The sequence below is a fragment of the Erinaceus europaeus genome, chromosome 13, assembly GCF_950295315.1.
Source record: "Erinaceus europaeus chromosome 13, mEriEur2.1, whole genome shotgun sequence".
Lineage (NCBI taxonomy): Eukaryota > Metazoa > Chordata > Mammalia > Eulipotyphla > Erinaceidae > Erinaceus > Erinaceus europaeus.
This window is the reverse complement of record NC_080174.1, coordinates 60,663,665-60,735,753: the sequence shown is the minus strand read 5'-3', so window position 1 is coordinate 60,735,753 and position 72,089 is coordinate 60,663,665. Positions and strand designations below refer to the sequence as shown.

Sequence of the window (72,089 nt, the reverse complement as noted above, 5' to 3'; positions counted from 1 at the left end):
CCACAATTGTAATAAAAAATGGGCATTTTGGTTAAACTGTATGTATGCATAAATGCTGTTTAAAGGGAGTCTCTTACAGAAAATCTGCTTCTCTGAGATTAAATGACATATCTACATTGACAGATATATCCCGGCAATTGATAATTCAATTCTCATTACCCCACTATAGCAAAAAAGAAGTAAAATAAAGTATAAAATGCTGTATTTCTTCCTATAGAGTGAACTAGCAGAGGTTGGTATATTTATATGGTGTATATATAGCTCACCACTGGATTTTATAATGTTGTTTCACTTTATTGTTGTTTTTAATATTTTTATTTCTTTACTTTGGATAGAGACAGAGAGAAATTGAGAGGGAAGGGCGAGACAAAGAGCAAGAGAGAGACACCTGCAGCCCTGTTTCACTGCTTGTAAAGCTTTTCCCCTGCAAGTAGGAACCAGGGGCTTCAATCTGGGTCCTTGTGCACAGCAATGTGTGTGCTCAACCAGGTACATCACCACCCAGGACCCTGTTGCTTTGTTTTCTTACTAAAAAATCATTCCACTATACTATGTAGTGGTATCAGGGATCCAACCTGGGACCTCAAACATGCAAGTCCACTGTGCTACTGCTATGACGTCTCCCCAGTCCTGGTTTTATGATTTATGTTTTATTTATAAAATGGAAATACTGACAAAACCACAGGGTAAAAGGGGTACAATTCCATATAATTCCCACCACTGGAACTCCATATCCCATTCCCTCACCTGATAGCTTCCCTATTCTTTTTTCCCTTTGGGAGTATGGACCCAGGGTCATTATGGGGTACAGAGGTGAAAGGTCTGGCTTCTGTAATTACTTCCCTGCTGAACATGGGCGTTGACAGATCCATCCATACTCCCAGCCTCTCTCTCTCTTTCCCTAGTGGGGCAGGGATCTGGGGAGGTGGGGCTCCAGGACACATTGGTGGGGTCGTCTGCCCTGGGAAGTCTGGTTGGCTTCATGGTAGCATCTGGTGGCTGAAAAAGAGTTAAGACTGAAAGCAGAGCAAATTGTTGACTAATCATGAACCTAAACGCAAGAATACTGTGGGTAGTGATTTGGGATCTCCGTTTCGGAAAAAGCTAGCAGGTATATTTTAGGTATATTCCAACGGGCCTATGACCCAATTAGCTTTTGCCTGAGCCTGACATCTAATATGCAGGTGACCTAAGCTATTGTCTTGGGGGATGGTGTCATGGTTGGAAAAAGGACCAGAAAGCTGGATCAGGGAAGAGAGAGTATCTCCCAAATATGAGAAAAGTATATAAATATTGTTAACTGTAAATCCCATCCATCTGATCTGGGGCCCATATTCAGCACAGGGGCCAATGTAACCTCCGCATCCCGGTAGGTCTGAGCTCACATTCTGTGGTCACAGCTAGGAACATTTCAGGATGTGCCAATTTCAGGACCCATCATCCTCAGGTGATAGAGTATGCTATCCAACCTCCCTTCAGAGAATAGAACATTCCCTACCATTGTTGATTCACATTGAGGGCCAGGTCTGATAGGGCCCACAGAGGGGTCCATTAGGTTGTTCCTGATGGAGATGACCAGTGATAGTGGTGAGAGGTATCTGTTAGAGGTCTAGGCCCATCATGTCTGTGTGGGAATCCCAGGACTCCTTGATTAGGGCCCCAGGTTGTTTTTTATGATTTTAAAGAAAGATCTGTTTACTTTCATGAGAGAAGGAAGAGACCAGAACACTGCTCACTTCAGACATATGGCAGGGCCAGGGATTGAACCTGGGTCTAACAAAGCCTCAGGCATACAAGTCCTGCTCAAAAAACTTTTACTGGACTAAAGCCATGGAACACCTGTATAGGACACATGCCATAAATAGCAGTGCAGGAAGCCTGAGTCATGAGGGAATGGTGAATGAATGCCAAAGCACAGTGGTTGGGAGTGAAGGCCAAAGACATTAATTTACACTATTACAGACTGTACACACACTACACTATACTATACTATACTATACTATACTATACTATGTAGCCTATACTAGGTTATACTAAATTTATTAGCTTTTTCCTTCAGTAACATATTAACTTTAGTTTACTGTAACCTTTTTACTTTATAAGCAAAGTTTTTAAAATTTTTTTATATTTATTTATTTTCCCTTTTGTTGCCCTTGTTTTTTTTTATTGTTGTTGTAGTTATTATTATTGTTGTTATTGATGTTGTCATTGTTAGGACAGAAAGAAATGGAGAGAGGAGAGGGGGAGAGAAAGATAGACACCTGCCGACCTACTTCACCACCTGTGAAGTGACTCCCCTACAGGTGGGGAGCCAGGGGCTCTGACCGGGATCCTTATGTTGGTCCCTGCGTTTCACACCACGTGTGCTTAACCCACTGCGCTATCGCCCAACTCCCATAAGCAAAGTTTTTTTTTTTTTTTTTTTTTTTTTTTTTTTTATTTTAGGAGGGGTACAACTCCACACAATTCCCACCGCCCAATCTCCATATCCCACCCCCTCCCCCGATAGCTTTCCCATTCTCTATCCCTCTGGGAGCATGGACCCAGGGTCATTGAGGGTTGCAGAAGGTAGAAGGTCTGGCTTCTGTAATTGCTTCCTCGCTGAACATGGGCGTTGACTGGTCGGTCCATACTCCCAGTCTGCCTCTCTCTTTCCCTAGTAGGATGGGTCTCTGGGGAAGCTGAGCTCCAGGACACATTGGTGGTGTCTTCAATCCAGGGAAGTCTGGCCGGCATCCTGATGACACCTGGAACCTGGTGACTAAAAAGAGAGTTAACATACAAAGCCAAACAAATTGTTGAGCAATCATGGACCCAAACATAAGCAAAGTTTTAAAGACCTTTTTTACACCTTTGGGATAGTATTTGGCTTAAAGCATACATTGTACAACTATGTGAAAATATTTCCCATTATAGCTTCTGTATACTTTTGTGTGTGTGTGTGTGTGTATATATATTAAAGTAAATATATGTAAGTAAATATAAAGTAAAAAATATATAAATATATGTATTTTTGCTTTTTAACATTTCTGTTAAAAAATGATAATGCAAAAATAGAGCTAGGCCAATGTAGGATCTGGCTCATAATATTGTCTTCCTTGGCAGGAGTAGATAGCATAATGGTTAGGCAAAGAAACTCTTATGCTTGAGGCTCCAAAAGCTCAGGCTCAATCTCCTGCACCACCATAAACCAAAGCTGAGCTCTGACAATAAATAAATTGTATTCCACCTCTACTGGTGGGCCCTCAGGGACAGTAACTTAAATGGAGGCTGCAATAGTGTCCCCAACCACAACTATTACATGTTCTTTCTTTCTTTCTTTATTTATTTTTTATTTATTTATTCCCTTTTGCTGCCCTTGTTGTTTTATTGTTGTAGTTATTATTGTTATTGTCGTCGTTGTTGGATATGACAGAGAGAAATGGAGAGAGGAGGGGAAGACAGAGAGAAAGACAGACACCTGCAGACCTGCTTCACCTGCAGGTGGGGAGCCGGGGTTCGAACCGGGATCCTTATGCCGGTCCTTGTGCTTTGCGCCACCTGCGCTTAACCCTCTGCGCTACAACCCAACTCCCCTATTACATGTTCTTAAACTCTTCAAATAGTGCTGTTTTGCCGTGTGGGCAACCCACACGGTTCAAGTCCAACCCTTATCACACTGAAGGAAGCTTCAGTATTCTTTCAGTTTCTCTCTCAAAAATAAATAAATAAATAAATAAATAGTTTTCAAATCTGGCTTTGATTTGATTTCCTTGTGGATAAAAATCCCTCCAAGTATTTCTTTCCCCAGAACAGGAAAGTGTTATCCATACTGAAAATGTTTTCTATCACGTTCAATCAAATTACCCAGAGTTTCAAAATATTTTCAGCTACCTTTATATATTAACACTCACGGACTCGCCACTCACTTTCACATCTATGTCATTCACTTAAGCCACCCAGCAGGAGTAAATTCAATAACATAGTCAGGTTCTGTCTTTTAACAGCACAAACTGTTTTGGTCATGATTATTATGGCGCTATATATATAATAATATGTATATATACATAGGGATATATATAATAATATGTATATTATTAGTGTTTTATAGGTTGCTTTTATTATTGGGAAGTCAAGAGTATTTACTTTATTTAAGTGTTCATAGAGAAATTAGGTAATAAGATTCTACTAACAAAACAATGGCTACATTCCAAAGCCATGGGTCCCTTAGAAGCTAAAAAGATGCAGGTTTGCTATACCCCTACACGCTTTCCTGCCAGGCCCCTACCACTATGACCATATCACCAACAGAGGTGTCACAGGCAGCACATTTAAGCAGACAGTCACACACAGGCAGACATAGGCTTCATGAGACAGTTTTCAGTCTGCTTTTCTGCTGCTTTTTTTTTCTTGCATCACCACATCATAGTGGTGTCACACAGCTCAACTTCTCTGTGAAACTTTTCTGCCTGGAAACCTCAAACTCATTTCCTTTCACACATGACCACTTACCACCACATCTAAAATGGTGTCACAGAGAAGATGCTAACAACAGTTAGCTTTGCATTGGAAGAAAAGCTTGAGCAAAGTTAATCATGCTAGTTGCTATAAATGGAACTGACCTTCAAATGGAAATATTGCCCATCTTTAAAGGGAAGTGATATGTCTTTAATTTTTTTAACATTAACAGTAAGCTATTATAGGAAATCGTATTGCTAAGAGTAAGGGTATAACATAATGGTTATGAAGAAAGACTAGTGTCTGAGGCTCCAAAGCTGCAGGTTGAATCCCCTGTACTGCCACAAGTCACAGCTGAGCAGTACTCTGAAAAAAAATTAATATATATTCATATATAGTTAATTAAACAGAACCTAAATTGTGAATGAAGCCTCAAATCTTTTTTTGCTATACGATAGGGCTTTAAAATTTTTTCATTGTGGGGGCCAGAATATAGCTCACCCAGCAGGTGAGACTTTACCAAACGCAAAGTCTCAGGGTTAAGACTGTCACCATATGGGAGCATCATAACATGGAGGAAATCCTGTGAATGGTGGAGTAGTGCTCTGTTTTCTCTCTCTTCCTCTCGCTCTCCCTCATTCTCTCTCTCCCTCCATATATATATACATATACATATACATATACATATACATATACATATACATATACATATACATATACATATACATATACATATACATATACATATACATATACATATAAACAAAGTTGGCCAAAGAGTGGTAAAATCTCAATGTGCGAAGCCTCAGTTGTCACCAAAAAAAAAAAAAAATTAAATTACATTCTGAATTATTATTGTTTATTTTCTGCTCCCTCTGTCACCTCTGGGGGTTCTGCATCTGTAGTTTTCTACTGCTCCCAGAAGATTCCCCCCACAGAGTGTAAAAGACAAAGAGGGTTTGGGACACCATAACAACTTGTGATATTATCATTTATCTACCAACAAACACTGCAAATAGTGCATGCCATTATTTTTAAAAATATTTTTATTTATTCCCTTTTGTTGCCCTTGCTGTTTTATTGTTGTAGTTATTATTGTTGTCGTCATTGTTGGATAGGCCAGAGAGAAATGGAAAGAAGAGGGGTAGACAGAGGAGGAGAGAAAGATAGACACCTGCAGACCTGCTTCACCGCTTGTGAAGCAACTCCCCTGCAGGTGGGGAGCAGGGGGCTCTAACTGGGATCCTGAGGCCAGTCCTTGCACTTTGCACCATGTGCGCTTAACCCACTGTGCTACTGCCCAACTCCCATGCATGTCATTACTTATAAAATCTTAGAGAATACTTGTCAATTTCAAAATTTTAATATACTATTAGGTCACAAGAGTTAATAACGATTTTATTTGTCATTTTATAGATTACTATTTATGTATGAAACAATACAAAAATATATTGAGGAGTTACACTTACAGAGGACTTCTTTAATGTTTACATTTCTTAAATGTTAACATACATTTCAATGAATACTAAAGTGATATTTAAGGAAACCAAACAAAGGAGACAATTGCAATGTTGTACATATTGTCAAAGACAAAAATAGTATCAGTATGTAATATATGATTCTGTGAATTTACCTTGTGTTTTTGTAAGTATTCTTTTCTTTTTTCTATTTTTCCCTTTTGTTGCCCTTGTTTTTGTTATTATTATTATTGTTATTGATGTCATCATTGTTAGATAGGACAGAGAGAAATGGAGAGAGGAGGGGAAGACAGAGAAGGGGAGAGAAAGACAGACACCTGCAGACCTGCTTCACTACTTGTGAAGCCACCCCCCTGCAGGTAGGGAGCTGGGGGCTCGAACCAGGATCCTTATGCCGATCCTTGCGCCGATCCTTACACTTTGTGCCACTTGTGCTTAACCCACTGCACTACAACCGGACTCCCTTTTCTAAGTATTCTAGAAACTTAGATGCTGATTAATTACTTGTGATTATGACTATTTCAAAGATATACTACTTACAATGTAAAATTAGGCATAAAATAGAATACTCCTAAGCCCAGGAGTGAAAAACTATAGCTATATTAACACTTTCCAGAAGTGAACAAAGTTTTCATTTTTAATTTATTTAATTTCTTTATTGGGGGATTAATGGTTTACAGTTGATAGTGAAATACAATAGTTTGTACATGCAAAACACATAACAATACAACCCCCACTAGGTCCGCCTCTGCCATTATGTTCCAGGACCTGAACCCTCCCCCTGACCCCAGAGTTCTTTACGTTGGTACAATACACCATGGCATTTTAAATTTTTAAAAAGAAATAAAATGGGGGACTGGGTGGAGATACACCTGGTTGAGCACACATGTTACAGTGCACAAGGACCTGGGTTGGAGCACCCAGTCCCCACCTATGGGGGGGGGGGGGTCGCTTCACAAGCGGTGAAGCAAGTCTGCAGGTGTCTTTCTCTCCTCCTCTCTGTCTTCCCCTCCTCTCACGATTTCTCTCTGTCCTATCCAACAACAGCTATAACATCAATAACATCCACAACAAGGGCAACAACAAGGACAACAAAAATGGGAAAAATAGCCTCCAGGAATAGTGGATTCGTAGTGCTGACACCGAACCCCCGTGATAACCCTGGAGACAAAAAAAGAAAAAAGAAGAAAAAAAAAAAGAAAATGGGAAAATGGGAGGAAAAAGGGAGGGAGAGGGGAAAGACACCAGAGCACTTCAACATTTGTGAAGTTTCCCTGTGGTGGCCAGGGATTCAAACCCAGGTCGTCATGCATAATAAATTGTGTGCTGTACCAATAAGCCATCTCCTGGCCGCTGAATGATTCTTATTCTCCTATAACACCACTACAAAAACTGTGCCAGTAAGAACTACTTGGCTCATCTTTTTAACACATGTGCTTGACAGTGACTGACTACTCAGCTTTGTATTATTAGTTTCAAAACTATAATATATACTCATACTGGGAAATAGGAAGAATTACCTTCGTTTTTCATACAAGTGTTTCCTAAATTTTTATATGGAAACAAAGCACTTAATAATCCTGTTAAACTACAGAATGAGTCTGGGAGGAAAGGGGAGTAATCTGAGAGTATGAATTTATAAGCTCCCAGGTGATGGTGATGGTGATGCTGCTTGGTCCATGGATTATAAACTGAGTAGCAAGGCTCAGTCAAAAAATAATAATAAAAGAAGTCAGTTGTGGGAGTCGGGCAGCAGGTTAAGCCCACGTGGCACAAAGCGCAAGGACCCGTGTAAGGAGCCCCCAGCTACCCACCTGCATGCAGGGGAGTTGCTTCACAATCGGTGAAGCAGGTCTGCAGGTGTCTCTCTCTCCTCTTCTGTCTTCCCCTCCTCTCTCCATTTCTCTCTGTCCTACCCGACAACGACATCAACAACAATAACTACAACAATAAGAAAACAACAAGGGCAACAAAAGGGAATAAATAAATACTAAAAAAAAAGTCAGTTGAGCACTCTATTGCATATGTTACAATGTACAGGGACCCAGGTTCAAGTCCCCAGTCCACACCTATAGTGGGGATAAACTTAAGTGGTGAAGCAGTATTATAGGTCGGTCGGTTTCTGTTTCCCTCTCCCTCTATATCATAACACTGCTCAGTTCTGGCTTGTAGTGGTGTAGGGGACTGAACCTGGGACTTGATCCATATCATTTGATACTACATCTGCTGATATCGGCCAATGCAATCAGTGCCACCTTAACATGTTTCACTTCAGACTGTGACCAGAGACACCAGGCCTGAAATGCCAACCCTCCAGCTCCAATACTCTAAGACCTTTCCTAGCTCATAGGACTCCTTAGTTCCATTTTGGGTGGTACTTTCCTAACAAAAACCTAGATAAAGACTAGGGCCCATGAGATAGGTCACATGTGCACATGTATCCTTAAGGAGGGAAATATATAGCTTAAAAGTGTGCAATAGACTGCAGTTACTCATTAAGTGCAGCAGGCAAGTGGGAAGACCTAAAAAAGACATACAGTATTTAATCAAATAGTTTCTACTCAGACCTAAATACCCTCCTCACCTACTTCCTATTCACTAACCCTGTCAGATGAAGTAAAGACTACAAAAGCTGGATAAGGGCAAAAGACTGGCAGACTTTAATGATGGCCCTTCTGGTCACTACCAGGCCACCACCATCATCTGGGGCCCCAGTCAGGGAATCCTTAGATTCCCACATAGATGTGATGAGTCTAGACATCTAACAGATCCCTCTCTCCACCATCATTAGTCATCTCTATGAACAGCATCAAAAATCCTCTTATAGGCCTCTACAGGATATTGCCCTCAATGTAGAACAACGGTGGTAGAAATTGCCTCACCTAGAAGGGAGGCTGGGTCAACATACTCTGCCACTCCAGGAAGACTGGTCCTGAAATGAGTGCAGCCTAGAATGTTCCTAGCTGTGACCATAAAATGTGAGTTCAGACTGACAGGGATGCGGAGGTCACACACACTCCTGTGCTAAATAGACATGGGCCCTAGGTCAGATCAATGGGGTTTACAGTTAATTGTACTTATATATTTTTCCCATACTTGGGAGCTTCTGTCTGCCCTGAGCCAGCTTTCTAGTCCTATCCTCAATTCTGGCACCATCTCCCCCGATGATACTCCTAGCCCAACTGCATGTTAGCTGTCAAGCTCAGGCAAAAACTAGTAAAGTCATGCTCTCAGAGGGATAGAATAGGAAAGCTTTCAAGGGAGGGGATGGGATACAGAACTCTGGTAGTGGAAATTGTGTGGCACTGTACCCCTCTTACCCTATGGTCTTGTTGATGTTTTTATTTTATAAATAAATTTAAAAAAAATAAAGTCATGGACTTCTTGGAACATACCTAAAATAGACTCCTAGCTCCTTGCAATATTAAGACTCCAAATTTCATCTGCTATACTCTTACCTTTAGGGTCCTGATTATTAAACAAATTGCTCTGCTTTGTATCTTTTCTCCCCCTTTTGTTGCCCTTTTTTTTTATCACGGTTGTTATTATTGTTGTTGTTATTGTCATTGTTGTTGGGATAGGACAGAGAGAAATTGAGAAAGGAGGGGACGACAGAGAGGGGGAGAGAAAGATAGACACCTGCAGACCTGGCTTCACCACCTGTGAAACGAACTCCTTGCAGGTGGGAAGCCAGGGGTTCGAACTGGGATCCTTATGCTGGTCCTTGCGCTTTCCGCCATCTGCTTTATATCTTAATGTTTTTCACCACCAAGTTGAAGATGTTACCATGACATCAATCGGACTTCCCTGGGCAGACAACCTCACCAATGTGTCCTGGAAATCCACCTCCCCAGAGTCCTACCCCACTAAAATAAAAAACAGAAACAGGGGAGTTAGGCAGTAGCACAGCAGGTTAAGCACACGTGGTGCAAAGTGCAAGGACCTGTGTAAGTATCCCAGTTCTGAGTCGTTTCACAGGCAATGAAGCAGGTCTGCAGGTGTCTATCTTTCTCTCTCCCTCTCTTATCTTCTCCTCCTCTCTGCATTTCTCTCTGTCCTATCCAACAGCGACATCAATAACAACAACAACAAAAAAAAAGGGCAATGCAAAGGGAAAATAAATAAATAAATAAATATTAAAAAAAAAAAAAAAACAGAAACAGGCTGGAGGTATGGATCAACCTGCCAATGATCATGTCCATCGGAGAAGCAATTACAGAAGTCAGACCTTCCACCTTCTACTCCCCATGAAGATCTTTGATCCATACTCCCAGAGAGATAAAGAATAGGGAAACTTCCAATAGAGAGGACGGTATTGGAACCTAGTGGTAGGAATTGTATTAGGATAGTACCCCTCTTATACCATAATCTTGTCAATCATTATTAAGTCACTACTAATAAAAAAGTATAAAAAAAAAAAAAAAAGAAACTGTGTCTCAAGAGAAATTGAGCAACTTGTCCAAAGTCATAAGTAACAGAGACAGGAGTCCAACAGTGGGTTCCACACTCTTTTCTTAATCATAATGTTATATTACCTTTCCATATAGTTATAAAAAGAACATAAAAAAAGATAGAATCCCTTCTCTTAAGAAGCTGTGAGCTACTGAAAAACCTTTTGTGTTAGCTCCCAGCTCCTGATCAAAGTCCAAATTCCCTAGTAAGTAATTTAAGAGACTGATTGATCTGACTCAAACTCTATTACCTTATCTCCTATTACACCCACCTGCATTCCCTGTGCTTTAGTTATATAATCTGCCACACCTAAACATATTCTGCATTCTCCAACTTCTACATTATTGTTGGAATCAGTTTGGAATCCACTTTTCAAAACTCTACCAGTCTTTAAAAATTCAGCTCAGGAGCTGTGGGACTGGTACGATAGAAAAAAACCTTGGATTCTCAAGTAAAAGGTTCTGGGTTTGATGTTCTCGTCTCTTCCCTCCCTCTCTCCTTCTCCTCCTCTCCCCTCCCACTAACAAATAAATCTTGGGGGCTAGGAGATAAGAGCACACTGTAGAATGCACAAACTTCCAAGCTCAAAGACCTTAGTTCAAGACCCAATTACTACCTGCAAGAGGGAAACAATGGAGTAGTGCTACAGGTATTTGTCTCTCACTTTCTCTCTCCATAAAAAGGTCTACCCCCTAAAAAAACTCAACCCTCTAAACTTTCTTCATCTGCCTCCAAATAAAGGAAATTCAGTACAAGCATCTGGAGACCCGCTTCCCTTTCAACTCCACCCAAAATGTATTGGAAATAAGCTTTGGAGTCATGGAAGTAGCTTAGTGGCAGGACATGTATCATAAAGGGGAAGATCCACAAGAGGGTCAGCAAAATAGCTCATTTGAATAGTGCGCTGCTGTGTCGTGTGCTTGGTCTAGGTTCAAACTTGGTCCCCAATGCACTGAAGGAAACTTTAGTGCTGTGGTCTATCTATCTCTATTCCTCTCTGTCTCTAATTCTTTTTTTTTTCTGCTATTTTTTATTGGAGGGATTAATGGTTTATAGTAAATACAGTTGTGGATACATGTATAGAATTTCTCAATTTTCTGCAAAACACTCTCATCCGCAGCCTAGGTCCTCCTTCACCATCATGCACCAGGATCTGAAAACCCTCTCACCTTCCCAGAGTTCTTTGTTTTGGTGTAATACACCGCCCCCCCAAAAAATTAAAGAAATAAAAGACCAATATCAGAATTTTAACCTATAAGAACTTTAAAATAATGTGTTGTTATTTTAAATAACTGAGCTTGTGGTAATTTGCTATGGCAGTCACAGAAAATAACTGAAACCGTTTTTTAAAATGAAAAAGTATGGATCACTATTCTATACTATAATGTTTACAGAACTGGGATGGACTTTGGGCTTTGACTCTTTATAAAGAAGCATAAGGAAAATTACATTGTGTTCCATCTAGTCAATAAAATATTTATTGAACTCTGTATGAAGTTCACAGTTAAACATTAAAGATTAAATGTTGTCCCTTTCAACTCTGTCTTTCTCCCCCCCCAACTATCCTTCTATCCCTCCCTCCTTTTAGAAATAAAAAGGTCAGAGAGGCAGCTCACAGGAAAAGCACAGAACTGATATGTATATTTATGTCTCAAGTATAAATTCTCAGCACTGCATATATCAGGCCTATCCAACAACAACAAGAGAAACAAAATAGAAAACATGGCCTCCAAGAGCAGTGGATTCGTAGTGCAAACACCGAGCCCCACTGATAACCTTGGAGGCAAATAAATAAATAATAAAAATTAAAAGGATTAGAAAACTGGTTCAAGTACAGAGTACCACAGCACTGGTAGCAATTCTAGTGTTTTGTTATCTCTCTCCCTTTCTGTCTCTCTGAATGAAAAGAGCAGTCAAGAGGGGGGCAGGTGGTAGTGCATGGGGTTAAGTGCACATAGTACAAAGCACAAGAACAGGTGCCAAGGATCCTCACCTTTGGGGGGGTGTCACTTCATGAGTCGTGAAGCAGGTCTGCAGGTGTCTATCTTTCTCTTCCCCTCTCTATCTTCCCCTCCTCTCTTGATTTCTCTCTGTCCTATCCATCAGCAACAAAGGGAAAAAGACAGCTGCCAGAAGCAGTAAATTTGTGATGCAGGCACTGAGCCCCAGCAACAACCCTGGAGGCAAACAATAATAATAATAATAAAATTAAAAAATAAAAGAGCAACCAAAAGCAGTGAACCTGCTGTGGATGGTTCCCTCAACTTCATCTCTTTGACCTTCCACTAAATGGCTTTATTTATCATATTTAGAGTTTTTGAGAATCACTGTGATCACTGAACTATTCCTATTTTGTAGTATGCTATTTTTGTTTCATGGATTTTATATAATCTCTAGAAGATAATGTAAGATTGTTCTACTGTTACTTTTTTTAAAGTTTTCTTTTACTAGAGGTTATTAAATTTCTTCAAATTACTAATCTCCTAACAAGTGTTTAAAGATGAGATGGAAATGAATCCTGTCTGCTTCAGAGTCTCTGCTTTATATATTAACTCTTTTTCAGCCACCAGGTTCCAGATGCTACCATGATGCCAACTTGGACTTCCCTGGGCAGATGACCCCACCGTGTGTCTGGAGGCCCACCTCCCCAGATCCCTGCCCCACCAGGGAAACATAGAAACAGGCTGGGAGTATGGATCAACCAGTCAACGCCCTGTTCAGTGGGGAAGCAATTACAGAAGCCAGACCTTCCACCTTCTACACCCCATAATGACCCTGGGTCCATACTCACAGAGGCTGGAGTAGGGCACCAAAGTAAAAAATCTCTGGGTTAAGGGCAAGGGCAGAAGTTTGGCTTCACAGGGGGGGGGGGGGGGGCGGCGGAGGGGAGGGGGATGAAGACGAAAGACTTTTGGTGGTAGGAATAGTGTTTATGTACACTCCTATTAATTTATAGTCATATAAATCACTATCTAATTAATATAATAGGGGAAAAATTGATTGAATGTCTCAAACTTTTTAATGCACAGACCATAGGCTAAGACTTTGATATGTTGACTTTAAGACAGCAAGAATCTTTGCTTCCTATATTTCCCCCAGTCCTGGAACCTCTAGGGTGGGACTCACTTTCCTGCATGCCTCTCTCAATTCATACCAAATGACACTGCATCTGTCAATCCCAACCTAATCAACGCAACAAGTACCACCTCAGCATGCTTCACCTCAGACTGTGTCCAGAAACATCAGGCATGGATTGTCAACCCTTCAGCCTCATTACTCGGGTGAGACCTTTCCATTCATAGGATTCTCTAATTCCATTCCAGGTGGCTCACTTCCTAATAAAGTCCCAAAACCTAGATATAGACTAGGTTCCACAAGATAGAGAATATGTTCACATGTATCTATAAATTAGGGCAAAATATATACCTGAAAGCAAAAGTACACAACAGTCAGCAGTGAGTCAGTATAAACTTCATAATGAAATAGTATCTACTTAGATACCTTCCTCACCTACTTCCTATTACACCTCCCTCACTCACTCCAAAGCTAATCTTATCAAAGCAAGGACTGCAAAAGCTGAATAAGGGCAAGAGACTGGCATACTTTAATGATGACTCTTTAGTCACTATCAGGCCACCCCATCAGCTGGGGCCCTAGTCGGGGAGTCCTGAGATTCCCAAACAGACATGATGGACCTAGACCTCAAATAAATCCCTCTCTCCATTCTTACCAGTCATTTCTATCAGGAACAACACAATAGAACCCTTTGTGGGCCCCCATAGGACCTTGCCCTCAACTTGGATCAAAGGTAGAGAATGTTCTATCCTCTGAAGGGAGGATGGACAACATACTCTATGCGCCACCTGAGGAAGATGGTTCCTGAAATTGGGGCAGCTTGGAATGTTCCTACTCATGACCACAGAATGTGAACTCAGATCTACAGGGATGCAGAGGTCATATAGGCTCCTAAGCTGAATATGGGCCCCAGATCAGATCAAATTGATGGGTTTATAGTCAACAATATTTATACACCTTTCCCATATTTGGGAGATACTTTCTTCCCTGATCTAGCTTTCTGGTCTTTTTTCCAGTCATGACATCATCTCCCCAGACAATAACTTGGATCCACCTGCATATCAGATTTCAGGCTCAGGAAAAACAAAACAAACAAACAAACAAACAAAAAACTAGTATAGTCATGGGCCCTTTGGAATATAACTAAAATAGGCCTACTAGCTATCTAAAAAACAGAGGACCCCCCCTCCCAACTCTTCATCTGTACTATCCCAGCCTTTAGGTTCATGATTTGTCAACAACTTGTTTGGCTTTATATGTTAACTCTCTTTTCAGCCACCAGGTTCCAGATGCTAGCATGATGCCAACCGGACTTCCCTGGACAGACAACCCCACCAATGTGTCCTGGAGCCCTGCTTCCCCAGAGACCCACCCCACTAAGGGAAGAGAGAGACAGGCTGGGAGTATGGATCAACCTGTCAAAGCCCATGTTCAGCGGGGAAGCAATTACAGAAGCCAGACCTTTAACCTTCTGCACCCCATAATGACCTTGGGTCTATACTCCCAGAAGGATAAAGAATAGGAAAGCTATCAGGGGAGGGGATGGGATACGAAGTTGTTATGGTGGGAATTGTGTGGAGTTGTACCCCTTTATCCTATGGTTTTGTCAGTGTTTCCTTTTTATAAATAAAAAAGAAAAAAAAAGGTAAGAAAAAAAAGAATAGGGAAGCTATCAAGGGAGGGGATTGGATAAAGAGTTCTGGGGGTGGGAATTGTGTGGAATTGTACCCCTATCATATAGTCTTAGCAATATTTCCATTTTATAAATAAAAATTTTTTAAAATAATAAAAATATGTCTTGATAGCTTCCACGTTGATACTATTTGGCCATGTTACTCACTAGCATTGTAATGAAAAAACCCAGAAAGATCTGTTTATTAGGGGTCGGGCGGTAGCGCAGCAGGTTAAGCGCACATGGCACAAAGCACAAGGACTGGCAAAAGGATCCCAGTTCAAGCCAGCGGCTCCCCACCTGCAGGGGTGTTGCTTCACAGGCAGTGAAGCAGGTCTGCAGGTGTCTATCTTTCTCTCCCCTTCTCTGTCTTCCCCTCCTCTCTCGATTTCTCTCTGTCCTATCCAGCAACAAACGACATCAACAACAATAACCACAACAAGGCTGCAACAACACGGGCAACAAAAGGGGAAAAAAATGGCCTCCAGGTGCACAGGATTCATGGTGTAAGCACTAAGCCCCAGCAATAACCCTGGAGGAAAAAAAAAAATGTTTACTTTACTCATGCTTACTTCACTCCATGATGCTCACACATTTCTAATCTATTCTGGAATACACAAACACACCCTTGAGAGAATATATATTTAAAATCCTATAAGTTAAAAATTGTTCAACATTAAATTAATGTGATTGTCACTAATTTGGCCCATTCTTCTTGTTTAATAACAGGAAAAACCAAAACCCAGAAGTCAAATAATTTGTTCATAAGACTGTAGTAAGTCTTATGAACAGTAAGGAAATCATAGAGTTAAGCTATGTATTAAGATGAATGGTATAAAATAAGTCTAGAAAAATATATCAGACCCTAACTATCAGTTAAAAGGACTTTGGCCCCATTCTGAAACAAGTGGAAACCACAAGAGCTGTTTAAGAAATAAAATGGGTAGGGCAGTGATGCACCTGGTAGAGCACATGTTACCCAGGTTCAAGGTCTCAGTACTCAACCATAGAGGATAAAGCACTTTGAAAGAGTAGCGATGACTCTCTTTTCAGTCACCAGGTTCCAGGTGTCATCAGGATGCCGGCCAGACTTCCCTGGATTGAAGACCCCACCAATGTGTCCTGGAGCTCAGCTTCCCCAGAGACCCACCCTACTAGGGAAAGAGAGAGGCAGACTGGGAGTATGGACCAACCAGTCAACGCCCATGTTCAGCGGGGAAGCAATTACAGAAGCCAGACCTTCTACCTTCTGCAACCCACAATGACCCTGGGTCCATGCTCCCAGAGGGATAGAGAATGGGAAAGCTATCGGGGGAGGGGGTGGGATATGGAGATTGGGCGGTGGGAATTGTGTGGGGTTGTACCCCTCCTACCCTATGGTTTTGTTAATTAATCCTTTCTTAAATAAAAAGGAAAAAAAAAAAAAAAGAAAGAGTAGCGATGAAAAAGCACTACTCTTCCTCTCTTCCTCTTTGTTTGTCTCTGTTTTAAAAGGGGGGGTAGCAAAATAGCTCATGGATTGTGTGCTACATTACCATGTGCCCCCACCACAGTAATGGACGGAAGGAAGAGGAGAGTATGAAATATCCTGTCATAGCTTCATAGCATTAGCTAATACTAGTCTGTTTCACAAATGTAGTTTACTTCCAAAGGAAGCTATCAACAGCTCTGATATATCTCCTCTCCACCACCACCCTCATTTATTTGGAACAGCTGGTTGAGCACACATGTTTCCATACTCAAAAACCTGGATTCAAACCCTTGGTCCCCATCTGCAGGGAGAACTTTCATGAGTGGTGAAATAGTGTTGCAGGTATTACTTTTTCTCTTCCTCTCTTATCTCCCCTGTCCCTTTCAATTTGTTTCTGTCTCTATACAAAAATAAATAAAGAAGGTCTTTATTTTTCAAGTGCCAAAGTATCACTCTGGCACAGGTAATGCCAGGGATTGAACTCAAGACCTCCTGCTTGAAAGTCCAACATTTTATTCACTGTGTCATCTCCCAGGTCACCTTTCTACTTCTCTTGCATTCACTATGTTACCTAGCACAAGGCTGAGTTGAGTAGTTCCACATAAATATTTTTTTGTTTTGTTTTGTTTTGTTGTTTTTTTAAATATTTATTTATTCATTTCCCCTTTTTTGTTGCCTTTGTTGTTTTATTGTTGTAGTTATTATTATTGTTGTTATTGATGTCATCATTGTTGGATAGGACAGAGAGAAATGGAGAGAAGAGGGGAAGACAGAGGGGGGAGAGAAAGAGAGACACCTGCAGACCTGCTTTACAGCCTGTGAAGCGACTCCCCTGCAGGTGGGGAGCGGGAGGCTTGAACTGGGGTTCTTATGCCAGTCCTTGTGCTTTGTGTCACCTGCGCTACCGCCCGACTCCCCCACATAAATATTTCTAAACTGAAAGATATTTTCTCATTTTAACAAAATGTCAATCATTGTTGCAGATGAATTATAAAGGGGAGTAAAAACAATTCTGAATAAAAAACTGTAGGAAAATGAATTCAGAATGTGACTTTTAAAAAAGTAAGCATGAAGATGTGAGCAAGGAATCACAAAGAAATATTACATTTCTCATAGCATGAAGATAACAAAGAAATATGAGAACAAATCTTGGTCCAGATCCTCAGAGAGGCCATTGGGGAGTAGAAGTGAACAGGGTACAGAACTGGAGCACAAGACTTCCTGGCATAAACAACCTTAATCACAAAAAGCCCAAACACTCAACAAAGTACTTCACTGTTCCTTTTTCAAATGATAACTTAGAAGCAACTGATGATAAAACAAATAATATTAACTACACCCATATATAAAAAAGAGTTATACACAAAGTATACACGACTACTGCCTCAATGACTTATCAGTCCCATTTTTTTCCTTCCAACTAGAAGTCTTGTGATGGAGGAAGATAGAAGGAAAAGAGGAAGTAGAAAGGTTGAGGGTCAAGAAAAAGGAAAACTGTGAAAGTTCACCTTGCTCATTGTTGCTGAACACAAAATAGCCGTGCCAGCAGAGAAGCAAGGCATGTCCAGAGGATTAGATGCCTACCATCTGGCAGGTCAAACAGATGGCCTTCCCCCCCAAGTAGACTTTCCACATCACTAATAAGGTGATTTTCAATTCTTGTTTTGGTTTGGTTTCGTCACTAGAACATTGCTTGCCTGCATGACTCCACTGGTCCCAGCAGGCTCTTTTTTCCCCCTTTCTTCCACATAGAGGGTCAGAGACAGAGAAGGTAAAAGAGAGGAGAGATACCACAGTACTGTCCCACGACTAATAAGGCCTCCCTGGTGCATGGTGCACCCATATGTTAACCAGGAACTTGAACCCAGGTTCCTGCACATGGTAACATGCATGCTCTACCAGATGAGCACATCTCTCGGTACCCTAGTTTTTGTTTGTTTGCTTGCTTGCTTGTGTGTGTGTTTTTTTTTAATTCCCTTTTGTTGCTCTTGTTATTTTTTATTGTTGTTGCTGTTGTTGGACAGGACAGAGAGAAATGGAGAGAGGAGGGGAAGACAGAGAAGGGGAGAGAAAGATAGACACCTGCAGACCTGCTTGACCACTTGTGAAGCGACTCCCCTGCAGGTGGGAGCCAGGGGCTCGAACCAGGATCCTTATGCCAGTCCTTGCACTTTGCGCCACCTGTGTTTAGCCTGCTGCACTACTGCCTGACACCCACTTGCTTGTTTTTAAGTAGGAAATCTTTTCTTCAAAACTCTCACATAGCCCAGGAGATAGCTTAGAGTGTTAGAGCTTCAACTTGCATGCCTAAGATCCCAGAGGACTCAGGTTCAATCCCTGGTACTATTTTATGCCAAAGCTGAGCATTGCTCTAGTTCCTTCTTTCTACTTTCCTCTAGCTTGTATTAAATAAATTAATCTTAAAAAGAAATTCTCACAGAAGTTCAATAATGGGGGGCAGGAGAGTGCCAGTTCTAGGATACAGGAGTGCCCTGGCTTTGAGACCTGGCATTCCATAAAAGCACATGCAATGCTAGAAATCAAATTCAGGGCCTTGTGTCTCTAAGTCCAGTGCTTTAGCTACCGTACCATCTCCTAGGCTACATCAATAATTTTTATAAAGGGATAAAATGTCAAGTAAGTAGTATAATCTAAATCTATTATTTACTATAACTGATCAAACATGTAAGTCAAGCTATATATTTAAGCTATGAATTTATCTCTAATATACTATAAATATTAGCAATGAATAACCCTAAGTGAACTTTTTTTTTTGAGTGGGGAGGGGTCCTTACTGGGGCTTTACTGCTCTTTCAGATAGAAAGTGACAGAGAGATAAAGAAATAAGAATACTATAGCCGTGGAGCTTCCTCCAGTGTACTGAGGCTGGGCCAAAACGTGGGTCAGACACATGGCAAAGCAAGTTCGCTATCCAAGGGAGCTATTTTATTGACCCTAACTTGTTTTGTTGCCAAAGTTTTACTGAAGATATTGTCTGCATGAACCCATCACTCCCAGTAGATCTCTCTCTTTCTCTTGTTAGTTTATCAGCCTTCCTCAACCAAGTTAGTCTCCTTTTTGCAAGGCAGAGGATAAGAGACAGAGACAGAGAGAGAGAGAGAGAGAGAGAGAGAGACCATAGCACCACTCCACCACTTGTGGTACTTCTCCTTTGCACGGTGCTCCAGTGTGGTAGCTGGGGCCTCATACCTTGGTCTTCCAGCATGGTAATGTGTGTACTCTACCAAGTGAGTTGTCTCCTGGTCTCTTTATTATTATGCATAAACCTTAGTCAAGTATCTAATGATTTATATTGTCTCATTTGGGTTTAGGAAATTACCCACTTGGCTAATATATATAAAAAAAAAAGTGAGATTCAGATACAAATTACTAAGAAAGTGATGATGAGGGCGGGATAGATAGCATAATGGTTATGCAAAGAGACTCTCATGCATAACTCTCATGAAATCCCAGGTTCAATCCCCCACACCACCATAAACCAGAGTTGAGCAATGCTATGGTTTAAAAAAAAAAAAAGATTATATCACATCATTAGGTATAAAAAGTAGTTTCCCTTTAAAAAAGGTAAAACTAGTGGGCCAGAAGATGTCTCAGTGGGTAGAGTACCTGCCTTATCATGCAAGAGGTCATGAATTCAAGCCCTAGCACTATACAAGAGCACCATGGATATTGCCAGGGGAGCTCCATGGATGGTGAAATAATGCTTTGGTTTCTCTCCTTCTTTCTCACTCTCAAAAATATAGACTAAAAATTTGATTGAAGAGGTAGTTCAGCAGTATCATGTATGCATAAGGACCTGGGCTTTTTTCTCAGCATTGGATAAAAATAAAGGTACTGGTGGTGTGTGCAGCACAGAACTATACCCTGTAATCTTATAAATCATTAACATTTTTAAATAAATAAGTAAACAAAGGTAAACTACATCTCAAGCAAGTGCTAGTAGTCATAGATAGATAGCCAGGAGGAGTAGTTTTACTTTCATTGTCATTAACTGGTTCTTTAAAAAAAGACTTGTGGTGCCAGGGATTGAACCTCTGACTTCTGGGGCTTTAGGCATGAAAGTCTGGTGCACTACCTCTGTGAATTTCTCTGTTCTATCACTCACTGATTTAATTCCTCATAAAACCATTAAGAAAATATTAAACCTGACACTACAAGAAGCTTTGGCACTTGTGGTAGGTATTTTTTCCTCTTTCTTTGTCTATCTGAAAAAGCTGACCTGGAGTGTAGAAGCACCAAGTAATGATGTTGATGAAGAAGGAGGGCAAAGAAGAGAAGAAAAAGGAGGAGAGGAGGATTACGAAAAAGGATAAAGAAGAGGAAGTGGAGAAGGAGAAAAATTCAATGGTCACACAGAACTAAAATCTTTTTTCTTCAATAAATTACTAATTTGGCAATAAGAGGAGCTGCTATTAAGAGTAAAGCAATCTGAGAGACAGAATTTACCTCTTTAGTACATATAGTTACTTACTTGACAAAATTCAACAGGCAGAAAGACTGAGAGCACAGGTAAATTCCAGCAAGATGCAGCATGAAATCTCGATGTTTTTGGCTATTCTAACAAGCCTCCAACAATCTTTCAATCTGTCACTGATCCCCAGAAGGAAGGAAAAGCCATTAATTACCTCAGGATGTTAGGATGGGAGAGTCTATTCATGAGCTGTACTTCTTTCAGCATGTTTGCCCGGTTACTGTTCAGTGTGTTCATTTTAAGAGCCATCACCTGACCCGAAGTTCGGTGGCACACCTACAAAATAAAACAAGAAGAGACTCAAGGGCAATGGCTATGTATGAAGTCAATGTCTCCCAAATGTAGACTACGCCAAGAGATTCCAGTGCCCACTTAGATAAGCTACAGTAGGAATGTTTTTCTTTTTCCTCCTCCAGGGTTATTGCTGGGACTCAGTGCCTGTGCTATGAATCCACTGCTGCTGGAGGCCATTTTTTCCCTTTTTGTCTATCATTATTGTTGTTATTGTTGCTGTTGGATGGACAGAGAGAAATCGAGAGAGAAGGAGAAGACAGAGGGGGAGAGAAAGACAACCTGCAGACCTGCTTCACCGCTTGTGAAACAACTCCCCTGCAGGTGGGGAGCCGGGGCTCGAACTTGGATTCCTAAGATGGTCCATGAACTTTGCTCCACATGTGCTTAACCCGCTGCCCTATCACCCAGCCCCCAAGGGATGTTTTTCTATAATCTGGTTATATTAGTTTCTGATTTCTACTAATGAAGATGGATTGATTCATTCTAGACAAAAAGTGTTTCATATTAAGCTGGCTAGGGAAACATTATTAATAACAGTGGTAAAAAAAAACAAACAAGCCAAAAAAACTATGCCTTGAGGCACAGGGAATGGCACAGTAAATAAAGCATTGGATTTTCAAGTATGAGGTCCTAATTGTAATTCCCACCATGGTATGTGCCAGAGTGATGCTCTCTGATTCTCTCTGTCATAAACCTTTTTTTTTTTTTTTTTTTGTAAGTTGTATTGGTTTCTTTGTTTTTCCCATTCATTCAGGTATGACTCAGCAGGTAGAGACCTGGGCTGACATATGCATATGGCCTCAGGTTTGATCCTTGGCATCAAATATGCTGGAGCAACTTTGTGCTCTGGTCTCACTCTTTTCTCTTACCCTCTCTCTCACTACATAAATAAGTAAATTAAAAAATAATAATAATCTTATATTTTTAATAACACAGAAAAAAATGAGATAAATTTATTAGCCTGGTATTTTATGGTTATCATTCACTAAATATTAGGATACCAATAGGAAGAAAGCCCTTTTGTGGAATTTCAAGCATGTACAGAAAAGATATTTGCATAAGCCTCACACAACATTAGTGAACTATAAAAAAATTTATAGGACACTAATGTCACTTCCTCAAAATTTCCCCCAAACACTACAAAATACATACATTTCTTAAATGTTTTAAAAAAAAAACATGCATGTTAAATACATAAAGTCAGTGAACCTTTTAGAGCTAACATTGTAGAGGTTCAACCCAAAATACCCTGTAGTCATCTAAATACATTCAAGTCAGATACAAAATACACTCACACTATTAGCTTACACACAGTTAAATGCTTCTAACAGCATTTATCTCCCATAGGAAGTAATCTACTTTACATATAAAATGTTAATTTATAATTTCAATGTACATCCTACAGGTTTCAAAAACTTTAATACTTTATTTGCAAGAAAATGAACTACACTTTCATACCCTAGGTGAGATCTAAATGATAAATTAAAACTACCAGAGTTATATTTTCTCTTACCTAAGAGAGGCTCAATTATTCACTGAGAAGTGTTTCCTATTGAGACTTTGTAAAAGAAGCAACAGCAAAATTACAAAGTACCAAGAAATTACTACTTTCTGGTAAAATTACATATATTCATTACATATCTTGCACAACAGGAAACTATTATACAAAATACTATCATCCTATGAATTTTCTGAGTATTGTTTCATTATGTTAAATTTTACCAAGTGGAAATTCTAAGAGAAAACATGACAGTCTACTAACTCTTCAATCTCCTGAAATTTCTTGAAATATCAATAGTCTCTGAAATGTTAACAAGACAGAGATACCACAACTTATCCTAAAATTCAAAAAACAATGTTTCAGAATAGCTAGGCAGAAGGAGGAGAAAGCAAAATACTCAGAGGCTCAGGAACTCAAAAAAACTGAGGCAGCAAGGAAGACTAAGGCAAGTATAAACCTATGGGACTACATAAAATTAAAAAGCTTCTTCACAGCAAAAGAAACCACTACCAAAACCAAGAGACCCCTCACAGAATGGGAGAAGATCTTTACATGCCATACATCAGATAAGAGTTTAATAACCAACATATATAAAGAGCTTGCCAGACTCAACAACAAGACAACAAATAACCCCATCCAAAAATGGGGGGAGGACTTGGACAGAATATTCACCACAGAAGAGATCCAAAAGGCCGAGAAACACATGAAAAAATGCTCCAAGTCTCTGATTGTCAGAGAAATGCAAATCAAGACAACAATGAGATATCACTTCACTCCTGTGAGAATGTCATACATCAGAAAAGGTAACAGCAGCAAATGCTGGAAAGGGTGTGGGGTCAAAGGAACCCTCCTGCACTGCTAGTGGGAATGTAAATTGGTCCAACCTCTGTGGAGAACAGTCTGGAGAACTCTCAGAAGGCTAGAAATGGACCTACCCTATGACCCTGCAATTCCTCTCCTGGGGATAGATCCTAAGGAACCCAACACATCCATCCAAAAAGATCTGTGTACATATATGTTCTTGGCAGCACAATTTGTAATAGCCAAAACCTGGAAGCAACCCAGGTGTCCAACAACAGATGAGTGGCTGAGCAAGTTGTGGTATATATACACAATGGAATACTACTCAGCTGTAAAAAATGGTGATGTCACTGTTTTCAGCCGATCTTGGATGGACCTTGAAAAAATCATGTTGAGTGAAATAAGTCAGAAACAGAAGGATGAATATGGGATGATCTCACTCTCAGCCCAAAGTTGAAAAACAAGATTAGAAAAGAAAACACAAGTCGAACCTGAAATGCTAACTGGCATATCTCACCAAAGTAAAAGACTCTGGGGTGGGTGGGTGGGGAAAATACAGGTCCATGAAAGATGATGAATGACATAGTGGGGGTTGTATTGTTAAATGGGAATCTGGGGAATGTTATGCATGTACAAACTATTGTATTTACTGTTGAATGTAAAGCATTAATTCCCCAATAAAGAAATAAATTTAAAAAAAAAAATGAGGGACACAAACTAGTAGAAACAAAAAAATTGTTCTAATTACACTTGAATTTGGTGTGATTATCATTTATATATCCTTTAGAAGCTCACTAATTTTAGTTATGCATGTAGTATTACCCTAGATTTAATGATGGCCACATAAGAACTGTCTAATCTCTAAACCAGTAACTAAATAAAAATGTAAAGATGAAAAAAAAAAATTCACCATCAATCAAGTGGAAAACTTTCTAGACTGCATTTATCTTAATACTGTGATAGAAAGTCCCATTAGGTGGAGTCAGGTGGTAGCACAGTGGGTTAAGCACACATGGTACAAAGTGCAAGGACCGGCATAAGGAACCCGGTTCCAGCCCCCAGCTCCCCACATGCAGGGGAGTCACTTCACAGGCAGTAAGGCAGGTCTGCAGGTGTCTATCTTTCTCTTGTCCCTCTCTGTCTTCCCCTCCTCTCTCCATTTCTCTCTGTCCTATCCAAAAATGATGACATCAGTAACAACAACAATAATAACTACAACAATAAAAAACAAGGGCAACAAAAAAGGGAGTAACTAAATAAATAAATAAATATTTAGAAAAAAGAAAGTCCCATTAGGAAGATGCAAGTAGATAGCACAAGGGTTATGTAAAGAGATTCTCATGCCTGAGGTTCTGAAGTCCCAGGTTCAATCCCCTGCACCACCATAAGCCAGAGCTGAGCAGTGCTCTGGTTAAAAAAAAGTAATTAGTTAATTAAAAGAAGAAAAGGAAGAAATAAGAAAACAAACTCATGTGGACAAATTAAATGAAATCGTATTTCCTCAATAAAACAAGATAAATCAAGTTTTTTGAGAACTTTATTTAGAAATGCATCATCCAGAACAGGTCTCTCTCTCTCTCTCTCTCTCATGTTTTTCAATATATATCTTCCTCTCATTGAAATAAAAACAAAACAGATAAAATAAAATAAGATAAAATAAAACATGTTTTTAACTGCATCATCCAGTATCCACATAATATTCTTTTGTGTGTTAGGCTTTCAAATTGCAGGGCAAAAAAAAAAAAAAAACTGAGGCAGAATACTGGCTGCGTCGGCACCCTCTTCTAGTTCACTTAGTGAGATTTGGAACCAAACTCTCTTCCTAGGGAATCAATGATCTGTTGTCATGTATACCTCGTGATGGATGAAAGAGAAGCTGTTTTCCTTTTCAGATCCTGCTGGATAAGTTAAAAGAGACATTTTTACACAAAGAACTCACTGACAGTATTTTTCCAATCCTATTTACTGAAGATATCTGTTTTAATAAGTGCTCTCCATTCTGAAAGTTTCTTTAATCACTGGGAAAACTATCACTTTGAGTTTTCAACAAAATGCTAACTGTTAAGACAGTCTGATATTAAAACAAAGTGTGAAATTCAGGATAAATAATGTTTCAGTCCTATCAGGGGAAAAAAAAAACTCCACCTCCTTAACTAATGAATAAGATGTTAAACATATTCACAACTCATTGCACTTTTTGTCTTCTACATGAAATATTCTTCCCCTTTCTTCTGTCCCGCCCTTCCCCCAGAACAATATTACTTATATTTTAAACTTCTCTGAGGCATTATTTGGCTCTCTGTGGAAAGAATTTGTGGTTCCTATCTTTACCTCAGAACTACACTCAGACAGCAACATACCACCCATTGAACAGTTCTGTATGTAAGTATCTCCTTAGTAGGCTATAAAGTATCCTGAGACCAGTATTCATATTGTATTCATCTTTGCCTTACAGAAACCAGAAATTCTAAGACATCATAGATGCACAGTAAAATCTATGGCAACCGCTAAATAATAACTTATTTTATTAATGGATGGGTACAGAGAAAGAACCAAAGCATAACTCTGGTATATGAGACACCAAGGATCAAACTTGGGACTTCATGCTTTGAGAGTCCAATGCTTTACCCACCGGGCTACTTCTGGGCACCTATATTAGAAATTATTCTAATATAATTTTAAGGGCTAATAAGTCCTTTATTTATCCAGGTGATTTGTTGCAGGGGAGTACTTTCTTTTTCTCTTTTTAGTGGCAGAGTAAACATGTACTTCACACAGAGATAATCATTACTTCTAATAAGAGAATTACCAAGAAGCATATATCTTTAAAAAGCAAGAAGACTGGGGGCCGGAGTGGTGGCGCACCTGGTTGAACACACATGTTTCAATGTGCAAGGATCCAGGTTCAAGTTCCAAGTCCCCACCTGCAGGGGGATAGCTTTACAAGTGATGAAGCAGTGCTGCAGGTGTCTCTCTGTCTCTTTCCCTCTCTGTCTCCCCCTTCCCTCTCAATTTCTGGCTGTCTCTATTCAATAAAGATAATAAAAAATAAGTGTAGGGGGTCAGGCGGTAGCACAGCGGGTTAACTGCACGTGGTGCGAAGCGCAAGGACCCATGTAGGGATCCCGGTTTGAGCCTCTGGCTCCCCACCTGCAGAGGAGGTCACTTCACAGGCAGTAAAGCAGGTCTGCAGGTGTCTGTCTTTTTCATCCCCTCTCTGTCTTCCCCTCCTCTCTCTATTTCTCTCTGTTCTATCCAACAGCAACAACAGCAATGACCATAGCAATAACAACAACAACAAGGGCAACAAAATGGGAAAAATGGTCTCCAGGAGCACTGGATTCTTAGTGCAGGCACGGAGTCCCAGCGATAACCCTGGAGGCAAAAATAAATAAATAAATAAAATTAAAAAAATTTTTTTAAAAAAACAAGAACTTAGGGGGTCGGGCGGTGGTGCAGTGGGTTAAGCACACGTGGCGCAAAGCGCGGGGACCGGCGTAAGGATCCCGGTTCAAGCCCCGGCTCCCCATCTGCAGGGGAGTCGCTTCACAGGCGGTGAAGCAGGTCTGCAGGTGTCTTTCTTTCCCCTTATCTGTCTTCCCCTCCTCTCTCCATTTCTCTCTGTCCTATCCAACAACAAATTGCATCAACAAGGGCAATAATAATAACCACAACGAAGCTACAACAAGGGCAACAAAAGGGGGAGAAAAAAAATGGCCTCCAGGAGCGGTGGATTCATGGTGCAGGCACCGAGCCCAGCAATAACCCTGGAGGAGGAAAAAAAAAAAAAAAAAAAAAACAAGAACTTGAACTGGGGATAGAGCATAATAGTTACACAAAAAGACTTTCAGGGGGCTGGGCTGTGGCACACCCAGTAGTTGAGTGCACACACTATCAAGCACAAGGACCAGGTTTGAGCACTCACTCCCTACCTGCAGGTGTCTCTTCTTTCTTCCTCTATTTCTCCCCCTTCTCTCTCAATTTCTCTCTGTCCCATCAAATGAAATAAAAGGGGGGGCACTGGGAGCATTGGGTTCACAGTGCTGTCACCTAGCTCCAGTGATAACCCCAGTGGCAACATTAATTAATTAAAAGACTTTTATGCCTGAGGCTCTGAAGTCTCAGGTTCAATTCCCAGTATTACCATAAGCTAGAGCAGAGTAGTGTTCTGGTCTCTCTCTCTTTCTCCCTGTATTTATCTCATCAAAATGAACAAATAAAATATTAATAAATAAAAGACCTTAAAATTTAAAATACAGTTGCCATATGATCTAGCAGTTCTACTTCTTGGTTTTTACCACCACCACCACCACCACCACCCCCAAAAAATGAAGGCAAGATCTCTAGCTAATATTTGTATACTCATGTTCACAGCATTATTCATGATACCTCAATGGGTAGAAGCAGTTCAATATGATAGATATGAATATGACTCATCCTTAAAAAGAAAATTCTGAACTTTGAAGATATTTTGCTCAGTGAAACAAGCAAGTCAGAAAAATACAAATACAATAAAATTCAACTTCTGTATATAGATAGGGTAGTCAGATTCCAAGAAAGAGCATATGCTTGCCAGATGCTATCAGAACAAGAGGAGTAGGAGCTGTTTTCAGGGCACAGAATTTCAGTTTTTCAAGATGAAGATGTCTGGTAAAAGGAGGGAAGGAAGAAAGGAAGGGAGGGAGGGCATGCGGGTAGGGCAGAAGGAAAATTACCAAAGTGATGCTACCACAGAATCTCTAGACCTTCTCTCTAAAGAGTATAGCCAGGGGCTGGGTGGTGGCACACCCAGCTGAGTGCACATTACAATAATGAGGACCAAATTCAACACAGCCTCCCCCCCCCACAACTGAACAGTGCACCTGCTTTATCCTGTATGTGGCAAGTATGTGGGTTTGAGTCTGGCGCCACCACACTGGAGGAAGCATTGATGCTCTGTCTCTCCCTCCAACTCTCTACATGAAAAGATCAATTCAGAGTGGTGAAGCCCCAGTTATGACCAAAAAAAAAAAAAAAACTACCTAATTTATTAGATTATTTTGAAGATAAAATCTAGTAAATTGGGTAGTTTTTTTTTTGTGTGTGTATGTGTGTGGTCATAGTTGGGGCTTCACCTCTCTGAACTGAACTGATCTTTTCAGGTCTTAGTTTCATAATGGTAAAATGGGGACTTTACTATTTTCCTCAGGGACAGTAAGATAGCTCACCTAAACAGTGCACGTGTCCCTGAGGAAGATATTAAAATCCTCATTTTACAGTTATGAAACTAAGACATTAAATAACTTCTGAAGATCATAAAAGATCAACAAATCTAGTAAATAGAATCAGAATTTGAACCCAGACAATATAAAGAGAATTAAGCCTGACAGGGTTGAACTACTGATTTAAGGGAAAAAAACACTGCAAAACAGAGAGATGAGCTCAACATGTTACAGCAAAGAATTTGCATGACTAAGGATCCAGAGGTCCTAGGTTTAATCCCTGAGACCACCATAAGCCAGAACCAAATGATGCTGATGCTGTGGTCTATCTCTCTCATCAAAAATAAGTATTTTTTTATAGAAGAAAAAAATTATAGAAAATCAGGGAGTGATACAGTAGATAAAGCACTGGACCTTCAGCACAGTATGTACCAGAACAATGCTGTGGTTTTCTCTCATTAATAAGTATTTTCACAAGAAAAAAATCATATATGAAAACTACATAATAAATCTGCCAAGAAATAGTAATCATAATCTTGCATGTATCTAACAAAATAACCTTGGACTATATAAAACATACAAAATGGGAGTCGGGCGGTAGCACAGTGGGTTAAGCACACGTGGCACAAAGTGCAAGGACTGGCTTAAGGATCCCAGTTCAAGACCCTGGCTCCCCACCTGCAGGGGAGTTGCTTCACAGGCCGTGAAGCAGGTCTGGAGGTGTCTGTCTTTCTCTCCCCCTCTGTCTTTCCCTCCTCTCTCCATTTCTCTCTGTCCGTCCAACGACGACGACATCAGTAACAACCACAATAATAACAATAACAATAAAACAACAAGGGCAAAAAAAAGGAATAAAAAAATATTAATAAAAAATAAATCTTTAAAAAAGCTAACAAAATACAAGGGAAATTACTATATATCTATAATCTTTATAGGATATTTTAATACAACTCTCAAGAAAGTGAAAGTTTAAGCAGACAAGAAATTAAACAGATTACTTTTTTTTCCCCTTAAACCAAATCTGCCATATGGTGATGCCAGGAATTGAACCTGGGAACTCAGAACCTCAGCCCTGAATGTCTGGTGCACTGTCACTACTGCTGTGACTATAGCTCTAAACAAGCCTGTGAAAGGTCCCAAGTCTGACACAAGGAATGCGCCATATGTAAAAAACTGAGTGGTGCCCTGGTGTGTGTGTGTGTGTGTGTGTGTGTGTGTGTGTGTCCTCTCATTAAAAACAAAAACTATCAACATGAATGGGTACAACATCCTAAAGGAATTCTCAACATTTTTCAAATGACCAGCATAATTTCAACACCATATTCCTAGACCACTATGAAGTAAAATTAGAAAATAACAATAAAAAAATAAACTAAAAAATAAGCCTACAAACTTAGAAACTAAGATATTAACTGTCAATAACTTATGGGTTTAAAAAATTAACAACAAAAATTTAAAATTGAATGACAAAGTATGTATACAATAACTCATGGGAGCAGCTAAAAAAAAAATAGTTCAACTGACAGAGCATCAGACCTGCATACCTAAGGTTCTTGGTTCCAGCATTGTTTGTAACCAAATGTTGCCCTGGCTTTCTATCTCCTAAGTGAAACTGTCTCTTATATGTACTAAATTAACTAAAATCTTAATTTTTTAAAATTTCTTTATTGGGGAATTAATGTTTTACATTCAACAGTAAACACAATAATTTGTACAAGCATAATATTTCCCAGTTTTCCATATAACAATACAACCCCCACTAGGTCCTCTGTCATCCTTCTTGGACCTGTATTCTCCCCGCAACCACCCACCCCAGAGTCTTTTATTTTGGTGCAATATGCCAATTCCAGTTCAGGTTCTACTTGTGTTTTCTTTTCTGATCTTGTTTTTCAACTTCTGCCTGAGAGTGAGATCATCCCATATTCATCCTTCTGTTTCTGACTTATTTCACTCAACATGATTTTTTCAAAGTCCATTCAAGATCGGCTGAAAATGGTGAAGTCACCATTTTTTACAGCTGAGTAGTATTCCATTGTGTATATATACCACAACTTGCTCAGCCACTCATCTGTTGTTGGACACCTGGGTTGCTTCCAGGTTTTGGCTATTACAAATTGTGCTGCAAAGGATATATGCGTACACAGATATTTTTGGATGGGTGTGTTGAGTTCCTTAGGATATATCCCCAGGAAAGGAATTGCAGGATCATAGGATAGGTCCATTTCTAGCCTTATGAGAGTTCTCCACAGAGGTTGGACCAATTTACATTCCCACCGGCAGTGCAGGAGGGTTCCTTTGACCCCACAACCTCTCCAGCATTTGCTGCTGTTACCTTTTCTGATGTATGACATTCTCACAGGAGTGAAGTGGTATCTCATTGTTGTCTTTATTTGCATTTCTCTGACAGTCATAGACTTGGAGCATTTTTTCATGTGTTTCTCAGCCTTTTGGATCTCTTCTGTGGTGAATATTCTGTCCATGTCCTCACCCCATTTTTGGATGCGGTTATTTGTTTTCCTGTTGTTGAGTTTGGCAAGTTCTTCATATATTCTGGTTATTAGCCTCTTGTCTGATGTATGGCATGTAAAGATCTTCTCCCATTCTGTGAGGGGTCTCTTGGTTTGAGCAGTGGTTTCTTTTACTGTGCAGAAGCTTTTTAATTTGATGTAGTCCCATAGGTTTATGCTTGCCTTAGTCTCTTTGTAATTGGATTTGTTTCATTGAAGATGTCTTTAAAATTTATGCAAAAAAGAGTTTTGCCAATATTTTTCTCTAAGTATCTGATAGTTTGTGATCTAACATCCAAGTCCTTGATCCACTTGGAATTTACTTTTGTATTTGGTGAAATACAGTTGTTCAGTTTCATTCTTCTGCATGTTTCAACCCATTGTTTCCAACACCATTTGTTGAAGAGACTCTGCTTTCCCCATGTAATAGTCTGGGCACCTTTGTCAAAGATTAGATGTCCATAGGTGTGGGGGCTCATTTCTGGGCTCTCAATTCTATTCCACTGGTCAGTATGTCTATTCATGTTCCAGCACCAAGCAGTTTTGATGACAGTGGCTCTATAATACAATTTGAGATCTGGGAGTGTGATGCCTCCGGTTCTGTTCTTTCTTCTCAAGATTGTTTTGGCAATTCTAGGTCTTTTCTGGTTCCAGATAAACATTTGTAGCATTTGTTCTATTCTCCTAAAGAATGTGCTTGGGATCTTGATGGGAATAGCATTAAGTTTGTAGATGGCTCTGAGTAGTACATTCATTTTGATGATGTTAATCCTTCCAACCCATGAACATAGAACATCTTTCCACTTCCTTGTGTTTTTTTCAATTTCCTTGAGTAGTGACTCATAATTTTCAGTATACAAGTCTTACACTTCTTTGGTTAGGTTTACTCCTGTTGTTGAGCCAGATGTTGTTGTGTGCGGGCCGTGGAGATGAGAGAGAGGAGGTCCGGAACGAAGAGGAAACACAAATCTTTATTTGCGCTGGCACCTCAGAGTTGGGTGCTAGAGAAGCAGGTTGGGCCACGTGGAGGTAGCGAAAATGGCTGCCTCACGCAGTAACCTTTCCTGCGTCTGAACACCGGAGTGAAGCGCTGGCAAGAGAGAGAGGTGCTGAAGAAGAAAGGCTTTTATAGGAGCAGCTTTTGCGAGAATGGGAAGGTGGAGGAGTAACCATAGCACTCCAGGATAGGATGATAACTCTCGTGAGAATGGGAGGGGGGGGGAGTAACCAAAGCACTCCGGATATCGGGAATATAGACAATGCCCTGAGGGCACAACATGGCAGAACAGGCACTCCGAGAATGTCCCAACTCTCGAGGGAACTAGCAGTAGCCTGAGGAGACAACATGGCAGATGTGACTGCATCGGCATAATTTCCCAGCATACTCCTAGATATTTTATTGTTTTTGTTGCTATAGTAAAAGGAATTGATTTCTGGATTTCAATTCTTCTTAGTGTTTGCATAGAGGAATGCCACTGACTTTTGAATGTTAGTTTTGTAGCCTGACATCTTACTGTATTGCCTGATGATTTCCAAAAGCTTCTTGCTGGATTCCTTAGGTTTTTCTATGTATACTATCATGTCATCTGCAAATAGGGAGAGTTTGACTTCTTCTCTTCCAATCTGTATGCCTTTAATTCCTTGCTCCTGCCTGATTGCTATGGCAAGAACTTCAAACACTATGTTGAATAGTAATGGTGATAGTGGGCAGCCCTGTCTAGTACCTGATCATGGGGGAAATGCTTCCAGTTTTTCACTATTGAGTATGATGTTGGCTGTAGGTTTGCTATATATAGACTCCATTATCCTCAGGAATTTTCCATCTATTCCCATTTTTTGTAGTTTTGATCATAAAGGGATGCTGTATTTTGTCAAAGGCTTTCTCTGCATCTATTGATATGACCATGTGGTTTTTGGTCTTGTTTTTGTTGATGTGGTGGATCACATTGATTGATTTATGTATATTAAACCAACCTTGCATGCCTGGGATAAACCCCACTTGGTCATAATGAACAATCTTTTTAATATACTGCTATATCTGGTTGGCTAGAATTTTGTTCAATATTTTAGCACCTATGTTCATCAGAGATATTGGTCTGTAGTTTTCTTTTTTGGTTGTGTCCCTGTCTGCTTTTGGTAACAGAGTGATGTTGGCTTCATAGAAGTTGGAAGGGACTATTCCAGTGTCTTCAATCTTCTGGAAGACTTTTCAAAGTAGAGGTATTAGTTCTTCTTTGAAGGTTTGGTAGAATTCATTTGTAAAACCATCTGGTCCAGGACTTTTATTTTTGGGAAGATTTTTGATAACTGTTTCAATTTTATTAGCTGTGATGGACTTGCTCATGTTATCCACTTCCTCTATACTTAGTTTTGGAAGTTGGTAGGTATCTAGGAAATCGTCCATTTCTTCCAGGTTCTCTAGCTTGGTGGCATATAGTTGTTCATAGAAGCCTGGTATGATATGTTGAATTTCTGCAGTGTCTGTTGTGATATCTCCTCTTTCATTTAGTATCCGATTTATCTGGGTCTTCTCCTTTTCTTGTTTTGTGAGTCTGGCTAAAGGTTTGTCGATTTTGTTCACTCTTTCGAAGAACCAACATTTACTTTCGTTGATCTTTTGTATGGTTTTCTTATTTTCAAAGTTATTGATTTCTGTCCTAACTTTAATGATTTTTGTCCTTCTGGCTGCTTTAGGGTTCCTTTGTTCTTCTTCTTCTAGGTCTTTAAGATGTGCAATCAGGCTGTTTATTTGTGCTTTTTCTTGTTTCCTAATGTGTGCCTGTATGGCTATGAACTTCCCTCTCAGTACTGCCTTAGCTGTGTCCCAAATATTTTGATAGCTTGTGTCTTCATTTTCATTGAACTCTCGAAACATTTTGATTTCTTCCTTTTTTCCTCTTTGACCCAGAAGTTGTTAAGAAGTATACTGTTGAGCTTCCACATTTTGTGACTATTACTAATCTTTTGTTGATTGTTAAGTGTTAGTTGTGTTAGTTTAATTCCACTGTGGTCTGAGAGGATGCTTGGGATGATTTTCAATGCTCTTGAATTTGCTGATGCTGTCTTTGTTGCCTAATATATGGCCTATCCTTGAGAATGACCCATGTGGACTTGAGTAAAATGTGTATTCCAGTTTCTTGGTTTGAGTGACTCTGAAAATGTCCAATAGTTCTAGTTTATCTATCTCTTCATTTAGCTCCCTTATGTCTTTATTGATTTTCTGCCTGGATAATCTGTCAAGTTGGGAGAGTGGGGTGTTGAAGTCCCCTACTATGACTGTGTTGCTGTTAATATATTGCTGTAGCTCTTTCAGCAGATGTTTGATGTATTTAGATGGCTTCTCATTGGGTAGATAGATGTTAATAATTGTTAAGTCCTCTTGATTGACTGAGCCTCTGAGCATTAAGTAGTGTCCATTCCTATCTTTTTTAATCTTATCTATTTTAAAGTCTATCCTGTCAGATATGAGAATAGCTGTTCCTGCCCCTTTTTGTGGGCCACTGGCTTGTATGATAGTTTTCCAGTGAATGACCTTTAAATGAAAACTACAGAACACTGTTAAAGGGTGGGGGTAGACAGCATAATGGTTATGCATAGAGACTGTCATGCCTGAGACTCCTAAGTGCCAGGTTCAATCCCTCACACCACAACAATCCAGAGCTGTGCAGTGCTCTGGTGTTTCTCTTTGTGTCTTTCTCTCTGTCTCTCTCTCAAAAATAAAGTAAAATACTTAAAAAAAAAAAAAAAACACTGTTAAAAAGAATACTGGGCAATACAAAGAAATGAAAGAGCATTCCTTGTTCATGAGTTGGAAGAATAAATTATCATTAAAAGAGTTATCCTGGGGCTGGGCGGTAGCACAGCAGGTTAAGCGCACATGACGCAAAGCATAAGGACCAATGTAAGGATTTGGGTTTGAGCCCCCGGCTCCCTACCTGCAGAGGGATTCGCTTCACAAGCGGTGAAGCAAGTCTGTAGGTGTCTTTCTCTCCCTCTCTCTGCCTTCCTCTCTTCTCTCGATTTCTGTCTTATCCAACAACAGCTATGACAACAATAACAACAACAAGGGCAACAAAATGGGAAAAGTAACCTCCAGGGTTGGTGGATTTATAGCGCAGGCATAGAGCCCTAGCAATAACGCTGGATGCAAAAAAAAGAGTTAACCTACCAAAAACTATCTATAGATTCAAAGTAATCCCAGTAATAGATTTCAAAAAACTAACAACTTATCCAAAAATTAATGTGGAGCCAAAGAGAAAAAAAAATAGAGACAAATGTTCTTCAACTTCAGTTTATGCTATAAGGCAACAGTAATTAAAACAGTGTGTAGTGGGAGGCCAGGCAGGTGGCACAGCGGGTTAAGCGCACATGGCGCAAAGTACAAGGACCAGCTTAAGGATCCAGGTTCTAGCCCAGCTCCTCACCTGCAGGAGAGTCGCTTGACAAGCAGTGAAGCAGGTCTGCAGGTGTCTATCTTTCTCTCCCCTTCTCTGTCTTCCCCTCCTCTCTCCATTTCTCTCTGTCCTATTCAACAACAATGACAGTAATAACAACAATAATAATAACAACAACAATAAACAACAAGGGCAACAAAAGGGAAAAAACAGCTTCTAGTAGCAGTGGATTCGTAGTGTAGGCACTGAACCCCAGCGATAACCCTAGAGAGAAAAAAAAATAATATAATAAAATAATAATTAAAAACGACAGTGTGATACTGGAACAAAAACAGACACCTGGGTCAATGGAACAAGAAAGAGAGCTCAGAAGTAGACCCACACAGAGAGAAGCACCTATTATATGATAAAAGGGGCAAAAATATTCAATGGGGAAAAGAAAGCCTCTTCAAGAAATGTTGCTAGGAGAACTGGACAGTTACACAGAAAAGCAAAACAAGACCACAATTTAGTTCTATACACCAACAAAATTAACTCAAAATGCATCAAACATCTTTGTATTAGACCTAAAACTATAAAACACATAGAATATTAATAATACATATCAGGAACTTCCTTAACATCAAAGAACTTCAAACTCAACTCCATGGGCAAGTAAAACTAAAACTAGATTAACAAACTGGACTACATTGGATTGAAAACCTATTGTTTATCAAAAGAAAACTCCACAAAGATAAACGGACAACCCAGCAACTGGAAGAAGATACTTTATAGCACACAGCTGACACACAGCTGACATCAAACATTTGTAAAGAACTCACATAGTTCAACAAAAAGAGATTTTTTTTTTATAGGACAAAAAGGGGAAAGAGAGTTAAAGAAGGAGAAACACCTGCAGCACTGCTTCACTGCTTGTGAAGACCCCCCCCACACACACACACACACACACTCCTCATTCAGGAATGAGGTCCTAAATCTGGATCTTTGCACATGTGTGCAGCTTAGTGCACCACCACATGGCCCTTAGTTTGTTCATTTGTTAAAGGTTTTGTCTATTTATTAATGAGAGAGATAGGAAGAGAGAAAGAAAACTACACATCACTTTGACAAATGTGCACTAGGAAATCAAACTGGGACCTCATGCTTGAGAGTCTAACACTTTATCCACTACACCACCTCCTAGACAGCAATAGACAGTTTATTTTTTATTATTAAAGTTATTGCTGATTTACAAAATTACAAGTCAACAGGGGTATAATATTATCACGTTCCTACCACCAGAGTTTTGAATCCCCAATCCCTCCATTGCAAGCCATAGCAGTTCTTGTGAGGTTTCAGACATGGGTTAACTATAACCTCTACAATTAGCTGTCTACATCTGTATATAATTGCCTTCTTTTCTTCCAGGTTCCCATCCTCTCTTCTCCTCCAAGCTACACATAACCCTATTACTATATCCAAATGTCCCTTCCTTTTTCCTTTTCTTTCTCCAGGTCCTGATGGAGCTAGAGATCAGAGCCCTCTTATCCTCTTCCTCCTATTACTTCTACCCAACTGAGAGTATGGATTAAAATTGTTATTGAGGTGCAGAAGGTAGGAGCTCTGGCTTCTATAATTGCTTCTCTGATGGACATAGGTGTTGGCAGGTCAATCATACCCCCAGTCCGCTAACAGGAAGTTTTCTAAAGAAGAGATATAAATGAACCATAGACATATGTGAAAAATGCACCACTTACTACTAGAAAAATACAAATCAAAACCACACTGAGATTCCATTCACACTAATGAGAATGACCTACATCAACAACAGGATATAGTAATTGTTGACCAGGATGTGGACAAAGAAAAACTCTGTTACACTACTGGTGGGTATGCAAACTGGTGCAGCCATTATGGAAAACAGTATGGAGAGTCCTTTAACAAATAAAAATATTAATACCTTATGAGCCACAAAATACCATCTAGATACATGAAAACATTAATTTGAAGGAACATATACACCTCCATGTTCATAGCTACATTATTCACAATAGCCAAAATATGGAAACAATCTATAGGCCCATCAACAGATGACTGGAAAAAGAAGTTATGGGACATATACTCACTGGAGTACTACTCTACAATTAAAAAAGAGGATTACTGTGACCTTCGGGACAAAATGGATGGAACTGGAGGTGATTACACTAACTGAAAGACCAAGTAGTTTCATTCATGTGTGAAATAGAGAATTAAAACACATGGACAGGACAGAAATGAAGGAAGGGAGGGAGGGAGGGATGGAGGGAGGGAAGTAAGAAGGGAAGAAAGAGAAGAAAGGAAAAAGAAAAGAAGGGAAATCAAAAGCTAATTTGGGAGAGAAAAAATAACATTAAAGTATACAGCTACGATGACTCTGATTCAAAAAAAAAAAAATCTTTATCTTTTGTTGTCTGCCTTCCCTTCTAGACTCATCACAGGTTTGGCATTCCTTTGCTTTATAAACCAAAGGCAATTGAAAAAAAAAAGTTTATTATCTTTATTTATTGGATAGAGATAGCCAGAAATCAAGAGGGTAGAGGAGATAGAGAGGGCAAGAGGCAGAAAGACGCCTGCAGCACTGCTCCACCACTCGCAAAGCTTTCCCCCTGCCTGTGGGGACCAGGGGCTCGAACCCCAGTCCTTGAGCACTGTAACATGTGCACTCAACCAGGTGTGGCACCACCCAGCCCCTAAAGGCAATTTTCCACCACCATTCCTAGCTTTTATACATAGCCCCCTCATTCATGATTCTCTTCTACATGATTTCTCCCTTTCCCTGCTTGTCCAGACAACTTTTTTTTCTTTGCTTCAAGAAAATTTAAGGAGTGTTGTCTGGGAGGTGGTGTAGTGGGTAAAGCATTGGACTCTAAAGCATCAGGTCCCAATTTGGATCCTCGCAGCACATATGCCAAAGTGATGTCTGTTTTTGTTTGTTTGTTTGTTTTTTCTCTCTTCCTACCTTTCTCATTAAGGAAATAAATAAAACATGAAAAAAAGAAAACTTAAGGAGTCAGGAGATGGTTCAGTAAATAAAGTACATGTCTTATTGTGGATGGTGTCCTATGTTTGAGCCCAGGCACCATGAAGAAACATACCAAGTTAAGGAAAAAGGAAGGACACTTAGAAGTAGTAATAAGTGTGACTTAGAAAGGAAGAGAAGACAGGACCATAGGAGAAAAAAAGGGGGGCAAAAATATAAATAAAGGCAGATAGCTATATAAATAATAGTCAGTCCACATCTGCAACCTCAAGAGAACTACTTTAGTACCTAATGGAGGGAATGTGGAACGATGCAGAATTAGAGCCCTGCTATCTTATGGCTTTGTCACTAATAAAATTTTTTAAAAAATAAAATTAGATGAGAATAAACTCAGTAAGTTTCTCCTATAACTTGTAATCTTAATATTATTCAGAAATAAACAATTTAGGGAATAAAACAGAACCATGTGATCAGAACTAGAAAGGAAAAAAGAAAGGAAGGAAGAAAGACAGAAAGAAAAGAAAAGAAAAGAAAGAAAGAAAGAAAGAAAGAAAGAGGGAAAGGAGAAAATGAAGAAAAAGAGAGAAACAGGAGCTGGGCGGTGGTACACCTGATTGAGCGCACATGTTACAATGCACAAGGACTGGGTTTGAGCCCCTAGTCCCCACCTGCAGGAGGGAAGCTTTTCAAGTGGTGAAGCAGTGCTGCAAGTGTCTCTCTGTTTCTCTCCCTAACTCCCCTTCTCTCAATTTCTGGGTGTCCCTATCCAATAAATAAATACAGTTAAAATTTTTTAAAAAGAGAAGGAAGGAAGGGAGGAAGAAAGGAGGGAAGGAAGGAAGAAAGAGTAAGTTGTGGTTTATACACATAATGGAATACTACTCAGCTATTAAAAATGGTGAAATTGGGAGTCAGGTGGTAGTGCAGAAGGTTAAGTGCATGTGGCTCAAAGTGCAAGGACTGGCGTTCAAATTGGGAGTCAGGTGGTAGTGCAGAAGGTTAAGTGCATGTGGCTCAAAGTGCAAGGACTGGCGTTCGGATGCTGGTTCGAGCCCCCGGCTCCCCACCTGCAGGGGAGTCGCTTCACAGGCAGTGAAGCAGGTCTGCAGGTGTCTTTTTCTCCCCTTCTGTCTTACCCTCTTCTCTACATTTCTCTCTGTCCTATCCAACAACAACAACATCAATAATAACAACAATAAAACAACAAGGGCAACAAAAAGGGAATAAACATTAAAAAAAATTTTTAAATGGTGAAATCACCTTCTTTACCCCATCTTGGATGGAGCTTAAAAATCATGTTAACTGAGATAATTCAGAAACAAAAGGATGAATATAGGATGATCTCACTCACAGACAGAAGTTGAAAAATAAAATCAGAAGGGAAAACACTAAGCAGAACTTGGACTGGAGTTGGCGTATTGCACCAAAGGAAAAGACACTGGGGGGGGGGGGGGGGGTCGTGGAACATTATGGCAGAGGACCTAGTGGGGGTTGAACTGATATGTGGAAAACTGGGAAATATTATTCATGTACAAACTACTGTGTTTTGCTGTCAACTGTAAACCATTAATCCCCTAATAAAGAAATTTCTAAAGAGAGAGAGAAACCATGGCACCAAGGTAACTCCGTGGATGTTGGAGTAGTACTCTGGTATCTCCCTCTTTCACTTTTTTATTACTATTATTAATCTTTATTTAATTATTGGCTAGAGACAGCTCAAAATTGAGAAGACAGGGAAAACAGAGTGGGGGGAAAGTCAGAGAGAGACACCTGCAGTACTGCTTTACCACTTGCAGGTACCACTTGCTTTACCACCTGCTTTTCCCCCTGCAGGTGGGGACCAGGAGCTTGAACCTGGGTACTTGCACAGTACATTCAACTAAGTGCACAGCCACCACCCAGCCCCAATTCCCCCTTTCTTTTCCTTTTTTTTTTTTTTTTTAAGGTCTGTGTATTTACTCTGGCACATGCAATGCCAGGAATCAAATTCAGAACCTCATGCTTGAGAAGGCAATATTTTATCCATTTTTCCATCTCCTAGACCATTGTTTCTCTTTTTCTCTCCTTTAACTTCACTTATCTCAATCTCTCAAATAAAAATACAGATTAAAATTTAGGCTGGGGGGAGGCTACTTAGTACTATGGCATATGTACAAGGCCCTAGAATCATTTCTCCATAGCACAGTTAAAAAAAAAAAGAGTAGGTGAGGTAGGAAAAAGTGGTCTAGGGAAATATATCTGCATAATGAAAAGCATGTAGATACAGTAAAATGTTCTACCTGATAAAATAATTCTTTGTTGTCACCTAGTGCTGAATTCAGCCCACAATCATATCTGCAAAATTCTTTTTACTAATCAGCAGCCTGACTTTCCACACTAGTTCTGGAGGAAATACCAAATATACTAAATATTGCCAAAAGTTACAGTCATACTTAAAGGTATTTATGTGACACAAATATAGACTCTCTTCTACAAAACTGCATTTTAAATACCCCAAAACTGGGGGCCTATTTGTAACAGCTCTTTCTCTGAAAACTTGTTTCCCAAAAAGGTTACAAAACCAGATAAATGCAACAAAGAAAACAAGAGGAAATTTAGCAAGAAGCAGTTTTGACAGGCAATAAAGATATGCAACGAAGAACATTTCTAAGGTACAGAATCCTTAAAAAAAAAAATACTTTTTTTTTGTTTTGTTTTGTTTTGTTTTGCCTCCAGGGTTATTGCCATGGCTCAGTGCCTACACCAGGAATCCACTGCTCCTGAAGACCATTTTTTCCCCTTTTGTTGCCCTTGTTGTTTTATCACTGTTGTGGTTATTATTATTATTGTTGTTGTTGCTGTCATTGGATAGGACAGAGAGAAATGGAGAGAGGAAGGGAAGACAGAGAGGGGGAGAGAAAGATAAGATACCTGCAGATCTGCTTCACCACTTATGAAGTGACTCCCCTGCAGGTGGGGAGCTGAGGGCTCGAACCGGGATCCTTACACCGGTCCTTCTGAAGGTTTCCAATCCTTACCTTTCTAGTATTCTCTATGTATATTATTTTCCTTCACTACTTGTGACACTAAAAACATTTTCTTCCAGCTAAAAAAAAAAAATGTATCCTATTCATATATAACACTGCGTTCTGGCTAGAAAAACATTTGTATTGATGCTAAAGATTACCTCAGTTATCTGAGTATCTGGATCCATTTAATTCTTAAATGACTAGTATGAGAAATACAAATAGGCAAACACACATACTACTACTACTACCACTACACACTTCTTAATCATGCATGTTTAAGAGTTGGGGATGGGATCCCAGAACTCACTATTTTGTCCCTCAGATAGCCTTGGTATATACTGACATCTCAGCCAAAGCAATTAACTCTGAAAACTGGTACAGCAGAAACATTTAACTTGTGGGGCTGAGCAGTGGCAAACCTGTTTAAGCACACACATTACCATGTGAGAGGACCTAGGCTCAAGGCCCCACTCCTCATCTGCAGGGGGAAGCTTCACAGATGGTGAAGCAGGTCTGTAGGTGTTTCTCTTCTCCCTCTCTCTCTTTCCCTTCCCTCTCAATTCCTAACTGTCCTATCAGGAGCCATGGATTTGTCATCAGCTACTGAGCCCTAACAATAACCCTAGTGGCAGAAAAACAAAATAAAATAAATGTTAATATGCTGTCTCCTAGCCTTCACGCTCAGGAAGAATTTGTACCACCTCACAACATCTTTGCAGTCCACTTAGTAGTCATCTTACAAAAACTATTATGGGGGGCCAGGCAGTAGCCCATCTGGTTAAGTACACACATTACAATGCACAAGCACCCAGGATCAAGTCCCTGGACCTTACCTGCAGGGGGAAGGTTTCATGAGTGGTGAAGCAGGGCATCAGGTGTCTCTCTGTCTTTCTTCCTCTGTATCTTCCCCTCCCTTTCAATTTCTGTCTCTGTCCAATAGTAAATAAATAAAAATATATTTTTTTAAAAAGAATCTTTTAAAAGCTATTACATGGGAGTCGGGCGGTGGCGCGGTGGGTTAAGCGCGCGTGGCGCAAAGCGCAGGGACGGGCGTAAGGATCCCGGTTCGAGCCCCCGGCTCCCCACCTGCAGGGGAGTCGCTTCACGGGCGGTGAAGCAGGTCTGCAGGTGTCTATCTTTCTCTCCCCCTCTCTCTCTGTCTTCCCCTCCTCTCTCCATTTCTCTCTGTCCTATCCAACAACAAAGCAACGTCAACAATGGCAATAATAACCGCAACGAGGCTGCAACAACTAGGGCAACAAAAAGGGGAAAAAATGGCCTCCAGGAGCGGTGGATTCATGGTGCAGGCACCGAGCCCAGCAATAACCCTGGAGGAGAAAAAAAAAAAGCTATTACATAGGGAGTCAGGCTGTAGCGCAGTGGGTTAAGCGCAGGTGGCTCAAAGCACAAGGACCAGAGTAAGGATCTCGGTTTAAGCCCTGGCTCCCCACCTGCAGGGGAGTCGTTTCACAGGTGGTGAAATAGGTCTGCAGGTGTTTATCTTTCTCTCCCCCTCTACCTTCCCCCTCCTCTCTCCATTTCTCTCTGTCCCATCCAACAACAATAATAAATATAACAATAAAACAAGGGCAACAAAAGGGAATAAATAGAATAAATATTTTTTAAAAAGCTATTACGTAAAACCCCCATGTCTATAGAGTTTAACTCTTCTCTGCCACAGAAGTTATTAAAACACATATAAATAATACTTACTAGAACAAAATAACAAGCAATACTTATGAAGACTTTTTTTTTCTTTTTTAAAAATGCAACACCAGGGAATTAACATTCAAGTAGGCTGCCTGGCCAAGTTTTTTCTTTATTTTTTCATTTTCTCCAAATATTTTTACTTATTTATTTTGGATAAGATAGAGGGAGTCAGGCAGTAGTGCAGTGGGTTAAGTGCACATGGAGCGAAGCACAAGGACTGGTAAGGATCTGGGTTCCAGCCCCCGGCTCCCCACCTGCAGGGGAGTCACTTCACAGGCGGTGAAACAGGTCTGCAGGTGTCTATCTTTCTCTCCCCTTCTCTGTCTTCCCATCCTCTTGCCAGCCATTTCTCTGTCCTATCTAACAACGACGACATCAACAACAACAATCACTACAACAACAAGGGCAACAAAAGGGAAAATAAATAAATATCAAAAAAAATTTTTTTAAGTTGAGAAGAGAGGGAGAGATAGAGATGGAAAGAGAGACAGACATCTTTAGCACTGTTTCACTGTTTGTGAAGCCTTCTCCCTACAAGTGGAGACTGGAGGCTTGAACCCGGGTCCTTGGGCACTGTAATGTATGCGCACAACCAGGAGTGCCATTGCCCAGACCCTCCAGGCCAAATATTTATAATCTACATCCTTAGAAAGGAAGAGAGGGAGTCGGGGGGTAGCACAGTGGGTTAAGCGCACAAAGTGTGAAGCACAAGGACTGGCACAAGGATCCCAGTTTGAGCTCCTGGCTCCCCACCTGCAAGGGGGACACTTCACAGGCGGTGAAGCAGGTCTGCAGGTGTTTGTTTTTCCTCCTCTCTGTCTTCCCCTCCTCACTCTATTTCTCTCTGTCCTATCCAATAACAGTGGCATCAATAGCAACAATAATAATAACCACGACAACCTTAAACAGCAAGGGCAACAAAAGGGAAAAATAAAATAGCCTCGAGGAGCAGTGGATTCATGGTGCACCCTGAAGATAAAAAAAAAAAAAAAAAAAAAAAAAGGAAAAGAGAGACGGGGGAAAATACAGAAAGAGTAAAGAGGGAGAAACACCAATGCTGCACATTGCATGGAGCCCTCCTCTAGCACTGTCCATACCACTCTCATATGGTGGCAAGGATCAAATCCAGTAAGATATATGTACCTTATGCCTGCTGAGCTATCTCCTGGCCCTGATGGACACATTTTTTACAGTGAGGTCTCAAGAGAAAACTAGAACAGCACAAACATAACAATGAAGTAAAATGCAGAGGCTCAAAAGTTGGTGCAGTGGATAAAGCATGAACTCATAAGTTAAAGGCCCCCACTTGGATCCCTGTCACCACAAGTAACAGAGTGATGCTCCAGTTCTCTCCCTATCCTTCTCACTGGCAAGGAAGGTAGGTAGGAAGGAAGGAAAGAATGGGAGGGATGAAAGGAGGGAGGGCAGGTCTAGTAGCTCACTTAGTGTGCTGCTTTGCCATTTGAGCAACCCAGGATCAAGCCCAGGCCCCACCACACTGAAAAGATTTTGTGCTGTGGCATCGTTCACTCTCTCTGCCAGAAAGAGGAGAAGAGAGATACTGAGAGGGAATCTTTGAGTAACTGTAGATTCCAGCTGCAAAAATTATCACATTTAAAAGAGAAAAGACAGGGTGGTGGCACACCTGGTTGAGTGCACATGTTACAACACACAAGTACTTGGGTTCGAGCCCCCAGTACCCACCTGCAGGAGGAAAACTTTTCAAGTGGTGAAGCAGGGGTGTAGGTGTCTCTCTGACTCTATCTCTCTCACTCTCTATTTCCCCTTACCCTCTTGATTTCTGGCTGTTTATATCCAATAAATAAAGACAATAAAATATTTTAATTAAAAATAAAAGAGGAAAACTCAGTCTCTTGCAAAAGTCATGTTACAGTTTGAGATTAAATATTATAGTCAGTTTGGACAGACACCACTGCAGTAACATCAGCATTGAGACCTTCTTGTTTTACAGACAGTTATCAAAGAACACAATTTCCTTATTTCCCAACCCAAGCAGGGAAAAAAAAAAAAAATCTCAGAATAAAATAGCATTCACACACTATAATGTTCCACTTGCTTTCTTTATACTACATGGCTAATATTACTACAGTCTACATGACAAAGTCCATGTGCACTAAATAATAAATTATATGTATAGTCACGATTGTGAATAATTCAACTTTTGAGTATCAGGCAGATGACAGCTACCTGGCTGACTTCTTTGTTTATGTCTACCTTATAGTTTGGTGTTTTTCTTTTTTTTTTTTTTTTTTTTTTTTACCAGAGCACTACTCAGCTCTGGCATATGGTGGTGCAGCAGATTGAGCCTGGGACTTTGGAGCCTCAGGCATGAAAGTCTCTTTGTATAACCATTATGCTATCTACCCCCACCCTAGTTTGGCATTTCTAAATAGTGCTGCAAATTTAGGAAAATATATCAGAGGAAGGAAGTGAGGACTTCATTCTTTCCTAACTAGGCGTATATTTTCCACACATATCGAAGAACTCAGGTTGAACTTTACTTTTATTTTTCTTAAAGATTTTATTTATTAATGAGAAAGATAGGAGGAGAGAGAGAGAGAGAAGGAATCAGATATCATTCTGATACATGTGCTGCCAGGGATTGAACTCGGGACCTCATGCTTCAGAGTCCAGTGCTTTATCCACTGCGCCATCTCCTGGACCACACAAGGTTAAAGTTTATAAGAATTATTTTATACTGTGGAGGAAGACTTTAGCTGCTGGCAGGAATGGTGCACAGACATCTATCATGGGGAGATAAGAAATTGTATTTATATGGTACCAATTGTCTTGTAAATCATTACTTCCCCCAATAAAATGATTAGGAAGTGCTTTATATAGACTTCCAGAAATAAAGCATAAATTATAGAAATGAAAAAGAACCTGTTTTTCCCTGTTAAAAATATTATTTGGTTTGTGTTTTTTTAATATCGTATTTATTCACTTATTTGGATAGAAACAGAGAGAAAATGAGATAGAGAGGGAGATAGAAAGAGAGATACCTGCAGCATTGCATCATTGCTTGTGAAGCTTTCCTTCTGCAAATGGGACTAGGGGCTTGAACCTGAATCCTTATACATGGTAAGATGTTGATTCAATGGGTGTACCATTACCCAGTCCATTTTCTCATTCTTTCTATCTTTGAGAGGGATAAACAGAGGAAAGACACCAAAGGATGGCTGTGCCATCCATAGTGCCCCCTCAGTGCTGCCCATGATACTCTCTTGTGGTGCAAAGACTGAAACACCAGGTATCTTACATCATAAAGCTCTAATGACTAAGCTATCTCCTAGCCCTCTATTTCCTTCTTATATACTGAATAGAAATTAGGTATAATATTCTATTTATCCATTATGCCGATAAGAATTTAAATTAAAATTTAAATTAAAGGTGGTGGTACTCCTGATTAAGTACACATTAATACACAGCATATCTGGGTTCCAGCCCCTGCTTCACACCTGAAAAGGGGATGGTTCATAAGTGGTGAATTAGATCTCCAGGCATATATATATCTCTCTCTCTCTCTCTCTCCTTCCTTCCCTCTGTCACTCTCTACCTCTTCCTCTTCTCTCAATTTCTTTCTGCCCTATCCAATAAAATGGAAAATATGGCCATCAGGCCCCAACGATAACCCTGGAGGAAAATAAAATGTAGCATTGCTTCAGCACTGAAGGTGGCACAGTGGGTAGAGTGCTGGATTTATAGGCATGAGGTTCTGAGTTCAATCCCTGACAGTAGGTATGCTAGAGTGATACTCTGGCTGCTTTTCTCTCTCCTATCTATCATCCATCCACCCACCCACTTACCCATCTATCCATCCATTCATCTATCCATCCATCCATCTTATCAGCTAAGTACCTATCTACCTATTATCTCTGATTTTTTTAAATTTTTTATTATCTTTATTTGTTTGTTGGCTAGAGATAGCCAGAAATTGAGAGGGAAGGGAGGTGATAAAGGAGAGAGACAGAGAGACACATGAAGCAGTGCCTCACCACTCACAAAGTTTTCCCCTTGCAGGTGGAACCGGGGGCTCAAACCCAGGTCCTTGTGCATTATAACATGCACTCAACCAGGTGTACCACCACCCAGCCTCACTATTATCTTTGTGGACTTCCAGAGGCAGCAGCAGCTGTGTTTCTCTCCTCTTCTCTCCTGGGTCAACTAGGAATACCAAAGGAGACCACCTGGGACCACAAAAAGACAGGACTAGAATGACTTCAGGAACCCACCAAATCACCGGAGAGTGCAAACACGTGTGGCTCGTGGACAAAGAGGCGCCTAAAGAGAGATTGAGCAGCTTGGAATAGTCCAGCAGTTTACCGGTTGAGGCACCACCTCCAGTCTGTTTTACCAACAAAAAGACTGCTGAAGGGAGGAGAGGACTCCCCTAAAATTATTCACCAAATGCAACTGCATTGTTACTGCCCTCAGAGGCTGGAGCAATGGGGGAGTGGGGGGAACGCCCTGTGCTGACAACAAAGAACAGAGAACTGACCAGGAAACTCAGGAAAAGATCTACACCTCGGTGGCCTAGTAGTGGGGCTATATAGTGGCAGCCTTTCCACATTGTTCTCCTGATTAGAACATGGTGAACAATGGCCTCAGAACCTACAGACTATAAATGGGACTTGTTTAGAAACTCATAGGGGCCAGCAGTGCTGCCCAGCCTGGCAGAGAAGAGCCCAGAGCTTTGGGTCCTTGGGGTGTGAGTCTCTTTGCATAACCACTGTGCTATCTCTCCCCCATCCTGCTTTATCTCTTGGTTAGGAGTGAGTGATTAAGCTAAGTAGCCTACTTATAGTTTAAAAGCCCTCAGGCTCCCATAGCCTACAAGGAAGAAAAAGAACAAAAGAGGCTTTAACAGCACTGTGCTCCAACTTGGGGATTGAAATAATATTGAAACAACTGTTAATTTCAACAACTGTGAACTCTTTAAGTACCTTATTTAGACACAAATTAATCCAGGCAAGTGTGATCAGTAATTTGAAAAGTACTGAGAGAGGGTCCTCATAATATACTATATAGAATGGTTAAACCAACAAGAAGAAATATTGGAGAAATGAACCAGGAAAAAAAATCAAGCTAAGAGCCCCCCAAAGGTTGAAGCACAAAATAATGATGTCAACATCCAAACACTAGTTAAGGAAATAGTCACAGGAGTGAGTAAAGAGTTTGAAAGAATTGTCACCAGAAATGCAGAAACAACAAATGAGACTCTGGAAGAAAACACTAATTATCTCATTATTATCTTTGTATGTTGCTCAGAAGATAAATTAAATCTTTTTTAAAAATGTATCATTGCTCTGAGGAAAGTAAAATCTGTACAAGTTGTAAAGAGGCATAAAGGAGAAAACAGTCAACCATGCTCTAGAAATTAATGGTAAAAAAAAAAAAGCCATCTGATTTCAGATAACCACCAAAATCAAATCACATCCAAAAAGTTACTGAATTGTCCTAATTTAACATGTCCTGTAAAACTTAAAGTAAGAAAATGCCATTGAAAACAACAAAAGCTACCATTTGCTTGATGACCTAGGCATTGTATACGGAACTATCTTTATGTCACTTTATCCTTCCAACACTACAAAGTGGGTATTGTCATAAAGGAACACTGAAAAGAACAAACTTTGTACTCACCTTAGGTTCAAATTTCTCCATCAAGTATCCCTCTTTCTTTCACTCACACACAAACACACATACACTCTTACCTCCCTTATTATTACTATTCACACTCCTTGGCCAGCTCTTCCTCTATTGAATCATTTTTTTAACTTTTTTTTAAATACTGTATTTATTTATTAATGACAAAAATAGGGGGACAGAGAGAACCAGAAATCACTCTAGTACATGTGCTGTGGGGATTGAACTTCGGACCTTATGGTAGAGAGTCCAGTGCTTTATCCACTGTATAATCTCCCAGACCTCCCTCTGTTCAATCTTTAAAATTGGAGTTCCCCAATGTTTGGTTCCAGTTTATTCTATTTACATTAATAATTTTACTCAGACTCACAGCCTTAGTTATTCTCTTAGTCACTTTTGTTTTTAAAGATTTATTTATCAATGAGAGATAATCGAAAGAGAACCAGAGAATTCCTGCAAGCACATGTGATGCCAGGGAATCGAACTTGGGACCGATGCTTTTTTAAGTTTAGAACTCTAGGCCTTGTGCTACCTCCCAGACTGCTCTAGTAATCACTGTTAAATCCACATTTTCAAGCTAGATATGTTTCTGAACTCTAGATCTTTATAAGCAATTGTTTACTGATCCATGTATAAATCTTACAAGCACCCCTCACTTTGATTCAAAACTGAAAACATCAAATATGCCTCTCTTTCAGGACTCAAACATCCAACTACCATACTTAAAATATTTTTTATTCGGGAGTTGGGAGGTAGCACAGTGGGTTAACGCCAAGTGGTGCAAAGTGCAAGGACCGGCTTAAGGATCCCAGTTCGAGCCCCCAGTTCCCCACCTGCAGGGGAGTCACTTCATAGGTGGTAAAGCAGGTTTGCAGGTGTCTTTCTCTCACCCTCTTTGTCTTCCCCATTTCTCTCTGTCTTATCTAACAATGATGACATCAATAACGCCAACAATAACTACAACAACAATTAAAAAACGGGCAACAAAAGGGAAAATAAATAAATAAATAAAAAAGAAACTTCCCTATTGGGAGTCAGGCGGCAGCGCAGCAGGTTAAGCACAGGTGGCGCAAAGCGCAAGGACTAGCGTAAGGATCCCGGTTCGAGCCCCTGACTCCCCACCTGCAGGTGTCTTTCTCTCCTCCTTTCTGTCTTCCTCTCCTCTCCCCATTTCTTTCTGTCCTATCCAACAACAACAACGACATCAATAACAACAACAATAAAACAAGGGTAACAAAAGGGAATATATAAATAAATAAATATTTAAAAAAAGAAACTTCCCTATTGGGGGTCTGATGATAGTGCAGCAGGTTAAGCACACGTGGCGCTAAGTGCAAGGACCAGCATAAAGATCCTGGTTTGAGCCCCGGCTCCCCACCTGTAGGGGAGTCTCTTCACAGGTGGTGAAGCAGGTCTGCAGGTGTCTATCTTTCTCTCCCCCTCTCTCTGTCTTCCCCTCCTCTCTCCATTTCTCTCAGTCCTATCCAACAATGACAACATCAATAATAACCACAACAACAGTAAAAAACAAGGGCAACAAAAGGGGGGAAAAAAGCAAATAATAAAAAAGAAAAAGAACTTTCCTATTGTTTAATCCCTCTAGGATTAGGGACTAAATTATTTTTGAAGTGCAGAAGGTGGGAGTTCTGACTCTTGTAATTGCTTCTCTGGTGGACATGGGTTGATCTATTTCCCCAGCCTGTTTCTTTTATTTTTTTTTACATTTATTTATTTTCCCTTTTGTTACCCTTGTTGTTTATCATTGTTGTTGTTGCTCTCATTGTTGTTGGACAGGACAGAGAGAAATGGAGACAGTAGGGGAAGACAGAGAGGGGGAGAGAAAGATAGACACCTGCAGACCTGCTTCACCAACTGTGAAGCTACTCCCCTGAAGGTGGAGAGCTGGGGGCTCGAACTGGGATCCTTATGCCGGTCCTTGCGCTTTGTGCCACCTGCACTTAACCCCTGAGCTATGCCCAACTCCCCAGCCTGTTTCTTCTTTCCATAGTGGGGTAGGGCTCTGGAGAGGTGAGGTTCTAGGAAGCACTGGTGAGGTCATCTGTCCAGGAAAGTCAGGATGGAATCATAGTAGCATCTGCAACTTTGTGGGTGAAACCTCCGGGGGTTCGAACCGGGATCCTTATGCCCGTTCTTGTGCTTTGCACCACGTGCGATTAACCTGCTGCCCTACCGCCCTCCCAATAGGGAAGTTTCTAATGGAGAGGATGGAATACAGAACTCTGGTGGTGGGAACTATGTGGAATTATACCTCTATTATCTTACAGTCTTGTAAATAATTATTAAATCACTAATAAAAAAGAAGATGGAATCATCACAAGGTAAAAATAAAAATATATATTTCATTCCTCTTTCATATCACTATCAAAGCACAAGGACGGTGTTAGTTGTATTCAATCATTGACTAAATGCTACAGACAATGCCTTCTAAATTATTGATCTTTATTTTAAAATAGATAGGTATGAAGAGAGAGGGAAAGAGAAAGAGAGGGACTACAGCACAAAGATTCCTTCAATGCATGGGAACCAGGCTCAAAGCTGGGTCACACACAGAGCAAATCTATTTCACCCCCCCACCACCACCACCATGAACATACCTACCACAGCTCACACATCACACCTTTCACTTGAACTATATTACATTGTTATTTTTAATGGTTTTTAAATTTTTGTTTATTTTTGCAGGAGAAAGAACAAGAGAGAGAATATGAGAGAGACTGACCAACCAGAGCACAATTCCAGCATATACTGAGCACTGAATTTGCAGATTTGACACTCTCCCACTAATCTACCTCCTGACACAAACTGAATCTGTTCTTACCAACTCCAATTCATTTGCTATCTTGTTGTTTATGGTCAGTCTCTCTCTCTTTTAACAAAGCATATCAGAATACATCACACCATGCTTAGTAGCTAGTCTTTTTTTAAGGGAGAAGGCCAGTAGAAACTTCTTTTTAAAAAACATTTCATTTATTTATTTATTTATTTATTTATAATGAGAGAGATACAGAGAGAGAGAACAACCTCTGGCTTATGATGGTGCTGGAGATTGAACCTGGAACCTTAGAGCCTCAGTCATAAAAATCTTTTGCATAAGCATTATGCTGTCTCTCCAGCTGTAGCTAGTCTCTTTAAGTTAAAGTCTATAAAATTCTTAGAGGGGTCAGAAAAATAGTCATGCAAGTTCAAGCGCTGACACTATATGGAAGGTGCTATGGCAACAGAAGAAGCTCTGATTTTGTGGTTATCTCTCCTTTCTCCCTTTTCCTGAGTGAAAAGTGGCTCAGAGTGGTAAAATCACACATACGCAAGGCCTAATTCCACAAAATTAGCTAACTGCCACCTCTCCAGATTCAAAGGAGGTCTCGAAACTTTTCATCAGGCTCAACCTGACGCTGTTGACTGGCTACGGAAGAAGGGCAAACGCTAGAAGAAGCTAATTAATTAACAGATGGTGAAGTCTCTGTATCAATACTCTCCGTTTCCACTGCACCATTACCTTATTTCATAGTAATCTCCCTTTGGTCATCTGCTCTAGCCATTCTAGACATTGAGATGCACAATTAGACCTCAGGTTTTATTCATCTAAGCCCACAAATACACTTTCCCTTCTGTCTGGAGTGCACCTTTCCAATCTATATCTTCACTTGGCTATCTACTCACACCTCAGGTCTCCATTTAAGCTTGACTTCTCAGGAAGATCACCTGTCCTCTCTAACTTACATCATGGCTTTTTGTACTAGAAGTGCAAGCTGGCAGGAAGAGGTGGTGGCACACCTGGTTGAGCACACATGCTACAATGCTCAGGGACCCAGGTTCAAGCCCCTTGTCCCCCACCTTCAGGGGGAAGGTTTTGAGAGCGGTGAAGCAGGTCTGCAGGTGCCTCTCTGTATCCCTCTCTCTCCTCTTCTTGATTTCTGGCTGTCTCTATGCAATAAATAAATAAAGATAAAAAATGAATGCTAGGAATGCAGGCTGCATGTGACAGAAGATTCTAGACTGATCCTCATGAGTTCTGCCTTTTAGTGTTCATGACTGGTAAAAATATGAAGCCCTCATTTCAGGAACCTGCAGGGAGTGAGTGCTGCCAACAACCACACCATCTTTTTTTTTTTTTTTTTTTTTTCACCAGAGCACTGCTCAGCTCTGGCTTATGGTGGTACAGGGGATTGAACTTGGGACTTTGGAGCCTCAGGCATGAGAGTCTCTTTGCATAATTATTATGCTATCTACCCCTGCCCTCTTTTTTTTTTTTTAGTAATGATTGACAAGGTTGTGGGATAAGAGGGATACAATTCCCACCACCAGAGTTGTGTATCCCATCCCCACCATTGGAAGTTTACCTATTATTTATCCCTCTGGTAATAGGGACCAAAGATCTTTATGTGGTACAGAAGATGAAGGTCTGGCTTCCGTGACTGCTTCTCTGCTGGACATGGTCATCGACAGGTTGAACCATACCGCCAGCAACCACATAATCTTAATAAAATATCCTTCCTGGTTGAGTCTCAGATAAGGCTACAGCCTCAGGGAGTTGGGCAGTGGGTTAAGTGCACGTGGTGCAAAGTGCAAGGACCTGTGTAAGGATCCCAGTTCGAGTCCCCAGCTTCCCACCTGCAGGGGAGTTGCTTCACAGGTGGTGAAGCAGGTCTACAGGTGTCTCTCTCTCCACCCCCCCCCGTCTTCCCCTCCTCTTTCCATTTCTCTCTGTCCTATCCAACAATGACAACATCAGTAACAACAATAATAACTACAATAACCATAAAAAACAAGGGCAACAAAAGGAAAAATAAATATTTAAAAAAGACTACAGCCTCATGTAGTCTCAGCTAACATCCTGATTACATATTTGTTTTGTTGTTGTTTAGTTTTTTAATTTATTATTTGCTGGATCTAGGACAGAGAGAAATCAAGGGGGGGAGATAGCAAGGGAGAGAAACAGATACCTACAACACTGCTTCATGGCTCATGAAACACTCCCCCTGAGGTTGGGGACCAAGAGCTTGAACCTGTATTATTACACATTGTAACATGTATGCTCAAACAGGTGCACCACCATCCAGCCCCCAAGATTTGTAAGACCTTGAAACAGAGGGTCCAGCTAAGTCACACTCAGACTCCTGAACCACAGGAAGAAATATAATATGGATTCTTTTAAACCACTACAATCATGGTGAAAACTGTTCTTAGCAACAAACAACTAATAAACAATGCTTCTCTTTGTATTAATATTTCTCTTGTAGTAAATATAATCAGATTATAAATTCCACAAGTCTTAATTACTACTCTTTCTCAACACTTAGCACATTGCTTGACTTACAGAAGGACAGAAATATACTGAATAAATTAATGAATGGGAGGGTGAATCAACCTGTCAATGCCCATGTCCAGTGGAGAAGCAATTATAGAAGTTAGAATTCCCACCTTCTGCGCTTCAAAAAGAATTTTTGTTCATGCTCCCAGAGGGATAAACAAAAGGGAAGTTTCCAATGGTGAGGATGGAACACAGAACTCTGGTTGTAGGAACTGTATGGAATCATTATCTTACAATTTTGTAAATCATTATTACATCACTAATAAAAATTTTAAAAGATATGTGAGATAACTTTAAAGTGAAAGGGGAGGAAGAAATGAAAAGATGCTATTCAAGCAAAGAACTGAAACTAACAGTTTTTAAAAGATTCTCTTAAATGTATTTTTATATATGTTTATACATAAATTATATAATACACACATATATCAGACATTTACACAATAATTTACAATTATATAATACATTACACACATAGTCCTCTGTGTCTCTTTAAATGATGTCATTTTCTCTCTAGTACTTTTTAATTTTTCCTACATCATTCTTTGGTTTCTAATCCTTATCACATGTAATACCTTGATTTTCCTTAACTTGGTGTTTATTTTTGAAATTATTTTGTCCTTTTTTTTAATTCCTTTACTGAGTTCTACCAATACCAGTTTTTATTTACCCCTCCCTTTTGACTAGCAACCACCTCCAGATATCTTCCTTTAACACAAGTATTTTTCTTTGCCATGCTCCTTATGTGAGTTAAAATTCACTCCACAATATTGTCTTCTCTGCAACAACTTTTCCTATTTTATTTTCTTCACATACTGGAGATCATTTCTATTTTTCTTATAATATCATTATCTTGCCTGAGTATTATATATTCAACTTTTCTATTATTTACATTTGAATGAGATGGTTTTCCTGGTACAAACTACTGTAAGAATTATCTTAGGGGGGACCGGGTGGTAGCATAGTGGGTTAAGTGCATATGGCGTGAAGTGCACAGACTAACATAAGGATCCGGGTTCAAGCCCCCAGTTCCCCACCTGCAGTGAGGTTGTATCACAAGTGGTGAAGCAGGTTTGCAGTTGTCTATCTTTCTCTCCCCCTGTCTTCCCCTCCTCTCTCGATTTCTCTGTACTATCCAACAACAACAATAACAATAACAACAACAACAACAAGGGCAACAAAAAATGAGGAAAAATAACTGGAGGCAAAAAAAAAAAGTGAGTGGAAGACATCTCACACAGCGGAGCATTTGCTTTACCATGTATAAAGGCCTGCATTTGAGCCCTGGTATTATAAGGAACAACAACAACTTGGAAGGCACCAGTGGAGCTCCTGGTGGTGATACAGTGCTATGGTATCTCTACTACCTTCTCTCTCTCTTGCTAAATAATAAAAAGAAAAAAGTTCACATTCCTCAACGTGAAATCAACTATCAAGCTTTCTTTCACTATCCAAAGCAAAAGTCCTTGTGTTTTTTAACTGCATAATTATCATCTTCTATACCAGAAGTCAAATATTTCCTTTTATTGCCACTAGTATTTGTATTTAGCCTAACCTTTAAAGCTCTGTAATCATCTGTACTTTGTAATTCAGAGATAAAAACGAACCATCATCAAGTTGTGCACTACACATTTATTGGACCAGAGGCTGACAAACTCTTACTGTAAAGAATCAGACAGATAGTAAATATCTTTGCCTTGAAGGAACATATGGTCTCGGTTGCAAATACAATCATAGCACAAAAGCAGTAATAGAAAAAAATATTAACAAATAGAAGTGTATTCTTTTTTTAAAACCTTTTTATATTTATTTATTTTCCCTTTTGTTGCCCTTGTTTCTCATTACTGTTGTAATTATTGTTGTTGTTACTGATGTCGTAGATAAGAGAGAGAAGGGGAACAGAGAGGGGGAGAGAAAGATACCTGTAGACCTACTTCACCACTTGTGAAGTGACTCCCCTGCAGGTGGGGAGCCGGGGGCTGGAACCTGGATCCTTACGCCAGTCCTTGTGCTTTGTGCCACGTGCGCTTGATCCGCTGTGCTACCGCCCAACTAAGGAAATTCTATTTACAAAAACAGAAGGCGAGGCAGATTTGTTGTGAAGACTGACATGTACCCAACTAAACTATGTACCTGGCAATTACACATGAGAATAAATAAAAACACAAGTCCTTTCTTTCCCAATGAGAATGCTCTTACCATGAAATTAACTAATTACATTCTAAATCACCATAAGATACAATTAACTAGCTTCCTTCTGTTTAGGCATTCATAATGACATAATGTAAGATCCTACTGCCTTTAATAAAGAATAAAAACTATCAGAATCAAGTTCAGAACTGAAATTTCTATTATACATATTATACAGAAAGCCTGATCCAAAACATTTAAATAAGAACTTTATGTTTATGAACTTTATTGAAACATAGCCACAATCTAGTATATATATCTCTCATTAAAATAAAAACAAGGGGGTCGGGCGGTGACGCAGTGGGTTAAGCGCATGTGGCGCAAAGCGCAGGGACCCGCATAAGGATCCCAGTTCGAGCCCCCGGCTCCCCACCTGCAGGGGAGTTGCTTCACAGGCAGTGAAGCAGGTCTGCAGGTGTCTATCTTTCTCTCCCCTTCTCTGTCTTCCCCTCCTCTCTCCATTTCTCTCTGTCCTATCCAACAACGAATTGCGTCAACAAGGGTAATAATAATAACCACAACGAAGCTACAACAAGGGCAACAAAAGAGGGAAAAAAATGGCCTCCAGGAGCGGTGGATTCATGGTGCAGGCACCGAGCCCAGCAATAACCCTGGAGGAGGGGAAATAAATAAATAAATAAATAAAAAAATATAAAGAAATAAAAACAAAACTTTGTTTCTTGGGAGTCTGGCAGTAGTGCAGTGAGTCAAGAGCACGTGGCACGAAGCGCAAGGACTGGCGTAAGGATCCCAGTTCAAGCCCTGGCTCCCCACCACAGAAAGAAAGGGAGTTGCTTCACAGGCGGTGAAGCATGTCCGCAAGTGTCTGTCTTTCTCTCCCCCTCTCTGTCTTCCCCTCTTCTCTCCATTTCTCTCTGTCCTATCCAACAATGAAGAAAATAACACAAGGGCAACAAAATGGAATAAATAATTTAAAAAAAAAAAAAACTTTTTTTTTTTGCCTCCTGGGTTATCTCTGGGGCTCAGTGCCAGCACTACAAATCCATTGCTCCTGGAGGCCATTTTTTCCATTTTATTGGACAGAGAGAGAAGTTGGGGGGAGGTAAAGCAAACGTTATAGTGAGCAAAAATCTAGGTTCAAGCCCCCAGTCTCCACCTGCAGGGGGAAAGCTTTGCTAGTGTTGAAGCAGTGTTGCAGGTATTCCTCTCTCTCTCTCTCTCTCCCTCTCTATCTCCCCCTACCCTCTCAATTTCTGGCTGTTTCTATTATATATATCCCAGGAGACGGCTAATTGGATAAAATGTATACCTTACCATGCATCAGATCCTGGGTTCAGACCCAGCAAGACATGGGAGCGCCATGGACAGCACTAAAGGAACTACTGGAGTCCCATGGCAGAAAAAAGAGGGAAGGAAATTAACTGCTCCATCTTCTCCTTGTCGGGAAAAGCAAAATATTTCCCAGCATCCCAACAGATTTTCATTTACAGCTACTTTGGAAGACAGGTGATTTCTTGTAACTGTATTCTTATAACACAAAATAGTTATCATATTCCAAAAATTAATTTAATCACTTGCACCACCATAAGTCAGAGCTGAGCACTGCTCTAGTTTAAAAAAAAAAAAAAAGAAAGAAAAGAAAAGAAAAGAAAAGAGAAAAGGGAAAAAAAGGAGGGGATGGCCTGGTGGTATAAGGACTTGGGCTTGTGGTCCGGGAGGTGGAGCAGTGATTAAGCTTTGCACTCTGAAGCATGAGGTCCCAAGTTCGAGCCCCGGCAGCACATGTGCCAGAGTGATATCTGGTCTTTCTCTCTCCTCCTATCTTTATCATAAATAAATAAAATCTAAAAAAAAAAAAAAAAAAAAAGGACTTGGGCTTGAGCCCCTGCTCCCGACCTATAGGTGGGGACACTTCATAGCAGTGAAACAAATACTGCAGGTCCCTCTCTAGATAGCTAGCTTGCTATTTCCCTCTCTCTTCTCAATTTCTCTGTCCTATTCAATAAAATAGAAAGAGAAAGGGACCCGGGCAGTAGCACAGCGGGTTAAGCGCAGGTGGCGCAAAGCGCAAGGACCAGCTTAAGGATCCCGGTTCGAGCCCTCTTCCCCCCCCCTCCCCACCTGAAGGGGAGTCGCTTCACATGTGGTGAAGCAGGTCTGCAGGTCTCTCCCCATCTTCCCCTCCTCTCTCCATTTCTCTCTGTCCTATCCAACAACAATGACATCAATAATAACTACAACAATAAAACAACAAGGACAACAAAAGGGAATAAATAAGTATTTAAAAAAAGAGTGCTAAAAAAATAGAAAGAGAAAAAGGAAAAAAATGGCTGCTGGGAACAGTGGATTCACAGTGCAGACACTGAGCTCCAGCAATAACCCTGTTGGGGGGGGGGAGATTTTAACACTTCTATCTACACACACAAAAAAAATACAGATACTTACAGCAGCTTTAGTCACAACTGCCCAAACTTGAAAGTAACCAAGTAATCAAGAAGTCTTTCAGTGAGTGCGGAAAATCCAAACACCTGAATAGTCAGTGCAAAAAAAAAAGGGGGGGGCGGGTTAGGCGGTAATGCAGCGGGCTAAGCGCACGTGGCGCAAAGCCCAAGGACAGCTTAACCCAGTTGGAGCCCCAGCTCCTCACCTGCGGGGGTGGTGGTGGGGGGGGTGTTTCAACTCACAAGCGGTGAAGCAGGTCTCTAAGTGTCTATCCTTCTCTCCCCCTCCCACCCCACCCCCCGTCTTCCCCTCCTCTTTCCATTTCTCTCTGTCCTATCCAACAACATCAATGGCAACAATAACAATGACAACAAGGGCAACAAAATGGGAAAAATGGCCTCCAGGAGCAGTGGATTCATAGTGCAGGCACCAAGCAATAACCCTGTAGGCAAAAAAAAAAAAAAGACAGCGGTGCTCTGATTTAAAAAAAAAAAAACAAAAAACTACCAAACTATAAAGACACAGAAAACTTAAATGCATATTTCTAAGTGAAAGAAGGCAATCATAAAAGGCCACATATTATCTGATCTCAATCTTATGATAGTTTCAATAAAGGCCAAACTAAGAAGACAGTAAAAAGGTTAGTTGTTTTTACCAGTCCAAAGATGAAAGAAGGATGAGTATACACAATACAAAGGTTTTTTAGAACAGTGAAGCTATTCTCCGTAACATAAGAATGGTATATATATATATCATTACACACTTATCAAAATGCACACCAAGAGTGAACTCTAATATAAACTATGGACTTTGGATGATATTGATGGGTCAATGTAGGTTCATCCCTTGTAACCAATAAACCACTCTGATGAGGATGTTTATAGTTGGGGAGGCTATATGTGTGACAAATAAGAGGAATTTTAGTGTTACAATTCCTGCTTAATTTTGTTCTGTAGCTAAACAAAATGCTCTCTCTCTCCATACACACACACATATATTTATATATATTTTTTAATTTAATTAATTTATTTATTTTCCCTTTTCTTGCTTGACATTGTTGTGATTATTGTTATTGATGTTGTTGTTGTTGGATAGGACAGAGAGAAATGGAGAGAGGAGGGGAAGACAGAGAAGGGGAAAGAAAGACATCTATAGACCTGCTTCACCGCCTGTGAAGTGACTCCCCTACAGGTGGGGAGCCAGGGGCTCAAACCGGGATCCTTATACCGGTCCCTGTGCAGCATGTGCTTAACCTGCTGTGCCACCGCCCGACTCCTATATATATATATATTTTTTTTTTTTTTTTTTTTTAATTTACTTCTCCCAGGCCAGGGAGATAAGCAGTGGAAGCAAATCAGACTTTCATGCAAGAGGTCCCACATTCAATCTCAGGCATTTCAATGTAGTTGTTTTTTTTTTTTAATTATTTATTTTCTCTTTTGTTGCCCTTGTTTTTTTATAGTTGTAGTTATTATTGTTGTTGTTATTGATATCATCGTTAGATAGGACAGAGAGAAATGGAGAGAGAAGAGGAACGGAAAGATATTCACTGCCTGTGAAGCAACTCCCCTACAGGTGGGGAGCCAGGGACTCATACTGGGATCCTTATGCTGGTCTTTGCGCTTTTCGCCACGAGCGCTTAACCGGCTGCGCTACCGCCAGACTCCCTGTAGTTGCTTGGTTTTTTTTTTTTTTTTTTTAGTGATATAATGGCTTATCAAATTATCTTTTCTTTTTAAACCAGAGCACCACTCAACTCTGGCTTATGTTAGTAAACTAGCTCCAAAAAAGTAACTTTTTCTATATTAAGCTCCTAGAACTTTAATGATTTTAATTCTTGTAGTTGAATTTTTCATTTGGAATTTGTCATGGTACGAAGTGTAGATTATTTGTATCTCTATATACCACATATGAATGAAATGATATGGAGTCTGTGTTCCTCCTTCTGACTTACTTCACTAAGCATAATACCCTTAAAATATAGCTTCAACTTTATTGGTTTGCCATATGGCCACCTACTTTTCTCTAATATCATTGATTTTATGTTATTTTTAGCTTTTCTTCACTAGTCGAAATTAGCATATGTATTTGAATTATTTTCTATTTTATCCTGAGTCTATCTATTCAACTGGCATTCACATGAGAGGGCTTAGGAGACAGCATAATGATTCTGAAAATGATTTTCATATCATGCTTGAGCATCCGAGGTCCTAGGTTCAGTCCCCAGCACCATCATAAACCAGAGCTTAGCAGTGCTCTAATCTTTCTCTCTCTGTCTCTCTTGTATATTAATAATATATTTTTTGAGGAATTCAATAATAAAAAATGAAATTTAAAATCTACCATGGTGAAAAAGGACAACTAAAAACTGCATTTAGTGAACTTGGAAAAAAAAAAAAAAAAGTAACCAATCCATTTCTAAGACCTTAGGAGAACTATGGCAGTTACCCTTGAGGGAAAATTTGGTGGTGGGAGGAATGTGGAACTACACACCTATTATCTTATAAATCATTAATTAAAATATTTAAACAAATTCCATTTTAAAAAATGCATTTAGATTGGTTCTCAGCCTTTTGGCTAAGATCAAGTATAGTAAAAATGCATTTAGACTATTTAAACAATTAGCTAACCAACTAGGTTCAAACAGAGTTATGCAACATTGTGGTGCAGTGCACAAACCTACGTGAGCTATTTTATTGGCCCTGTCATGTACTATTTTTATAACTAAAAGAAAATACCTCACAATGTAACCTATTTGAAGGAGATACGAGACTATACCGCCTGTGACAACAAAAATTTTGTTTTATTTTTTTTAATTGGGGAATTAATGTTTTACATTCAACAGTAAGTACAATAGTTTGTACATGCATAACATTCCCCAGTTTCCCATTTAACAATACAACCCCCACTAGGTCCTCTGAATCCTTCCTGGACTTGTATTCTCCCCCCAACCACCCACCCCAGAGTCTTTTACTTTGGTGTGATACGCCAATTCCATTTCAGGTTCTACTTGTGTTTTCTTTTCTGATCTTGTTTTTCAACTTCTGCCTGAGAGTGAGATCATCCCATATTCATCCTTCTGTTTCTGACTTATTTCACTCAATATGATTTTTTCATCCAAGATCGGCTGAAAACAGTGAAGTCACCATTTTTTACAGCTGAGTAGTATTCCATTGTGTAAATATACCACAACTTGCTCAGCCACTCATCTGTTGTTGGACACCTGGGTTGCTTCCAGGTTTTGGCTATTACAAATTGTGCTGCCAAGAACATATGTGTACACAGATCTTTTTGGATGGATGTGTTGGGTTCCTTAGGATCTATCCCCAGGAGGGGAATTGCAGGGTCATAGGGTAGGTCCATTTCTAGCCTTCTGAGAGTTCTCCAGACTGTTCTCCTCAGAGGTTGGACCAATTGACATTCCCACCAGCAGTGTAGGAAGGTTCCTTTGACCCCACACCCTCTCCAGCACTTGCTGCTGTTACCTTTTCTGATGTACGACATTCTCACAGGAGTGAAGTGGTATCTCATTGAACAACAAAAATTTTGTAAAATAACTTTTGCTCAGTAAAACAAAAAATAAATTTAAAAAACTAAGAAATAAATTTTTAAAAAAATAAGAAACTACTTGAGAACCACAGCACCCTAGTTAGGGAAAGCCTCTGGCCTAATTAAACACAATTATCACTCTGTAATGAAGCCTGACCATCAACAAGATATATGAGAAAAGCTGAGATATCGCTTACCTTGAACACTTCAGAGAAGAAGCCAGACCCTATTTTTTCACATGTGAAGTCATCTAATCGTGTGAGTCTGGAAAAGGCACTTATAAGGGCTCGATAGGAAGATGGCCAAACTCTTCCCATCTGGGTCAGATTCCCATCTCCTCCACCACCTCCTTCGAAATCTTCAAGACGTTCCACACGTGGAGGAAATCCTGCAATTGAATTCCGTTTGCTCCGATCCATAGTCTCAACAATCAATTTTTTCTTCTTTTAAGAAGGAACTCCACACATAATAAATTCTTGTTGAATAAATTCTTCTTATTGTTTGACACTAAACAAAAAAATCAAAAAGACATTCCATTAAAACTGTTAAAGTATGAAATCTTTTGAACTATAAAATGAACTATAATATGAAATGTTTTCTCCTTTAAAAAATGCTTCTTTAACATTCTAGTTCCTGATTTTCAGATCTAAAAAACACTTTTTGCTTTTACTTTAATAAAAAAAAAATTTTTTTAAATACTGGTTTTTGTTTGTTTGTTTGTTTCCTACAGCACTGCTCAGTTCTGGCTTGTAGAAATAGTGCTAAGAGAATGAAACTGAGACCTTGACAATGTTTTTGCATAGTCACTATGCTATCTCCCTATCCAAAGACTGATTTTTTTTTTTTTACCCCTATACCTACAAAAAACTAATTTTTGAGAGGGAACCCAAAAGAGTAAATGAAGAAATGAGAAATGGTGTTGGAAAAATTGGGTTGGAAAACCCAGAAGGATGAAACAGGACTACCATATATCACTATGCACAAAAGTCAACTCCAAATGGATCAAAAATATGGACATTACACCAGAAACTATCAGGTACATAGGAGAAAACATTGGCATAACATTTCATGATGTATACTTCAGAAATGTTTTTGAAAAAAAAAGTTTTTGAAGAACCAAGCCAACAGCAAAGAAAATAAACCAACGAGATTATATCAAACTGAAAAGCTCTGCACAACAAAGGGTACCATCACCCAAACAGAAAGACCTCCTTACTTACATTCTCTATAAAGAATGGGAGATCTTTATATAACATACATCAGATAAAGGACTAAATCCAAAATACATAAAGAACCCAGCAAACTTAGCAAACAAAACCCAACCCCATTGAAAATAGGGAAAGACACAGACAATGTCTTCACAAAAGACATGCAAAGGGGCCAACTTTCTTTCTTGAGAGGGTCCTACATTAGAAAAGACAGAAATATCAACTATCCCCATCAGGGTCGCACCAATTTTTTTTTAAAGAGAATAGAACAAAAGCTACAAATGTTTATCTGGAACCAGAAAATACCTAGCATTTCCAAAACAATCTTGAGAAAAAGAATAGAACTGGAGGCATTATACTCCCATATCTCAAACTATATTATAGGGCTATTGTAATCAAAACTGCCTTGTACTAGAACAAAAACAGACACACTACGCAGTGGAATAGAATTGCGAGTCCAAAAATAAGCCCCCACACCTATGGACATATAACTTTTGACAAGGAGACCCAAACTATTAAATGGAGAAAGGAAAGTCTCTTTAACAAATGATGTTGGGAAAAGTGGGTTGAAATATGCAGAATAATGAAACTGAAGCACTACATTTCACCATACACAAAAGTAAACTCCAATGGATCAATGACTTGGATGTTAGACCAGAAACTTTACTTAGAGGAAAATACAGGCAGAACCCTTTCCCATCTAAATTTTATAGGCCTCTTCAGTGATACCATAATCAGAAGTCAGTAGCCGTTTGTTTAACACAAACCAATTAAAGTTCTTTCCTAGCAATTTGGAATTAGAATCAAGTGTACCGGGAGACAACTAACCCAGTAGAGCACACACTTTCTCATGCTCAGGAACCTGAGTTTAAGCCCCTGGCCACCACATGAAAGATAGTTCAGCTTCAGCTTGATGACTTTCTTTTCTTATTTTTGTAAACAATTCTTTTTTAAAATTTTTTTAATCTTTATTTATTGGATAGGGACAGCTAGAAATCAAGAGAGAAGGGGGTGATAGAGAAGGAGAGAGACAGAGACCCCTGCAGCCCTGCTTCTCCACTTGCAAAGCTTTTCCCCTGTAGGTGGAGACCAGGAGCTAGAACCCAGGTCCTTGTACATTGTAATATGTGCGCTCAACCAGGTGCGCCACCGCCCGGCCCCTTTGACTACTTTCTAAAGGGAAATCATGTAAACTCAAAAGTTGACCATAGGACCGAGGAGCTAGCATAATGGTTATGCAAAGAGACTCTCACTCCTGAGGCTTAGACGACCCAGGTTCAATTCTCTACACCACCATAAACCAGAGCCAAGCAGTAATCTGGTTAAAAAAAAAAAAAAAAAAACGGGGAGTCGGGCAGTAGCGCAGCAGGTTAAGTGCAGGTGGCACAAAGCGCAGACATAAGGATTCCGGTTCCAGCTCCCCGGCTCCCCACCTGCAGGAGTCACTTCACAAGCGGTGAAGCAGGTCTGCAGGTGTCTCTCTTTCTCTCCCCCTCTGTCTTCCCCTCCTCCATTTCTCTCTGTCCTAGCCAACAATGCTGACATCAGCAACAATAATAATAATAACTACAACAATAAAAAGGGCAACAAAAGGGAATAAATAAACAAATTTTTTTTAATGAGTTGAAGATCCTCAGTGAGGAGAAGGATATGAAAGCTTTTTTAAAAAATAAGACGTTCAACAATTTGTTTGGCATTGTATGTTAACTCTCTTTTCAGCCACCAGGTTCCGGATGCCAGCAGGATGCCGACCAGACTTCCCCTGGATTGAAGACTCCCACCAATGTGTCCTGGAACTCCGCTTCCCCAGAGACCCACCCTACTAGGGAGAGAGAGAGAAAGGCAGACTGGGAGTATGGATCGACCAGTCAACACCCACGTTCAGCAGGGAAGCAATTACAGAAGCCAGACCTTCCACCTTCTGCAACCCACAATGACCCTAGGTCCATATTCCCAGAGGGATAGAGAATGGGAAAGCTATCGGGGGAGGGTATGGGATATGGAGACTGGGTGGTGGGAATTGTGTGGAGTTGTACCCCTCCTATCCTACAGTTTTATTAATGTCTCCTTTCTTAAAAAAAAATAAATAAGACACAGGGAGTCAGGTGGTAGCGCAACAGGTTAAGCACAGGTGGCGCAAAGCAAATGGACCGACATAAGGATTCCAGTTTGAGCTCCCCCGGCTCCCCACCTGCAGGGGAGTTGCTTCACAGGCGGTGAAGCAGGTCTGCAGGTGTCTATCTCTCCCCCCTCTGCCTTCCCCTCCTCTCTCCATTTCTCTCTGTCCTATCCAACAACGACGACAACAATAAAACAACAAGGGCAACAAATGGGAATAAATAAATAAATATTTTACAAAAAATAATAATAATAAATAAGACACATACCAGAATGGGAGATAGCTCAGCTGGTCCAGTGTAGGACTCTAGTGCCTGAGCTTCCCAATTCTAATCCCAAAGTCACTTATGTTTCTTTCTTGGTCTACCTAATACGTTTTGTTTGTTTGTTTGTTCCAGGCTGACTTTTTCAGACAGAGTCAGAGAGATAGAGGCAGCAAGAAAGGGAAAGAAACCACAAGAAAGGAAAAGAAAGGATGGGGGAGATAGCATAATGGTTATGCAAAGAGCTTCTCAGGCTTGAGGCTCCCAAGTTCCAGTTTCAATCTTTGGCACCACCATAAACCAGAGCTGAGAAGTGCTCTGGTAAAAAAATAAAATAAAAATAAAAACAGCATTAACACTTCCTTTAATGTTGCAGGGACTAAGACCCAACTGGGGTTACACAAGTGGCAAAGCAGCACACTATCCAAGTAAGCTATTTTATTGGCCTAAAAGAAAGTCTGATTGTTTGTTTTGCAACCCAGATTATCACTGGGCTCTATGTCTATAGGACTGTACTGCTCCCAACAACCTTTTTGGTCCCCCTAGAATGAGAGACAGAGAAATAGAGACAGAGAAGACACCAAAGCACTGTTCCACCCCCATGAAGACTCCTCTCTGCAGTTGCTCCTATGTAATTACCTGGAGCTCAATCAAACCCAAGTATATGCACACACACTTTCATACACTTTACCAGGAGAGTCACCTGCCAGCCCCAAAAATAAATGAGTTTTTAATAAAATTTTAAAAAAAACACTAGAAATTGTATAAGCATTTGTTTAATCCTTAAATCATACCATGCAAGGCAAGCATGACTCCTACTTTATAAAAAAGAAATGTAGGTTCAGGAGGGTAAATAATTTGCTTATGGGTATACTGCATAGAACTAAAATTGGAACCAAGATCTATCCAGAATCAAAGCTCAGGCTTGTTCTACTTCATTACCACTTAGTTCAGTGCTTTTTCCTATGAGAGCAGTAAATAGTTAAACTAGTTACATGAGGGAGAAGAGAAGATCAAGACTACAAGGAAGAGGAAGGTCAGACAATGCAAATTTGGTCGGTGGTAAAAAAAAAAAAAAAGACAATTTTGGAAAATTAAAATACAAGATACTAAAAACTGAATATAACGTAAGTGTGCATAGGTCTCTTCAGATAGGTGCCTTTGTTTCCTTTGGACATACCCCCAGGAGAGAAATTGCTGGGTCATAAATTAGGTCTAATTCCAGTATTCTGACTATTTCCCACAGGGATTGGACCAATTTACACTCCTACCAGTAGTATGGGAGAGTTGCTTCCCCCCCACCAGTCTCTCCAACATTTAGTTGGTGTTTCTGATTTTTCTAATGTATGCCACTCTCACAGGTATAAAGTGGTATCTCACTGTTGTCTTTATTTGCATTTGTCTGGCAATCAGTGGCATTTTTTCATATGTCTGTTGGCCCTTTGGATCTCTTCTTTGGTTAAGATTCTGCCCATGTCCTTTCCCTATCCCCAGTAAGATTGTTTGTTTGTTTGTTTTTATGGCTGAGTTTGGTGAGTTGTTTATGCATTTTGACTATTAACCCTTTATTTGATGTATGGCATGTAAAAAATGTAAAAATCTCCTTCCATTCATAAGGAGCTTTTTTTATTTGTTTGTTTTGTTTTGTTTTACCAGAGCACTGCTCAGCTCAGGCTTAAGTTAGTGCAGGAAATTGAGCTTGGGACTTTGAAGCCTTGGGGATGAGAGGCTCTTTGCATAACCATTATGCTATCTATGCCTGCCCAGGAGTCTCTCTTTTGGTGGTAATTTCTTTTGCTGTGCAGAAGCTTTTCAGCTTGATGTAGGTCCACTGGCTTATTTATTTATTTATTTATTTACTGTGATCAACTGTACTATAAACCACTAACTCCATCACTACCAATAAAGTAAGTGTGTGTGTGTGTTCATAAGGACTAAACTGGAACATTACAATGTAACACAGTTAAAATGTGATTAAAAAAAAGACTGAGGACTTGGGAGACAGCATGATGGTTATACAAAAGACTTTCATGCCTGAAGCTCTGAGGTCCCAGTTTCAACACCCAACATCACTATAAATGGGAGCTGAACAGTGCCCTAGCCTTTCTCTCTGCATCTCTCTAAAATAAAATAAACCCAGTTTTATATTTAATCACCGGACATCTCAAATGTTTTGCAATGTATTCAGCACCAAGATTTCAAGTGGTTTTTAACAGCCACTTTCTTATCTGTTTAGTGTATGAGCTGAGATCTCCAGGCATGTTCACTAAGGCCTAATAGAAATTCTGATGAACTGGGCAAGGGTAGATAGCATAATAGTTATGCAAAGAAGCTCTCATACCTGAAGCTCCAAAGTCCTAGGTTCAGTCCATAGCACTACTATAAGCCAGAGCTAAGCAGTGTGCTGATTAAGAAAAAATCAAATAATATTGAGGAGGACCTAGTGGGAGCTGAATTGTTATGTGGAAAACTAAGAATTGCTACTCATGTACAGACTATTATATTTTACTGTTGACTATAAACTATTAATCCCCAAATAAAGAAATTAAAAAGAAATTCTGATAAACTAAAGATTAAATTAGTAAGTCATATTCCCAAGTCCAATTATTACTACGTATAGTATTATCTTTTTGTTTTGTTTTGTTTTTTGCCTCCAGAGTTATTGCTGGGGCTCAGGGCCTTCACCATGAATCCACTGCTCCTGGAGGCCATTTTTTTCCCTTTTATTGCTCTTGTTGTTTTATCTTTGTTGTAGTTATTATTGTTGTTGTTATTGATGTCATTGTTGGGTTGGATAGTACAGAGAGAAATGGAGAGAGGAGGGGAATACAGAAAGGGAGAGAGAAAGATAAGCACCTACAGACCTGCTTCACCACTTGGGAAGCGGACCCCCCACCCCCCGTCAGGTGGGGAGCCGGGGGCTCGAACAGGGATCCCTGAGTCAGTCCTTGTGCTTTGCACCATGTACGCTTAACTTGCTGTGCTACCGCCCAACCCCGAGTATTATCTTTTATCTCACTATAGATTTACCCTTGTTTCAAAAGTGTGTTTCAGATTTCACATGTTAGTGATCCTAGAGTTGACAATGATTTTACAGATAAATGCTTCATCCTAAAGTTATGTGTTATCATTGAACTAGGTATTTGGGAGAGATACAAAGATGAGCCAGTATTGACACTTTCCCTCACAGCAGTAGAAATATATAGGGAATATAAGTCATACAGCAAATCAGTACCCTGGTAGAATTTACTTAATTAATTAAAAGATTTTACTTCTAAATTAATGAATGAGAAAAAGAAAGCATCAGAGCATCACTGTTGCAATGCCAGTAACTGAACTCAGGACTTCATGACTGAGAGACCAATGTTTCATCCACTGTGCCAGCTCCTGGGTTGCCAAACTTTCATGAGCAGATGAAGAACTTGAACAGGAACTGTCTTTAAAAAAAAAACATGAACTGGAGGCCAGGTGGTCGTGCACCTGGTTGAGTGCACATGTTACAATGCACAAGGACCCAGGCTCAAGCCCCCAGTCCCCACCTGAGAGGGGAAGCTTTGTGAGTGGTGAAGCAGTGTTGTAGGTGTCTCTCTGTCTCTCTCCCTATCACCCCCTTCCTTCTTGATTTCTGGCTAACTATATCTAATTAATAAATAAAGATAATAAAATAATTTTTTAAGAAAAGAAGAACTGTAGGGGCCAGGTGGTGGTGTGCCCAGTTAAGTGCACGGGCTAACATGCACAAAGACCCAGGTTCAAGCTCCCATCCCCAACCTGCAGGGAGGATGCTTCTCTAGCAGTAAAGCAGGTCTGCAGGTGTCTTATCTTTCTCCGTCTCTACCCACCCGCCCTCTTCAATTTCTCTCTGTCCTATCAAAAAGAGAGAGAAGGAGAGGGAGAGAGAGAGAGAGGAAGAAGGAGGAAGAGAAGAAGGAGAAAGAGAAGAAAAGAAAAAGATGAAGTGCAGAGGCTCGGCAGTGCACAACCATGCACAAGGACCCAGGTATAAGCTCCTAGCTCCCACCTGGAGGTGGGAAGCTTCATAAGTGGTGAAACAGTGCTGCAGGTCTCTCTCTATCTCCTCCTTCCCTCTCAACTCATCTGTCTCTATCAAATAAAAATTAAAAGACATGGGGGCAGGCAGTAGTGCACCTGGCTAAGCGCGCACATTTACAGTGAACAAGGACCCAGGTTCAAGCCCCTGGCCCCCCACCTGCAGGTCTCTCCCTTTCTTTCTTTCCCTTCCCTCTCAATTTCTCTGTCTCTATCCAATAATAAATACACATATGTATTAAAAATTAAAAGAGGTATTAAATTCATAGTTGTAGATACCTGGACAGAAAGGAAGATACTTGGTCTATGCTTTTGAGAGAGTCTGCATATCAAAGACACAGCCTATATATTAAAATGACTCAGTCTGTGTTTTAAAAACTTCGAGACATACAATCAATTTTCCCCTCTCATATTAATTAACCAGTGATTTATGTTACTACACTTTACTAGGAGTGTACATAAACACCATTCCCACCACCAAAAGACCGTGTCCCATCCCACCCACCCCCTGCCGGCCCAGGAAGCCGCATGTCTACCCTCCCCCTTTGTATGTTAACTCTCTTTTCAGCCACCAGGTTCCAGATGCCATCAGGATGCCGACCAGGCTTCCCTGGACTGAAGACCCCACCAATGTGTCCTGGAGCTCAGCTTCCCCAGAGACCCATCCTACTAGGGAGAGAGAGAGGCAGACTGGGAGTATGGACCGACCAGTCAACGCCCATGTTCAGCGGGGAAGCAATTACAGAAGCCAGACCTTCCACCTTCTGCAACCCACAATGACCCTGGGTCCATGCTCCCAGAGAGATAGAGAGTGGGGAAGCTATTGGGGAGGGGATGGGAAATAGAGATTGGGTGGCAGGGATTATGTGGAGTTGTAACCCTCCTATCCTGCAGTTTTGTTAATGTCTCCTTTCTTAAATAAAAAATTAAAAAATTTAAAAAAATCTGTGGTCTAGGAGGTGGCACAGAAGATAAGTGTTGGCCTTTTAATATTTATTTTATTTATTTATTCCCTTTTGTTGCCCTTGTTGTTTTATTGTTGTAGTTATTATTGTTGTTGTCGTTGTTGGATAGGACAGAGAGAAATGGAGAGAGGGAGGGGAAGGCAGAGAGGAGGAGAGAAAGACACCTGCAGACCTGCTTCACCGCCTGTGAAGCGACTCCCCTGCAGGTGGGGAGCCCGGGTTCGAACAGGGATCCTTATGCCGGTCCTTGTGCTTTGCGCCACCTGCGCTTAGCCCGCTGCGCTACCGCTCGACTCCCAAGTGTTGGCCCTTTTTTTTTTTTTTTTTAATTTATTCCCTTTTGTTGCCCTTGTTGTTTTTTATTGTTGTAGCTATTATTGTTGTCGTCGTTGTTGGATAGGACAGAGAGAAATGGAGAGAGGAGGGGAAGACAGAGAGGAGGAGAGAAAGATAGACACCTGCAGACCTGCTTCACCGCCTGTGAAGCGACTCCCCTGCAGGTGGGGAGCCGGGGTTCGAGCAGGGATCCTTATGCTGGTCCTTGTGCTTTGCGCCACCTGTACTTAACCCGCTGCGCTACAGCCCGACTCCCAAGTGTTGGCCTTTTAAGCACGAGGTCCTGAGTTCAATCACTGGCAACACATGTACCACAATGATGTCTGGTTCTCTATCTCTCTCATTAATAAATAAATAAAAATCTTTTAAAAATTTAAATTTATAGCAAACAATACAAGATGACACATTTGCTAATTTTTTACGAATGTTTGTTAATTCTGGGTAGTATTATAGGATTTTTTTAATATTTCATTTTAATGAGAGAGATAAAAGAAATATCAAAGCAAGAGCACTGATCAGCTCT

At 40.2% G+C, this 72,089-nt stretch overlaps 1 protein-coding gene across 2 annotated transcripts; it reads right to left on the bottom strand.

The window, feature by feature from the left end:
* Window positions 1-12,432: 12,432 nt before the first annotated feature.
* On the bottom strand, window positions 12,433-63,120 carry LOC132542530 (dual specificity testis-specific protein kinase 2-like). Of its 2 annotated transcripts, XM_060205077.1 has the most exons (3): window positions 62,824-63,120; window positions 21,232-21,353; window positions 12,433-12,544 (listed from the first exon to the last, which is right to left on the bottom strand). In XM_060205077.1, the coding sequence occupies exons 1-3, from the start codon at window positions 63,043-63,045 to the stop codon at window positions 12,463-12,465; spliced, it is 426 nt and encodes a 141-aa protein (XP_060061060.1). In that variant the 5' UTR covers window positions 63,046-63,120; the 3' UTR covers window positions 12,433-12,462. The 2 variants fall into 2 exon arrangements, with proteins under 2 accessions (XP_060061060.1, XP_060061061.1); XM_060205078.1 differs by lacking the exon at window positions 12,433-12,544 and having other exon boundaries at window positions 21,228-21,353.
* Between the last annotated feature and the right edge of the window lie 8,969 nt (window positions 63,121-72,089).

Coding starts and splice junctions, on each gene's coding strand:
- LOC132542530 (XM_060205077.1), bottom strand. CDS start 63,045: ATGGATCGGAGCAAACGGAATTCAATTGCAGGATTTCCTCCACGTGTG. Junction 21,354..62,823: donor TCTTCTCTGAAGTGTTCAAG/GTAAGCGATATC, acceptor TTTATTTTGTAG/GTGTGCCACCGAACTTCGGG. Junction 12,545..21,231: donor TCCCATCCTAACATCCTGAG/GTAATTAATGGC, acceptor GTTTGCCTCCAG/GGTTGTTGCTGGGGCTCAGT.